Raw genomic sequence first — 72,089 nt, forward strand, 5'->3', positions numbered from 1 at the left:
AAATAAAAACCGCAGAGGTGATCAAATAGCACCAAAAGAAAGCTCTATTTGTGGGAAAATAGGATGTCAATGTTGTTTTGGTGTAACGGCGCACGGCCGTGCAATTGTCGGTAAAAGCGATGCAGTGCCGAATCGCAAAAAGTGGTCTGGTCAGGAAGGAGGTAAAATCTTCTGGGGCTGAAGCGGTTATACAGCCCACTTCCTCTTTCTTGTCTGGTCATTAGCCTAGGCTTATGAAATTATGCACAGCTCTCTCTCTTACTCTCGTGAGAGTTTGCCAGGAAGGGAGGGGGGATGAGTCATAAGAGGGCCAATGAGAGCTTTAGAGCTGGAGGTGTGCCTCTGTGTGTCTGTGTAAAACCAAAAGTGAACAGGCAGCAGCTTCAGCTGCCCTCAGTTAAAATGGGTACAGCCAGACTCAGGGCCAGATTAAGAGCATTATGAGCCCGGTGCTGAGGATTTTGGTGGGCCTTTTTATTAAAATAAATATAATTTTGATAAAACAAATAAATTAAAGAGAGAGAGGGGGTGAGAGGGAGGGGGAGAGGGGACGAAAGGGAGAGGGAGGGGGCGAGAGAGAGAGAGAGAAAGGGGTTGAATGAGAGAGAGGGGATGAAATAGAGAGGGGGTAAGAAAAAGGGGAATACAGAGAGGATGAAAGAGAGATAGGGTGAGAGAGGGGGTGGCATTTCATGGGTGACAGAGCAGAGTATGTTACATGGGGGGGACAAAGCACAGTACATTACATGGTGGACACAGCACATTACATGGTGGATACATGAATATAGCACAATACATGGTGGGCACAACAAATGACAGTGGGCAATGCACAGCACCTTCAATGGTGAGCATGGCATAGCACATTACATGGTGGGCACAGCACATTACACAGTTGGCACTGCACAATACAGCACATTACATGGTGGGCACAGTACATTATATGGTGGGCACAGCACATGACATGGTTGGTACTGCACAACAGCACATTACATGGTGGGCACAGTACATTACATGGTGGCACAGCACGTGAAATGGTTGATACTGCACAACACAGCACATGAACATGGTAGGGACAGCACCTTATATGGTGGGCACAGCTGAGAACATTACATGGTGGGCACTGCACATTACAAGTGGGCACTGCATAGCACAATTTATGGTGGGTACAGCATATTATATGGGGAGTACTGCACATGGTGGGCACTGCATGACACCAAATGACATGGGCACTGCATGGCACAGCACATGACATGGTAGGCACAACACAGCACATTACATGGTGGGCACAGCACATGACATGGTGAGCACTGCACAGCACATTCCATTGTGGGTACTGCATGGCACCTGACATGGTGGGCAATCCATGGCACATGACATGGTGGGCAATGCACATCACATTACATGGTGTGTACAGCACATTACATGGTAGGAACTGCATGGCACAGCACATGACATGGTGGGCACTGCACAGCAATTTACATGGTGGGCACTGTACGACATGGTGGGCACAGCACATTACATGGTGGGCACTGCATGGCATAGCACATTACATAGTGAGCAATGCACATGACATTGCGGGCACTTCACTGCACATTACATGGCAGGAACTGCACATGAAATGGTGGGCACTGCATGGTACAGCACATTACATGGTGGGCACAGCACACAACATGGTGGGCACTGCATGGCACAGCACATTACATTCTGGGCACAGCACAGCACATGACATGGTGGGCACTGCACAGCACATGGTGGGCACTGCATAGCACAGCACATGACATGGTTGACACTGCACATTACATGGCGGGCACTGCATGGCAAATCACATGACATTGTGGGCACTACACATTACATGGTGGGCACTGCATGGCACAACACATGACATGGTGGGCACTGCAAGGTACAGCACAACATAGTGAGCACTACACATTACATGGTGGGCACTGCAAGGCACAGTAAGACATAGTGGGCACTGCATGGCACAGCACATGGTGGGCACTGAACATTGCATGGTGGGCAGTCTAAGGCACAGCACCACCTAGTGGCCACTGCATGGCACATTACATGGTGGGCACTGCAAGGCACAGCACAACATAGTGGGCACTGCATGGCACAGCACATGGTGGGCACTGAACATTACATGGTGGGCACTGCAAGGCACATTGCATGGTGGGCACAACACATTACACGGTGGGCACTGTATGGCATAGCACATTACATGGTGGGCAATGCACATGACATTGTGGGCACTTTAAATTACATAGTAGGAACTGCACGACATGGTGGGCACTGCATGGTACGGCACATTACATTCTGGGCACAGCACATGACATGGTGGGCACTGCATGGCACATGACATGGTGGGCACTGCAAGGCACAGCACAACATGGTGGGAACTACACATTACATAGTGGGCACTGCAAGGCACAGCACATGACATGGCGGGCACTGCATGGTAAATCACAAGACATTGTGGGCATTACACATTAAATGGTGGGCACTGTATGGCACATCACATGACAGAGTGGGCACTGCAAGGCACACCACAACATAGTGGGCACTGCACATTACATGGGCACTGCAAGGCACAGCACGACATAGTGGGCACTGCATGGCACAGCACAATGACATGGTGGGCACTGCAAGGCACAGCACGACATAGTGGCCACTGCATGGCACATTACATGGTGGGCACTGCAAGGCACAGCACGACATAGTGGCCACTGCATGGCACACTACATGGTGGGCACTGCAAGGCACTGCATGTGATATGGTGGACATATTACATAGTGGGCAGTGCACAAGACATGGTGGACACTGCATATTACATGGTGGGCACTGCATGGCATAGGACATAACATGGTGGACAATGCACATTACATGGTGGGCACTGCATGGCATAGGACATAACATTGTGGACACTGCACATGACATGGTTGGCACTGCATGGCACAGCACCACATGGTGGGCACTGCACATGACATGGTGGGCACTGCATGGCACAGCACATGACATGGTGGGCACTGCATGGCACAGCACATGACATGGTGGGCACTGCATGGCACAGCACATGACATAGTGGGCACTGTACATGACATAGTGGGCACTGCATGGCACAGCACATGACATAGTGGGCACTGTACATGACATGGTGGGCACTGCACATGACATAGTGAGTACTTCATGGCACGGCACATGACATAGTGGGCACTGCACGTGACATATTGGGCACTTCATGGCACTGCACATGACATGGCGGGCACTGTACATGACATAGTGGGCACTGCACATGACATAGTGGGCATAAGAGAGCACATAACATGGGGGGAGCAGCAGTCTGCCCCTCAGCACAATCATTACACCCCCCAGGTCAGTTTCTACACAATCCTCCCTCCCTGATAAGTATAATGACCTTAGCTCAACAGCATGGCAGATTTCCTTCCTCCCGGGCTCCTGCTGGTTAGGATAACATCAGTACCCCTCCCCCAGACAGCTGCTTGCAGCTCCTGGACACTGAGGATCTGTGCGAGTGGAACAGATCCTGTGATAGGAGGCAGGCATCGGCAGAAACAAGACTCGGCTGCAGTGGCTGACACTTGTCTCCTCCATGTGTGCAGTGCACAAAGGGCTCCTCTTCCTTCAGGATGCCACACAGATAAGCCACTGGCATGGGCCCATATTGAGGGAGGGGCCTGGAGCTTCAGCTCCAATAGCCCTTCTCTTAATCCGGCCCTGGCCAAACTTAGTGGAGGAAGATTTCTGCAGCATATTTGGCAAGTACAGAATCACATTATATAAAAAATAATATGCAAAGTGGTTGGAGGGAAGCTTCAGAATGGCAAAAATATTTTTATTACAAACTATGTGAGCAGACTGCAGTTCCTCTTTAAGGCGGAGTTCCGCCGAAAAAAATTAAAAGTCAGAAGCTACAAATACTGCAGCTGCTGACTAATATTAGAACACTTACCTGCCCAGGGCGCCCGCAATGTCCTCACCTGAAGCAGATTTGTCCCTCGGCTCCCGGGTGCAGGTGCCCGCATCTTCTGGAAAGGGAATCAGGAAGTGAAGCCTTGCGGCTTCACAGCCTGGTTCCCAACTGCGCATGCACGAGTCACGCTGCATGATCTCACTGGTCCCTGCTGTCTTCTGGGACCCGTGTGTCTCCCAGAAGACAGCGCGGGGGAGGGAGGAGGGGCAGGACATGGCGTAGATTGTCGCAGAAACTGCGGAGATCTATGCCCAGAAGTGGGAAAAAATACCTGTATTATACATATAAACAAGGGAAGGTTTTTTGGTGGGATTTTAAGGGTGCCAGGCAAAAAAGTTACTTACAATACTCCAAGATGTAAAAAATATAACACTTTTTCCTACCCCTATGCATCCCTATCTGTTTTTCCCTCCCTTTCTTCCTCCCCCCCCTAACTACCCTTCCTTACTCTCCCCCCTTTCCTACTTCCCCTTCCATTCGCCTTTCCCCCTTCCCACCCCTCTCCTCTTCTTCACCCTTTTACTCACATGCCTATATATTAGTGATCCCACTTGCGTGTTTAGGTCCTTAGACCTTAATACTTCATTGGACAGATACCGGCTGCCTAGCCCTACTTTGGGCTCTTTTTGGTCAGCTTATTCTTATGCCATCCAGTGTCCATCTTCTATTTGGCTCAAACATCAAGTCGCAGGTAAAAAGTTCTTTCTATGGGTGGTTGATAGGTATCGGGCAGGGCGGCCAACAGCATATTTATCTCTTCTTGTTTTTGTATTGTATAATCAGTCTGTAATATTTCTAACTGTACTTTGTTTTATGCAGTATCACATCTAATTTTCAAAAAAACATCCCCTGAGGAAGCCCTAAGAGGTAAAACATGTCAGGATAAGTCACTCCATGCTACTGTTGAGTGACCACTTTTTCTATCTATGTTGTTTATGTTGTTTAGATTTGTACTTGTATCTGCGTATCATATGTACAGCCAACACTTTTAAATTTGTCTTTTATGTAATAAATGTTGTTGAATTTTTTCCATCTTGGAGTATTGTAAGTAACTTTTTTGCCTGGCACTCTTAAAATCCCACCAAAAAACCTTCCCTTGTTTATATATATCTTCAGGGATGTTGGTGCCACTTTTTTTGACATTGTCGCCTATCCATACCACCATTTTCTACCTGTATTATACAGGTACATATTTGCCAACAGTTCTGATTTTTCCAGGACAATCCCGATTTTGGGACCTCATCCAATTTGGGATTTTGCCTTTTGTCCTGGGGAAACCGGGAATGTTTGGCTCTGCAGCAGTTGAACTGGCTCCAACAAAATGGCCACCAGCGCCACCGTGAGACCTCTTTCCCCTTATGTTCAGTTGAGAGGGGAGGGGGCTCGATCCATGCAGCCAATGAATCGGCTTCTCTCTTCACAATTCTGAAGCCGGGGTAAGCTGCACGGATCGCCCCTCCCCTCTGAACACACGGTGCCGGACACTTGTGGAGTTTGCTCTGCTGTTGTCTCTCTCGGTGTACTGCCCGGGCCAGCGATGTAACTATGTTACGGGGCGTTAACTATTTTACAGGGGGGTAACTATGGCTCTGCTTGGGACACTGATGTAAGGACTGAGGCTAGGGACACTGGTGTAAGAACTGAGGCTCCACTTGGGACTCTGCTGTGGGCACCTGATGCAAGGAAGGACACCGCTGTGGGCACCTGATGCGAAGACGGACTCTACTGTGGGCACCTGATGCAAGGACGGACTCTGCTGGAGGCACCTGATGCAAGGACGGACTCTGCTGGGGGCACCTGATGCAAGGACGGACTCTGCTGGGGGCACCTGATGCAAGGACGGACTCTGCTGGAGGCACCTGATGCAAGGACGGACTCTGCTGGGTGCACCTGATGCAAGGACGGTCTCTGCTGGGGGCACCTGATGGCATCTGGTGGCAGGCGACATGCTCAGGGGTCCCACTGATTCTGGATTATGGCAAGTTGAATGATTTCATTCAATATTACAATGTAATAATAGTAATAATGCGCTTCAATCATCCTGACACCACAACAACCATGGTGCTGGGATGATTGAAGTGCTAACACCAGGTATTTGGAGTATCTTTATCTGTTGATTTGTTAACCTCTGGAATACACATTTCTATTGTGGTGTAGGATCTGGGCCTGCTATCCCTCCATCCCTCTTTCCTTCCTTCTCTCTCCTTCCCTCTTTTCCCCTTTCTTTCTCCATTTATCATTCATCTCAGACTCTAACCACACCCCCATTTGAACCACACCCATATAAGCCACGCCCACTATTTTGCGTAAACCACTCCTATTTTTAGGCGCTGCGCGCATCACATTTTTCTTTTTTGCTATGTCACGCCTACAAACGCATGTCCCACCCCCTAATTATAATAAGACTCAACCTACAGCCAAAAAAGTGTCCCTATAAATTTATTTACAATGTTGGCAACTATGCAGGTATCTGCTCCCTCCTCCCCCCTGAAAGGTGCCAAATGTGACACCAGAGGGGGGGATCTGAAAAGCAGAAGTTCCATTTTTGGGTGGAACTCTGCTTTAGGCACTTGACACCAGGCTTTCCATTGTACTTAATAATCCAGCCCATTCACAACTGAACATGGTGTTGCTTTAAGACCTCCACCACTTGCTTCCTTGTGCATCATCTTTAGAAGAGATTTCTGTCACGGAACGTCCCACACTCCGCTTGAGTGCTTCCGTCTGTATACCGCTTCCTAAGTTCTGGAACACAAGTCCAATGGATCTGGCTATAGGAACCCCCAAGAACTAGACAACACCAGTCTTGGAGTACATCAGAACTAACTTTATTTAGAATCAAAATTACAAGACTTTATATGCCGTTGGAACCTCCTCTAACAATACAACTGTAACCTAATTAACATGAGCTAATTATCTAATCCTTTATACAGCCTAGGTGACTGAGACATGACCTTTCGCCCAGACTTGTGGGCACCGAGCTTCACACAGTAATATAAACACAATAGCTGGAGCTAATTACAATTAACAATACAAACAAAACCTAATTAACCTAATTAACATGAGCTCCAATAGGAGTCGTCCCGTCTCCTACATTGTATAGAGGACAATGTGATCAGCTCATTCAATTAACAGGTTGCGTTCAGAATCAACCAAACCAATAATAGTCTCTACATACATCCTGGGAGATATTGTGGACAAATATTACTGTCCCATTTTAAGTAGTCCAAGATATATTTTCTCACTCACCCTGTGCCAGGATAGCACAGGGTGACTTAGACATAAGATGTATTCTGAGTTCCACGGACCCTCCCATCACATCTCTCCCCTTTCGGCAGAAGACTAACACAGGAGGAGACCCCAGACGGGTTGACTCCGAAGTTAGTAAGTAGTTCCAGTCCTCTAATGCCTGTACCCACACAGTACCCCAAATAAATTGTTCCAAACAAAGCATTACTCACCCAGCCAACCTCTGCCTCTCTCAGAGAACATATCTGCCGCTGGGGAGAGGCCTGGACTGGCCCTTCTCCCTGGAATCCTTTCTGCCGCTGGAGAGAAGACAGGGGGACTGGGCTCACTCCATCATGCTGTTGGGGATCGGGGCCCACTGCCCAGCATCCCTGGGGTATACAGGTGGAGACTGAAGTCCCATCCACCTTCACAGGAAATCCATCCTCTCTTAGTTGAGGGCAGAGTCCAGCAGTCCTCGGCCCTGTTGCCAGCCCTTCTGCTGGAAACCCCACACCATCTGTTCCGGCTAACTGTTGGAGAGGGAGGCCGACTGCCCCGCCTCCCTGGAACTCTGTAGTTGTTGCCGGTGCTGGGCAGAGGTTGGTAACACTCTGCCCTGTTGCCAGCACTTCTGCTGGGGACTCCGCATCCTCCGCTCCGGCTAACCGTTGGGGCAGGAGGCTGGCTTCCTCCACTCCCAAACTGTGTAGCTGCCATTGGGGAGGTGAGCCGGCTGCTTCCTTTTCTATTCCCTCATCTGGCTGCTGGGACGACATGTCGATGGTACTGTCTCCCAGGTACACGGATCTTTGCTGGGGAGGAAAGCCTGCTTCCTCCACCCTGGCCAACTGTTGGGGAGGGACAACACACACCTCCTCTCCCTTCTCCCCCTGTATCTGCTGCTGGGAAGTGATTGCCATCTTCTCACCCTGAGCCTCCACAATTTCTGCAGGTATGGGGCAGAGGTCTTGGACCCTCTGTCCGGTTGCCAGCACTTCTGCTGGGGGTTTGCCAGGTGTTTCCTCCTCTACAGAAACATCTATTAAATCCCCAGTCTCTGGAATTGGTAAAAGTGTGGGACAGAGGTCTTGGACCTTCTGTTCAGTTACCAGATCTTCAGCTGGAGAAGTTTGTTTTAACTCCATAGATGCTGCTGGCAGAAAATCACATGTCCCTGTCAGTGTTGTGGGAGAAAGGCCGACTACCTCTTCTCTCAAGAAGGCCGAAGCCACTGTTGGTGCTGGGCAGAACACAGTAAACTTTGGCCCTAATAGCAGCTCTTCTGCTGGAGGCTCATCAGGTTGTTCTTCCTCAGCAGAAAAGTCTATCAAATCCCATGTCTCTGCAACTGATGTCTGGGCAGAGGCGGCTCTCTAATTAGGCGAAATAGGCGGTGGCCTCAGGCCTCGCAGTCATAGGGGCCTCGCACAGCTGGCTAGTTTACCTAGTTAGAGAGCCGCCTCATTCAGCAGCAGAGATCTCCGTCCTGAGTCCCCTCACTTTGCTACAGGGAGAGATAACAGACAGGCTGCGAGTGAGATGTGTGATCGGAGCTCACATACATCTCCGGATCACAGACAGGGAGAGCCGCTCAGCATAGCCTGTTCTGACAGATCTTCCCCCTCCCCCTGCTGCCCGTACAGCCAGACAGAAGATGAGAGAGAGCTTCTGCTCCTCCTCCTCCCGCCCTCTCCTCCTGTGTCTGCCCCGCCCACTCTCCTCGGCAGTGTTCTCTGTTCTTCCTCAGAGAAGGGGATGTGTGGGCGGGAAGATTCAAGCTGGAGCCCAGGAAAAGGAAAAGGGGAGTCTGATCCATCCATCCATCCATCCCTCCTGCCTCCCAGTGAGTACACTGATGTAGGGGATGTTCTTCCCTCCCTTATTCCTCCATCCCCCTCTCTTTCTTTCTTTCCATTCTTTTTGTCTCTTTCCTTCATTCTTTCCCCATCCCCCTCTCTTTCTTTCTTTCTTTTTCTTTCCTTCTTTCTTTCATTCCATCTTTTCTCTTTCTTTCTTCCTTCCTTCCATCTTTCTTTCTTTCCTTCCTTTCTTTCTCTTTCTTCTTTCTTTCTTTCTTTCTTTCTTTCTTTCTTTCTTTCTTTCTTTCTTTCTTTCTTTCTTTCTTTCTTTCTTTCTTTCTTTCTTTCTTTCCATTATTTTTGTCATTCTTTCTTTTTCTCTTACCTTCCTTATTCCTCCATCCCCCTCTCTTTCTTTCTCTTTCTTTCCATCTTTCTTTCTCCTTTCTTTCTTTCCTTCCATCTCTTCTTTTTTTCCTTCTTTCTTCCTTTCTTTCCATTCTTTTTGTCTCTTTCTTTCCTTCCTTCTTTCTCCACCCCTTCTCTTTCTTTCCTTCCATCTTTCTTTCTCTTTCTTTCCTTCCATCTTTCTTTCTCTTTCTTTCCTTTCCATCTTTCTTTCTCTTTCTTTTCTTTCCATCTTTCTTTCTCTTTCTTTCCTTTCCATCTTTCTTTCTCTTTCTTTCTCTTTCTTTCCTTCCATCTTTCTTTCCTTCCATATCTCTTTCTTTCTTTCTCTTTCTTTCCTTTCCATCTTTCTTTCTCTTTCTTTCCTTTCCATCTTTCTTTCTCTTTCTTTCCTTTCCATCTTTCTTTCCTTCCATATCTCTTTCTTTCTGTTTCTTTCCTTTCCATCTTTCTTTCTCTTTCTTTCCTTTCCATCTTTCTTTCTCTTTCTTTCCTTCCATCTTTCTTTCTCTTTCTTTCTTTTCCATCTTTCTTTCTCTTTCTTTCCTTTCCATCTTTCTTTCTCTTTCTTTCTCTTTCTTTCCTTCCATATCTCTTTCTTTCTTTCCTTTCTTTCTTTCTTTCTTTCTTTCTTTCTTTCTTTCTTTCTTTCTTTCTTTCTTTCTTTCTTTCTTTCTTTCTTTCTTTCTTTCTTTCTTTCTTTCTTTCTTTCTTTCTCTTTCCTTCCATCCTTTCTTCTTTCTCTTTCCTTCCATCCTTTCTTCTTTCTCTTTCCTTCCATCTTTCTTTCTTTCCTTCCATCTTTCTTTCTTTCCTTCCATCTTTCTTTCTCTTTCTTTCGTTTCCATCTTTCTTTCTCTTTCTTTCCTTCCATCTTTCTTTCCTTCCATATCTCTTTCTTTCTTTCTTTCTTTCTTTCTTCTTTCTTTCTTTCTTTCTTTCTTTCTTTCTTTCTTTCTTTCTTTCTTTCTCTTTCCTTCCATCCTTTCTTCTTTCTCTTTCCTTCCATCTTTCTTTCTTTCCTTCCATCTTTCTTTCTTTCCTTCCATCTTTCTTTCTCTTTCTTTCCTTCCATCTTTCTTTCTTTCCTTCCATCTTTCTTTCTCTTTCTTTCCTTCCATCTTTCTTTTCTTTCTTTCTTTCTTTCTTTTCTTTCTTTCTTTCTTTCTTTCTTTCTTTCTTTCTTTCTTTCTTTCTTTCTTTTCTTTCTTTCTTTCTTTCTTTCTTTCTTTCTTTCTTTCTTTCTTTCTTTCCATTATTTTTGTCATTCTTTCTTTTTCTCTTACCTTCCTTATTCCTCCATCCCCCTCTCTTTCTTTCTCTTTCTTTCCATCTTTCTTTCTCCTTTCTTTCTTTCCTTCCATCTCTTCTTTTTTTCCTTCTTTCTTCCTTTCTTTCCATTCTTTTTGTCTCTTTCTTTCCTTCCTTCTTTCTCCACCCCTTCTCTTTCTTTCCTTCCATCTTTCTTTCTCTTTCTTTCCTTCCATCTTTCTTTCTCTTTCTTTCCTTTCCATCTTTCTTTCTCTTTCTTTTCTTTCCATCTTTCTTTCTCTTTCTTTCCTTTCCATCTTTCTTTCTCTTTCTTTCCTTCCATCTTTCTTTCCTTCCATATCTCTTTCTTTCTTTCTCTTTCTTTCCTTTCCATCTTTCTTTCTCTTTCTTTCCTTTCCATCTTTCTTTCTCTTTCTTTCCTTTCCATCTTTCTTTCTCTTTCTTTCCTTCCATCTTTCTTTCCTTCCATATCTCTTTCTTTCTCTTTCTTTCCTTTCCATCTTTCTTTCTCTTTCTTTCCTTTCCATCTTTCTTTCTCTTTCTTTCCTTCCATCTTTCTTTCTCTTCTTTCTTTTTTTCCATCTTTCTTTCTCTTTCTTTCCTTTCCATCTTTCTTTCTATTTCTTTCTCTTTCTTTCCTTCCATATCTCTTTCTTTCTTTCCTTTCTTTCTTTCTCTCTTTCTTTCTTTCTTTCTTTCTTTCTTTCTTTCTTTCTTTTCTTTCTTTCTTTCTTTCTTTCTTTCTTTCTTTCTTCTTTCTTTCTTTCTTTCTTTCTTTCTTTCTTTCTTTCTTTCTTTCTTCTTTCTTTCTTTCTTCTTCTTTCTCTTTCCTTCCATCCTTTCTTCTTTCTCTTTCCTTCCATCTTTCTTTCTTTCCTTCCATCTTTCTTTCTTTCCTTCCATCTTTCTTTCTCTTTCTTTCGTTTCCATCTTTCTTTCTCTTTCTTTCCTTCCATATCTCTTTCTTTCTTTCTTTCTTTCTTTCTTTCTTTCTTTCTTTCTTTCTTTCTTTCTTTCTTTCTTTCTTTCTTTCTTTCTTTCTTTCTTTCTTTCTTTCCTTTCTTTCTTTCCTTTCTTTCTTTCTTTCTTTCTTTCTCTTTCCTTCCATCCTTTCTTCTTTCTCTTTCCTTCCATCTTTCTTTCTTTCCTTCCATCTTTCTTTCTTTCCTTCCATCTTTCTTTCTCTTTCTTTCCTTCCATCTTCTTTCTTTCCTTCCATCTTTCTTTCTCTTTCTTTCCTTCCATCTTTCTTTCCTTCCATATCTCTTTCTTTCTTTCTTTCTTTCTTTCTTTCTTTCTTTCTTTCTTTCTTTCTTTCTTTCTTTCTTTCTTTCTTTCTTTCTTTCTTTCTTTCTTTCTTTCTTTCTTTCTCTTTCCTTCCATCCTTTCTTCTTTCTCTTTCCTTCCATCTTTCTTTCTTTCCTTCCATCTTTCTTTCTTTCCTTCCATCTTTCTTTCTCTTTCTTTCGTTTCCATCTTTCTTTCTCTTTCTTTCCTTCCATCTTTCTTTCTCTTTCTTTCCTTCCATCTTTCTTTCCTTCCATATCTCTTTCTTTTTCTTTCTTTCTTTCTTTCTTTCTTTCTTTCTTTCTTTCTTTCTTTCTTTCTTTCTTTCTTTCTTTCTTTCTTTCTTTCTTTCTTTCTTTCTTTCTTTCTTTCTTTCTTTCTTTCTTTCTCTTTCCTTCCATCCTTTCTTCTTTCTCTTTCCTTCCATCTTTCTTTCTTTCCTTCCATCTTTCTTTCTCTTTCTTTCCTTCCATCTTTCTTTCTCTTTCTTTCCTTCCATCTTTCTTTCCTTCCATATCTCTTTCTTTCTTTCTTTCTTTCTTTCTTTCTTTCTTTCTTTCTTTCTTTCTTTCTTTCTTTCTTTCTTTCTTTCTTTCTTTCTTTCTTTCTTTCTTTTCTTTCTTTTCTTTCTTTTCTTTTCTTTCTTTCTTTCTTTTCTTTCTTTTCTTTCTTTTCTTTCTTTTCTTTTCTTTCTTTTCTTTCTTTTCTTTCTTTTCTTTCTTTTCTTTCTTTTCTTTCTTTTCTTTCTTTTCTTTCTTTTCTTTCTTTTCTTTCTTTTCTTTTCTTTCTTTTCTTTCTTTTCTTTCTTTCTCCACCCATCCCCCTTTATTTCTCTCTTTTTGACAGCCTACCAGAACAGGTAGGATCTGTGCAGTGCTGTGCAGCTCTGCTTGAGGAAAATATATCTTTATTATGCCCACTTACCTACCCCCTGTACTGTCCACTCCCCCTATACTGTACCCTCTTAATACAGTTCATAATACAGTGGGGCCTCATGTCTAAGTTTTGCCTAAGGCCTCACAAAGTCTAGAGCCGCCTCTGTGTCTGGGGATAGAGGTTCACCATCTCCTGTCCATGGAACCCAGAAGATGCTATCATTTCTGGGCAGAGGTTAGCAGAGCTCTGCCCTGTTGTCAGCACTTCAGGTTTGGGGACGGCAATCTCCGGATTTTCCACTGCCGATTCTCTGGCATGCTGCTGAACTTGTTCTAGCAGTTTCCTGTATGCCCTTTCCAGATGCTGTTCCTTCCTTAGCAAATGGTCCAGATCAGGTTTGAGCTCTGAGACCCCTGCAAGACCGAGCATAGACTCTCTATATTTTCTCAGGTCCTCAAGGTCAGGTTCCCCTTCATCGCCAAACATAAAAAGATCTGTAAGGCTCTCCCACAGCAATCCAGGGCCTCCAAAGTCATATCCCTCCGGAGAGCATTCTGTTGTCCCCCCTAAATATCCCTCCTCTGCGTGCCATTGCAGAGCCCGATAACGATTGTCCAGCTCTATCTCCTGCTGGACCAACCTGTCCAACTCAGTCACCCATTGCTCCTGGGGCCGCTCTCCCAGGAATGCCATCCGCAATGCCTGTTGGTCACTGGCCCGTTGCTCTTGGGTTGGAAAGCACTTGCCCTGTTTTATACCAGAGAGACGGAGGGCTGCAAACCAGAGCTCCACCCGAATTTGCTGCCTAAGCTCCAGGTATTCATCCTCAGACACAGTCCTGGTGTATGTTGAAAGGATGATTCGCAGCAGCCCCGGGAATTCTGATGCCAGGTCCATATCTCCGCTGGGGTGACTGAAGTCTGCTATCCTGATCTTGGATCCAGGTGGAGGTTTAAATTTCCCAGACTGCAGGAAGCTTTCCCGCTGCTTGCCACCAATGTCACGGAACGTCCCACACTCCGCTTGAGTGCTTCCGTCTGTATACCGCTTCCTAAGTTCTGGAACACAAGTCCAATGGATCTGGCTATAGGAACCCCCAAGAGCTAGACAACACCAGTCTTGGAGTACATCAGAACTAACTTTATTTAGAATCAAAATTACAAGACTTTATATGCCGTTGGAACCTCCTCTAACAATACAACTGTAACCTAATTAACATGAGCTCCAATAGGAGTCGTCCAGTCTCCTACATTGTATAGAGGACAATGTGATCAGCTCATTCAATTAACAGGTTGCGTTCAGAATCAACCAAACCAATAATAGTCTCTACATACATCCTGGGAGATATTGTGGACAAATATTACTTGCCAGGATAGCACAGGGTGACTTAGACATAAGATGTATTCTGAGTTCCATGGACCCTCCCGTCACAATTTCCTTCTGGAAGGACAGCCATGCAGACAAATTTGATGCAGATGCCTATGGTCTGAGCAATGACAGGCTGACCCCCGACACCTTCAACCTCTGCAGCAATGCTGGCACCACTCATACGTCTATTTCCCAAAGACAACCTCTGGATATGACACGGAGCATGTGAACTTCTTTGGTCGACCATGGAGAGACCTCTTCTGAGTGGAACCGGTCCTGTTAAACTGATGTATGGTCTTGGCCACCGTGCTGCAGCTCAGTTTCAGGGTCTTGGCAATCTTCTAGGCCAGTGATATGCAATTAGCGGACCTCCAGCTGTTGCAGAACTACAAGTCCCATGAGGCATAGAAATACTCTGACAGCCACAAGCATGACACCCAGAGGCAGAGGCATGATGGGACTTGTAGTTTTGCAACAGCTGGAGGTCCGCTAATTGCTTATCCCTGTTCTAGGCCATCTTTATGTAGCGCAACAATTCTTTTTTTCAGATCCTCAGATAGTTCTTTGCCATGAGGTTCCATGTTGAACTTCCAGTGACCAGTATGAGAGAGTGAGAGCGATGACACCAAATTTACCACACCTGCTCCCCATTCACACCTAAGACCTGGGAGGGAAAAAGGTTAATTGGGCCCGATTAGGACATTTTCACTTATGGGTGTATTCACTTTTGTTGCCAGCGGTTTAGACACTAATAGTGGTGTGTTGAATTATTTTGAGGGGGCAGCAAATATATGCACCATGTTTTGAAGAAGGGCGTGATCTGTATTAGCCTGAAACTGTTCGATGATGGCCTACATACTTTGGATGTTTTGATTATATTTTTCATTAAATCATTTTTGTGCAGCAATCCCTTTTTGTCAAAATACCCTTCTTATTTTCCTTGTCAAAAGAAGTTTATTGAGTATACAATGTTATAAAGATACATAAAGTAAGTTTACAAGGATCTATAAAGTAAGCTCATTGTTTTACAGTAGGGATTATATAGGTAAATATCATGAAATTTCAAATATTAAACATTGGGTTCACGTAAACCTAAATTAAAGATATATATCATTTCCTTAGTTACTTTTGTAGGTATTTAAATGATTTATACCTACTATACATATTGTTTACAAGTAGAGTGTATATAGGTCAAATAAATTCTGATAATGAGCTTTAATCGTAAGGTGGAGAAAAGGAAAGAGAAAGAAGAAAAAGGGTTGAAAGGTAGAGGTATGGTCCACAAGGTTGTCCCGCTCGTCAGTTTATTATTCTTTTTAGTTCTCTTTGAAGCCTTAGAATGGGTGTCTCTGTAAGTCATTTAATCTGTTACCATGGCAACAGGACAGAGTCATTGAAGTTTGACAGGAATTGTTGTTTTATCCAAGGATGCCAAAGTTTTTCAAATTTTGGAATTTGATTTTGATCGATGGCTACCGTCTTAGCATGGGACATTGTATTATTCATTCTGTGAATTGTTTCTGCTAGTACCAATGTAGGAGATTTCCATGCCTTGGCCACTGTTTGTTTTGCAGCTGTTATTAGTTGGATCATAAGTTTGAATTGAGAGAGTGTTAACCATTCCGGTTTTAGATTAAGTAAAGTTAAATATGGATCTGGTTGTATTATTTTTTTAAATATTTTAGATGCAATCACGAAGACTTCCTTCCAGAAGGTTTGGATTACTGGGCACGTCCACCATATGTGTAAATATGTGCCTATTTCTGGGCATCCTCGAAAACAAAGAGCTGAGTTATTAGGTGAATATTTTGCCACTCTAGCGGGTACAAGGTACCAGCGAGTTAGGACTTTATAATTTGTCTCCAGTGCTAAGATGTTGGGTGAAGATGACTTAGATGTGAGCCATATGTTAGACCAGTCCGTGTCTTCTAAAGTTCGTCCCAGGTCCTCCTCCCACCTCTGAACGTAAGAGGGTCTATTAAGATTTGCTACTCCATATAATTGATTATAAAGTGATGAAATTGTACCTTTAGCAAATGGATCTTTTGTACAGATTGATTCAAAAATGGATAAGTGGGATAATGGTGTATCCCCCTTTAGGAATGGTGTATAGAAATTTTTGATTTGGAGATATCTAAATATCTCAGAGTTTGGTAGATCATATTTTTCTCTAAGCGATGGGAATGAAAGGAATGATTTAGATGCTATGAAGTCATTTAGTGTCTGAATGCCTGATGTTGTCCAAGCTTTAAAAGAATTTGGGTAGATCCATGCCGGATAAAAGGCCGGATTTCTGATAAAAGAAAGGAGAGGATTGTGTGGAGATTGTAACTGATATTTGGTTTTTAGTTTATCCCAGAGAGATAAGAAGTGTTTAGTTATGGGATTATGAATTTTAAAGCGGTCTTTAGGATCAAGCCATAATAAATTTGATATTAATAGAGGGTCATTTTCTGAAGCCTCTATAAATACCCATAATGGGATTTCCTGTTTTGCATGGTATTTGGACAGACTGGCCAAATGTGCTGCTCTGTAGTAGTTAGTAAAATTAGGGTATCCCAGGCCTCCTTTATTTTTGGGAAGATGTAGTGTGTGTATAGGTATACGTGGTTTAGAAGAGCCCCATATAAACGAAGTTGCTCTTTTTTGTACTATTCTCAAAAAATAGGAAGGAATTGGAATAGGGAGGACTCTGAATAGATAAAGCAATTTGGGTAGAATAGTCATTTTGATTGCATTAATCTTCCCTATCCAGGATAAAGGAAGTTGAGACCATTGTTTTATTAGATTTGTGATCTGTCTTAATACAGGAGGATAATTGGTTGAGAATAAGTCAGAATGAGATGCTGTTAAATGAATTCCAAGATATGGGATTGATTTTTCTGCCCATGTGAATGGGAGTGCAGCCCTAGCCGGGATCAATTCCATGTTTGTGAGTGAAATATTAAGCACTAGGCATTTCTTAGGATTAATCATAAGGCCAGATAGGGCTGCAAATCCATCAAGAGCTGGTATTAAGTTAGGACCAGAGACCTGTGGTGATGATAGAAAAAGTAATATATCGTCTGCAAATATACATAATTTGTGTGTAATACCTCCTACTTCAATGCCAGTTATAGTTTGGTTTGTTCTGATGTATTGGGCCATGGGTTCGAGTATAAGGGCAAATAATAAGGGAGATAATGGGCAACCCTGTCGGGTACCTCTTTCGATATTAAAGGCTTCAGATTTGTATCCAGCATATTTTATATAGGCTTTGGGTTTATTATATAATGCTTTGATCCATGTTAAAAAGTGGGGTCCAAAACCCCATTTTTGTAATGAATATTGCATATATTGCCAGGATACTGTGTCAAATGCCCTCTTAATATCGAGAGATAGAAAACATAAAGGGATTTTCCGTTTTTTAGCAATATGTGCCAATAACACTGCCCTGCGTATATTATCTCCTGCCTGTCTATTTGGCATGAAGCCTACTTGATCTCTATGTATTAATTTTCCTATAATGCTATTGAGGCGTTTTGCTATTATTTTTGCTAATAATTTAATATCGAGGTTTAACAGAGAGATAGGCCGATAATTCACACAGGAAGTATCATCAGAAAGGGGTTTTGGGATCATACAAACAATTGCCATTAGTGTTTCTTGACGAAAAGAATGTCCATCTAGAAGTTTGTTAAAAGATTCAGTGAGAATGGGAGAGAGTATTTCTGAGAATGTTTTATAGTATAAAGCCGAGTAGCCGTCTGGGCCTGGTCTTTTGTTAAGTTTTAGGTCTTTTATGGCGTTAGCAACTTCATCTATAGTTATAGGCTCATCCAAACTGCTTTTTTGATTCTGAGATAACACAGGTAAGGTTATTTTTGAGAAGAAGGATTCAGCCTCTGTAGGATTAAATTCATTGTTTGTCTTGTATAAAGTTGCGAGATGTGAGTGAAATTTATGGACTATTTTAACTGGATTACAAGTGTAAACATTTTTTGATAATTTCAAACGTATTGTTTTGAAAGATTTGTTAGTTGAATTTAATGCCCGAGCCAAATATGTACCTGGTTTGTTTGTATTCATGTAGAAATTGTGTTTGGAGCGTTTGAGGGATTTATCAACTGACTCAGTGAGAAATAGATCGTATTCCAATCTAGATTTTTCCAGATGAGATTTTGTACTCTGAGATGGATTATCTTGAAATGATATGTAGGCTGCATTAAAATTGAGTTCTAGTTTTTTTGCTAGATTTTTGCGTTCCCGTTTAAATAGTGCCATTTGTCTTTGTATTGTACCACGCAAGACAGGCTTATGAGCTTCCCACAGTGTTATTGGGGAGATGTCTGTTGTATTATTAATTTATATGTATTCCTTTAAAGCTTGTTCAATGGCCATCTGATGTAGTGGGTGTTTGAGCATTATGTCCGGTAAGTACCACGTTGGGTCATGCGCTTTTGGTATGGCTGAGGCTATAGTAGTGTATACTGCATTATGGTCAGACCACGGAATCGGAATTATATCTGATGCAATAATTTCTGGTATCATTCCTATTGTTAGAAAAATATGATCTATTCTGGTGAAGGTTTGATGAGGGTGCGAGAAATAAGTGAATTTCTTTTTCATTGGGTTACTTTCTCTCCATTAATCTACCAGATTGTATTTGGAAAGAAGTTGAGAAAAAGGTAATCTAGAGGTTATTTTGGATGGTGTAAAAGGTGATTTATCTAGAAATGGGAGGAGGACCTGGTTCGAATCCCCACACATTATCACTGTTCCTATTTTGTGTGTATTAATCACTTGTAATATATGTGAGAGGAATGGTGTAGGTTGTTTGTTAGGAGCGTAGTAGGAAATCACCGTGATTGCTGTATCCATTATATAACCCATGAGTATCAGGTATCTACCTTCTGGGTCTTTAATTTCTGATGATAAGGTGAATGGTGTGGATCGGTGAAATGCAATTAGAGTTCCCCTTTGCTTGGTACAGGCAGAAGCCGTGTAAATTTGTTGATAAAAAGGAGAAATATATTTTGGAGTAGAATCTTTGGTGAAGTGTGTTTCTTGGAGGCATACTATGTGAGCCTTCTTGTTATGGAAAGTACAGAAGGCTTTGGTCCTTTTTTGAGGGACATTTATTCCCTGAACATTCAGGGAAAGTATATTCAGTGGTGCCATGGCAATAGATCAAATAGTTTTGACTTACTTTTTGTTATGCAGAGCTGACTGCGCAGATCAACCTGTGTGGACTGAAGAGATGAATAGATAGAAAAGAAACCAGTGAATTCTGGAGTAAAGAGTAAACAAAAAACATATGAGATTAGATGATACATTGTATAAATTATTTTTTGCAAGTAAACACAATTTACCCATGAAAGAGAATAAATATCTCTCTCAGGGGAATAAGTGCCTTCGTCACACTCCCACATAATATGGTTGGGAGAATGAGGAGGGCTAATGGGGGTACACGGATCTTCCGCTTACAGGAGAGAAGTGCTATGTCAAAAGACATCAAAATGATGTTTCATTAATTGGAGTGCAGAATATAGTTTTTGTTGAAATTATTTATTCCAGGGTGGTTGTATATGGTTAGTCTTGCCCTAGGCTAAATAATTCAGTTAGAAAGGTACTGTTAATAACTTTGGTATTGATGAAGATAGTTTGAATTATTTTGGGATTTTAACCCTTTTAGAGTAAACAATTACATATTTTATTCATATGTAACTGTTTAGATATGTTAACTCATAAAATTGAGGTTGTATTGCTTCAGATTAGAATAAACAAAAACATAATTCTAGGAACTAGTTAGGTAATAATATATTTGTTTTAAGAAAAGAAAGAAAAAGCTTCCATTACTTCTGGATTATTGAACATATTTGTCCTAAAAAGTAATAAATCTATTGTTATTACCTGATAATATATAACTGAACATGAATTTCCTTATTTCACTTATATATTCTAAGGCTATATGAATCAGAAGTAATAAGAAATATAACTGGAATGTAACATGATCCCACACAGTGTGTGACTATCAGAATGCAGTTACATTCAGTTATAAATATAGGTTTTTTATAGAGAACCATCTCTTAGTATAATAAATGAAGAGATATCAGGAATTAGGATGTCAGTCCATTGAATCTTCTTGGTCCATGGATGATGTGACATAACGGCCTCTTTTGTGAGAATGATGATTCCCATTTTGTTCTGAAATTTTCTGGGTGCTGCCTGAAGGTGAAGATGATGCCATTCTTCTGCGTGTGGGAGTGTTGCTGCTTGTGGGTTCTGTCAGATTTAATTTTAAAAGGGTTTGTTGTAGTTCATCTGCTGATCTGCTTCTGTAAATTGTACCTTGGTAGTTAAATCTGACTGAAAAGGGGAAGCCCCATTGATACATAATGTTGTGGCGTTGCAGTTCCATTAGTTGGGGTTTCATGGATCGTCTTTTAGTAATAGTAAGTTGGGATAGGTCAGCAAAAATTTGATAATTGTGTCCTTGAAAATGAAGTTCCTTTTTTTCTCTTGCAGCAATTAGTATTTGTTCTTTCGTTCTGTAATAATGAAATTTTGTGATTATATCACGTGGGGGTCCATCTTTCTTTTTGGCTGTGAGGGCTCTGTGTACTCTGTCCAGTTCTAAACGTTCAATAGGGATATCTGGCTTTAGTTCTTGTAATAGAGCAGTAATAGTAGATTGCAGGTCTGTCACAGTTTCAGGTATTCCCCTTATGCGCAAGTTTGAACGTCTGGCTCTATTTTCGTAATCTTCGAGCTTAGTTTGAAGTATTAAATTCTCTTTTTTTAATTGTTCCAATTCTGTTATATTTTCTTGGGTTGTGATTTCAATTTCATCCATTTTTATTTCTAAGGCTGCGGTGCGGTTTCCCAGCTCTCTTATTTCTTTGGTTAGGCTTTTTGTTATTTGGTCTGAGGTTTGTTTTAAAGCCTTATGAAGCATCTTTTCAAATTGTAATAATATTACTGGGGATACTAAGGAGGCTTGTGGAGAAGTTTGTGAGAGGATTTGTTCTGTATCTGACTCAAATGGAGAGTCTTGTTGTGACATTTTCTGTCTGTGAGAGCGCCCTGATGCTGTATCTTGTGAGGTGACTGGAGCTGCTTCAGCTGCAGTGAGTGCCTGTGAGCTCTTTGTGAGGTGATTTTTATTTCTGCCACGGTTTCCTCCCAGTACCATATTTCCTGCCCAAACTTTCACAGTTTGTTCCCTGGGGCAAAAAGGTTCAAATGGATACCTTTTGAGCCTGCAGGCTCCGCTTTGTCCTTCTCTTCTCTCCTCAGCGGTGTGGAGCTCTAACAATGCATGTCTGCTCCGCTAGGCTCCGCCTCCTGCCCCCCCTTCTTATTTTCTATCATTTCTCTTCTTCTCCCTCTCATTTATATTCTGTTTTCTCAAGGTTATATGCTTAAGTAAAGGTATCTTACAGAGAAGATTTTGACGCCTATACTCAGTATATGATGAAGAAGTTTTTAATATTGACCAGTTGGTAAGCATTGAGTGCCTTGGGCTTAGATATATGCCACAGACAGTACCTGAATATTCATGCGCATATATAACCCTACACATATGGCTAACTGATATTAAGAGTCTCATTTGTCAACATGTCTAGCTCTTCTCTGTACTGTACATTGTACCTTATACATATTCAATTTCCAAACTCACTATATACTGATGGAGTGAAAAATCAAATATGTTATTTATGGTATTGAAATATGAACATGCACTACAGACCAGTGTTAATTGTGACGTCAGATTTCAATTTAGTTTTAGTCCTAGTCTTTTGACTAAAATGGCATTTTAGTTTTACGATGTCTATCATATCTGATTGCTCTAGCAGTTCCCTTGCGCGCCTTCCACACACAACTGCCGCTGGAAGCACTCTAGCAGAGAACTGTGAGACCACTTTCCACAAAAGTAGCCAATGTTGCAGTAACCAATTTTTATCAACATTACCTAATATTGCCTGTACCACCTATCTCCACTGATTGGTAATACGCAGCACCAGGCCACCCATATGTGGTGGATACACACAGGTGTACAGCGAAAGGGATTTCAGCATTTCTGACAACATCTCAGTTATTTCTAAACACAGAACTTTAGAGACTCTCCCTTTACTAGCGATGTGGAGGGGCTCATTTGCCAAGGCTTGAGAGGCCGATACACTTAAGGAGACCCCCACCTCAGAGGAAACCGGCACAACTTGCAGCTCCCCTTGAGCACTGCTAAACGCATGTGTCATACTCATGACTATGGTAGCCAGATACCTTACTGCCCAACCAATACATGTAAAACTTATACTCTACCATTAATAACGCTGACACTTGAATGGATGTAAATGGCCTTTACGGCCTTTATTAACAAAACCAATAAAACTGTAACTTTTTATTTCAAATATTTAAAATTGAATTTACATATTCAAAATATTCAAAAAGATTTTAAACTTTTGGTTTTCTGGTCCCTGATGACCCTCTTTTACTTTTTGAGCCTGTAGCCCCTTTTTGTTAGCATCTGCCCACAGCCGCTAACTCGCCTCGAGGACACACTAACTGACCACAGACCCCCACTTATTACCGGTTGGTCCAAACTGACACTAGACCAACCGGACTACTCCATCCTGGGACGTGTCCCAACGTTTTCAAAACCTCCTTTTCATATATATCTATATACCATAGACATATATATCCTCCTGTCGTCAAGGACCTAACGCCACCGCAGCAGAAGTGTGACACCTCACACTTGTGCCTTCAGCCAAACTAACAATGCTCGCCTAATGCCATCCTCCAATCCCAAAGCCCACAGATCAATTCCCACTGGGTTGAGATGAACACCATCCCCTCTGAGGTACATCCAAGTGTCAACTTCCAACTCCCAATGACGTATGACTATGCCGCCGTTGCGAGAAATAAACCTGCCCACTTCTTTATTAACTTTTATTCGGGACTTGTTCAGTTTTTCCCATGAACGGGCCCCCCTCCAGGACATGCGGGCTACTATATCCGACCATACAAACAACATGTTTGGAAAAGATGCCCTCAGCCTGAGGAAATCCCACTGTATGTCTTTTATTACCTGCCTCATTGGCCTACTGCCCAGGTCATTTCCACCCACATGCAAAACTAATATATCCGGGGCTCTATCCAGTCTGGAAAAGCGATGTACCTCCGGAACTGCTTGCTGCCAACGCATACCGGGTATGCCAAGCCATCTAACGATGCCTTCCTCCCTCTTAATCCTAAGCTGCCTACCGTCAGGTCTGACGTCCGCCCTTCTTGCCCCCCAAAAAACATATGAATGCCCCAGTATCCAAATGAGACATCTTGGGGGATCTGCAAAGACATAAAGAAAAATACCAGCAACAATCGAAACCCCAGCAGTCCCTCCAATTTTACATATACAAAAAACAATTACATTAAGTGTGGGCGAACATACAATTGGTACCTACTAGACTCCCATCTGCCTATCCTCTTTATTATCATTTCAGGAAGTCCCCAACGAGAAGCCTCAGTGGCCGCTCCTATGCGGAAAGAATGCCCCGCGTATTCCCCCGGAGGGAGACCACCCTCCGCTAAACACTTCTGCATAACCGCCGTAAACTGTAATCTAGAGAGGCACTGTCCATCCCTGTGGATGAACAATGCCTCCCCCCCTATTGGTCGAATATCCATGAACTGTCGTAGAGCTGTCACTGGACACAACTGAGGATCCCGTCCACAAAGCAATTCTACCCTGACCCCTTTTCCTTCTTGATCGGTTTTTGAGCGATGAATACAAATCAGCACCGACTGCTCCGAACACCGAACGTCACCGCATAACCACCGTAAACTGAAATCTAGAGAGGCACTGTCCATCCCTGTGGATGAACAATGCCTCCCCCCCTATTGGTCGAATATCCATGAACTGTCGTAGAGCCGTCACTGGACACAACTGAGGATCCCGTCCACGAAGCAATTCTACCCTGACCCCTTTTCCTTCTTGATCGGTTTTTGAGCAATGAATACAAATCAGCACCGACTGCTCCGAACACCGAACGTCACCGAACCTCAAACCTCCCACTACCTTTTTTGACGGTGAGACTAATTCTCCAATACGGAACGCTCCAAAAAATGCCAAAATGAAGGCCGCTCTAAACGGCACTTGCTCGAAGTGATCCGAACACACCTTCTGTAAACTTGAAATAATTGTGCTTAACACCGCAAACGACACAGGGCGTCTGGAGTCTCGTTTGTGTGAACCTTTTCTATAGCCCCTCAACGCCCTGCGAACCAAAAAGGATTTTGTGACATCCCGTAACCCTTTTAATTGAAACCAGAAGGCTAACACTGCCATCTTTTTACCTATCGAAGGTCCTGAAACCCCATTTGAATAATTTTCACAAATAAAACACAACACCCATACCTGCATGTCCTCCGAATCCTCAGACCCTCCTACCTCTGCCATCAAAGTCAACCATTCCTGCCATACCTTCCAATAGGCCTTACAGGTTCCAGCTCTGAGAGACTGCTGTATCAAGCCCGTGGTGATTCCAGCGCAATTCTCGACAATTCCGACGGGCTTGTTTCCCCTATCCGCTTCGCCTCCGGTGCCAGCCTGCGAAATTCTTCCCACTGGAAATGAGACAAAGCATCCGCTAGCTTATTGTCCACCCCAGGGATATGAACCGCATACACAAATGCATTGATGCGCAAACAACTGAGCACCAGGTACCTCAACAGTCTAACAACTGGCGGGGAAGAAGCCGAGATATTATTAATCGCCCAAACCACCCCCAAGTTGTCGCAATTGAAACGAACCTTCTTGTTACGTAACTCTTCCCCCCACAATTCAACAGACACAACAATGGGAAATAGCTCCAGTAACACCAAATTGCGGAGGAAACCCGATTCCTTCCAACTGTCCGGCCAAGGCCCTGCACACCACATACCTCGGCCATACGCACCGTACCCCGCCGATCCTGCCGCATCTGTAAACAATTCCAGGTCAGCGTTGCTGACCGGCCCTGTTTGCCACATGGAACGCCCATTGAAGCCCTCCAAGAACGCGTCTCAGACTTTTAAATCTGCCTGCAATTCTCTAGTCAATCTTATGAAGTGATTGGGAATCTTCACCCCAGCCGTGGCCGCCGCCAACCGCCTGCAGAATATCCGACCCATGGGAATAATTCTGCATGCAAAATTAAGTTTTCCTAACAAGAATTGTAATTCCTTCAAACGCAGCTTTCGCCTCTCAACCGCCCTACTCACCTCTTCTAGTAGGGACACTATCTTATCCTCAGGCAGCCTACATTCCATGGCCATGGAATCAATAGTAATGCCCAAAAACACCAACTCGGACTTAGGGCCCTCCGTCTTGTCCGCCGCCAACGGGATCCCAAATTTCTCGGCTAAGTGTTGCACCGTCCCTAGCAACACCCCGCAACAGCGGGAGTCAGGGGGGCCTATACACAAAAAATCATCCAAATAATGGATAATTGAATTAACCCCCGCCACGTCCCTAACCACCCATTCAAAGAATGAGCTAAACGCCTCAAACAGTGCGCAGGAAATCGAACAACCCATACCTAGGCATCGATCGACAAAATACGACCCTGATGTCTGAAACATTGCGCAAACTAATGTGTCCCGCTACATCCCGAGCATTCGTGTTTAAATCGACATGAGTTCCCGAACCGACAGGTACTTTCATTGAACTGCCAGCACACCCCTTTATTTTTTGGGGCCGGCGATCCAACTGAGGCGGTGCCGCCGACCCCCCCTGGAAAAAACGGGCTCGTAGCCCTGGAAGAAGTCATCAACTTCATCCAGAGTCTAATATCCTTATGATCCCACCTAATCGAGGGGCGAATGGCCTTCCGCTGACGAAATTGTTCATCATACCGAAGCCATGCCAAACCCCCATAAACCCTATGCGCCTCGCTAATCGCCTCCAGGTAACAGAATAATGCTGAGCAATTCTCGGGGGCTTTCTCCCCGATCACGCTTGCCAAAATCGCAAACGCTTGCAACCAGTTAGCAAACGTGCGCGGAATGAGTCTGTACCTCCTCCTTTCCTCCTCTTCCTTCTTACTTTCATCTGGCTTTACCCTGTCTAAATTAAATTTTTCTAGCGGAAGCAGGGAAAAAATCTCCACATATTCGTTCTTCCAAATTTTTTCCCTGACCTTCTTTTTTAAATACGCCCTTAGAGGTCCTTCGAAGCATACGTATACCTCACACCTTGCTGCATCAGCCAGTCTCACTCTATCCGCGTCCTTCTCCTGCGTTGCGGTCACCGTAGACTCTCCCACTCCGTCACTTCCCGTCTGCGTCTCCGCCACCACCGCGGAGGATCCGTCACGGCAGGGGGCTCCCATACACTTGTGGGTTGTGACATCCAGGGGGTAATTGGGGGCGAGGGCTGCTGAACCCCATTCTTGCCGTCGCAGCAACTCTCTCACAGAATCCCATAATCCCTCCTCCCCCCTCCCCAGTGTACCCTGCATAGCACCACCACCCCTATTCCTATTCCCATCTAATAACCTAGGTGCATTTTTAACCGCTAAGCCACCGCCCACCGTCATATGACGGCTGGACGAGGCTTCTGTTATTCTGGGAGGACGTCATATGACGTCCTCGCCTTCCCGAGCCACTAGGGGGCGCGCGCGCGCGCCCGTCGTGTCACTCGGGACCCGGTGCGCGTGCCCGGCGGCCGCGATGTCCGCCGGGCACCCGCGATTGCCGGGTAACACAGCAGGAGCGTGGATCTGTGCATGTAAACACAGATCCACGTCCTGTCAGAGAGGAGAGGAGACCGATGACGTGTCCCTTGTACATAGGGACAGCGATCGGTCACCTCCCCCAGTCAGTCCCCTCCCCCCACAGTTAGAATCACCTCCTTAGGTAATACATTAACCCCTCGAGCGCCCCCTAGTGTTAACCCCTTCCCTGCCAGTCACATTTACACAGTAATCAATGCAATTTTATAGCATTGATCGCTGTATAAATGTGAATGGTCCCAAAAATGTGTCAAAAGTGTCCGATGTGTCCGCCGCAATATCGCAGTCACAATAAAAATTGCAGATCGCCGCCATTACTAGTAAAAAATAAATAAATAATAAAAATGCTATAAATCTATCCCGTATTTTGTAGACGCTATAACTTTTGCGCAAACCAATCAATATACGCTTATCGCAATTTTTTTTTACCAAAAATATGTAGAAGAATACGTATCGGCCTAAACTGAGGAAAAAATTTGTTAAAAAAAAAAAAAAATTGGATATTTATTATAGCAAAAAGTAAAAAATATTGTGTTTTTTCAAAATTGTCCCTCTTCTTTTGTTTATAGCGCAAGAAATAAAAACCGCAGAGGTGATCAAATACCACCAAAAGAAAGCTCTATTTGTGGGAAAAAAATGATAAAAATTTAATTAAGGTGCAGTGTAACATGACCGTGCAATTGTCATTCAAAGTGCGACAGCGCTGAAAACTGAAAAATGGCTTGGGCAGGAAGGGGGTGTACGTGCCCTGTATTGAGGTGGTTAATGACATTAGAAACGGTTTTCTTACCTGGCTGCCTTAGGCGAGAGGACCCACCAGCCGTCTGTCCAGACTCCACCGCTGCCTCCTGGGGATCGTCACTCAGCTCACCCTCCTCGCTGCTGCTGCTGTCGCTGTCCCAGTGTCTCTCTTGTTGTAGCACTTGCACCGACCTTCCATGCCTGCTGCTTCCAGATGACTGAGCGACTGGAGGGGGGCGACAATCCTGTGAGGGCTCCGTCCTCCCTGAGCACTGCACTCGGCGGTGACGTCATCAACCGGCGCCACAGCCGACGATCCGGCAGCCTCATGGCCAACCCTCCCAGGCCCAGAACTGAACCTGGAGGCGGGGCCTCCCAACCGCCAAGGATTACATGGAGAACCTCCTCCAGGAGGTAAGATGGTGCTGACACGTGGAGAGCCACCGGCCGTCTCCAGGGAATGGCCGGCGCCCGAACGACCCCTCCTCCCACACTGGGCAGCCACTCCGACCGGAGCCTCGCCGGAGGTGGCCACCTGCTGGCTCTGTAAACGGGCACTCCTGGAGGGGACCGGCCAAGTAGCCTGTAAAATGTCCCCCTCGCCTGCACTAAGCTGTGACCGGTGCCGACTCGCAGGCCCCCCCCGTGCTGACCGGGCTGACTGCTTGGCCGGGGGTCCTGAAGGGGTCCGACCGTGACTCCCCAGTCTCCGGTGAGGCCTGGGAGTGTTGTTGGGGCTAAGGCGCTCCGGAGGTCTGGAACTCCTAGCCTGTGCAGTGGCAGGCCGCTCTCTAGATGAGCCCTGCCCTACCCCCTGCAGTGTGGAAGCGATCTGGCTCTGAAGCCAGGCAGAGCCATGGGTCTCTGCTGCTTCCCTCAACTGCGACCACAGATTTTCTAAATCACTCATCCTGTACCTACTGTCTCACAGGGGACACTTGAACTTTCTTCCTGGCTAGCTCTCCTACGACTGACTTTCCCACTCCCCCAGCTACTTTTCAAACTTACACACTCCTCCCCTCTACACTGATCCCCCAATCCCAACAGGGAACAGAATTCCCTAAACCACTCCTCATTATTAACCTATTCCTAAGCTCCTTGCACCCTGTCATGACTGTACTTCATTACAGCTCCGTACATGTCTTCCTCTCATTTTCAGCAACACTGAGTCTTTCCAAGCCCTTATCCAATTCACTGTCATTCTGACACTTAACATTACTCATCTGTTTTTCTTTGGACAAAACCTTTGCCATGTATGCACCCTTATCTGATCCTTCCGACTGGAGGGGGTTAATTTCTGCAACAGCCAATGCACCTGTGTCTACTGGCTGTGCAGCCCCTCCATTTGTCCCAGCAGCAATAGTGTCCACCTCACTATCACACATGAAGATTTCCTTCAATACTACCATTCATTTTCTTGATCAAACTATCCAAAAGTCTATCCTGTCTGTGCTTGAGTCACCAGCACTTCGTAGTACTGCTCCACCTACGAGGGAGACACAGGCGGACAGAGTGGCTTAGCAGCAGGCATCCTACATCACTCAGTGTCAACCACATCAGATTGCGATAATTCATGCTCCATCATTTGAGCTGTTTTCCCAGTGTGTTCCACCTGAGCAGTATCAGAGCTGTCCTGGACCCCCGCCGGCTCCAACACAGGGAGTTCCCCGTGAAATTTCCAGGGACAACTCTGCAGCACTGCCTGTGGTTGCCATGGGAAATCCTTCATCAACATTGTCATAAATACATTCCTCATCGTCATTCCTGACTTTCATAGGCTGTCCCAACTCATTACCGGCTTGAGCCTGTGGGACATTTATTACATCACTTTTTATCTTATAAGAGACTCTCTCACCCATCGGGGTGGCTACACAGTTGTCCTGGGAAACCTCAAGCTCAGACACCATGAGCTTCTGGAAGGACTCCAGGGACAAACCTGTTGCACCTGTCATGGTTGCTAGGGGCAAGGGCACATATCTCTCAGTGATCACCCCCGACATTTCTGGATGTAATATCACATTTTTACCATCAATATTTTTAATTGCATAAGCGAGCGACACATTATATTTATTTTTACCACTTTTCTTCCTGCTACACGGTGCATTGTTTAAAGACAAGTCCTCAAGCTTGCTGCAGGTTCAGCTTAAAACTTTAATTCGCTACTATACAGGGTATTCACTAGCAGCAAGTTTCTGAAAGCAGATTTTCTCCCTGGGCTTACTCCCACTTTACAGGGACTAGTCCCGTCACCAGTCTCTCTCACATTGGTAACAGCAACAGTCTTACCATTCCATTTGGCAGGTGTGGAAAGCTTCAATTGAGGGCGTTGTCCCTTCTTTGCTGTGCTCTCACAAGCCAATGCCCCTACATGGACACGGGGCAACATTGCATCCTTCTTGGATTTTCCAACATCTCTTGCAGGCCACATTCCCTGTTGCCAGGGGTAACAGCAGACCCACACACCTGGTCATACCTCTTGCAGGATGCTGGATAGGTTGCGTTCTTCTCTTGGCTGACCAATTCACACAAGCAGCCATAAGATGAAAGCACTAGTTTCTTGTGCTCTGTCACCTCCTGTAGGCTGAACAAAATTTTCACCATGGTTGCCAGGGGCGACAACAGACACTTTGGCACCAACATCACTCAAAATTTGAGCCACCTATTCGCTGTGGCTCCTCCTTTCTGCAAACATACTTTCTCCGGTTGCTATTTGAGACCACATTCTCTCTGCTGAATTTTTCCAGTGCTCTCTAGATTGGATTGCTCCCAGGAAATTGTCATAGTTATGACACATCCCGCGGTACACCTCTCGGTACTCTTGCATCAGAAAAGGCTGCACCAAATCGGCCCAGCGGATTCTGGGCCACCCTTGGGAGGAAGCAATAATCGCAAATTCAGCCAAAAAGCCTTCAATGTGTTCAGAAGGCAACATAGGCTGTATGAAGCCAGCCGTACAGATTTGACACGGGCAACCACACCCATCTGCTCACTCCATGCACTGAGCGATGGTTTGTTTTCCTTTGCTCTTTGCTCCAGTGCGGCCAAGTGCAGTCTGGGGAATGTTCTGTCAGTAATAGCCCCTCCAGCCACAGGGTTCTGTCTCTCATCTCAGGAAACATTGCTTCCTTTTTGCGTTTTGACCACCCCATCTCTGCAGTCAGGTCCACAACGCTTTTAAACACTGGAAAATTTGGCATACTGTCTCTTTAAAACTTGCAAGCAGCGCACTTTCACATGCAGACTCACAGTTCACATTAGCTGCTCCTCCCCGCATTGCTGCAAAACAGTCTCTTGCTACTCACTGTTTTTGGTATGCGAGGATCTGGAACTCTTCCATCCCTGCCCACATTCTCCACCGCGTGTAAGATTGGGGTGATCAGACTCAAGCGGTAGGTGCATTTCCAGTGAGGAAAAAGTTTCCTAGAGTTAAGCTTACTCCTGATCAGCGCCTTGCTGCTCTGTCACCAAGCACATCTGCCTCCTGCAGACATGCATGCTCTGGCTGCCCCATGCAGGCTCTGACTCCTCTCAGAGGAATGGTAGTCCACCTGACTCCCATGCACAGACTTCCTCTCTGTGGGGTGAGGCCCTGAGCCATAGTCAGATCACAACTAAATAGCCCAGCACACAGCTGTTCAATCAGCGTGCCTTTCTCTCCAAAGATAGCACAGGGTCCCATCGCCACAACCTGTTTCTGGTGTGTCAGTATGGTACTGACCTATATCTGTGAAAATGTTTTTGGTGTATGAGTATGGTACAGTATGGTACTGACTCTTTGTCTGCTGACGTGTTTCTGCCTCTTATCAAATTGCTTAGGATGTCTGCTTTCTGAAAAGGGGTCATTTGGGGGGGTTTGTGCTATCTTGACATTTCAGGGCCTCCAAAACTGTGATAGGTAGTGAGGAAGTGAAATGAGCAATTTATGCCCTTAGAAAACCTGAAGGCCGTGATTGGTTTTCGGGGTCTTGTATGCAGCTAGACTGCCAAAAAGTCTTACACATGTGGTATCCGCATACGCAGGAGAAGCAGCAGAATGTATTTTGGCATGTAATTCTACATATACCCATGGCATGTGTGAACAATATATAATTTAAGTCACAACTTTGTGTAAAAAAATAAAAACATTTTGTTGTACCATTTTCCAGAAAACTTCTGGTTTCCTAGGCCATAGAGATTATTGGAGCCATTCCAGTCTCCAGTCAACTGGCGGAACCGCGGGCTGCATTCTCAGGTTCCCCGTTGGGACAGGAGAGCCCGAAAAAAGTGGAAGGGCCCTCCCACTGCATGTAAAAGCAGTCTAGTGGCTAGTATTGCTTTTACATAAGAGCTGACTGCCGGCTGAAAAAAACGATACCAAGATGATGCCTACACCTGCAGGCATCATCCCCGTATAACCACTCAAAGTCCAGCGATGTACCAGTACGTTACTGGTGCTTTTTGGGCATATATTGTAATGTTCTTTTTTCATGCAGCCTGTGGGCTGAACGAAAAAAGAAAACCTAACAGATTCTTTCATTCACATCGATCAATGTGGATGAGAAAATCTGCCATAAAAAGTGTGTGGTATGCCCACCATTAGAATATACCGCCCTGCATCCACCCACTTCTAATAATGGGCATACATGTAATGTTCTTTTTTTTTTCGTTCAGCCCATGGGACTGTTAGAATATTTATGAATGGATGAGATCTACAGAATAATTGAATTGTGTATATATAAATATATATATTTATAGTTCTGCTATGTATGGAAAAAGTTAATTTTTATATAGATCTTTATATTTGTGAAAGTATATATGCTGTTATAAGCTTCATAAGCAATTCTATGTAGAACTCACATATGGCAGTAATTAAGAGTGAGTTTTTCACCTTCCTCCCCATCTGTGAGAAGGAAGGATTCACATTAAGATGTAAAAGTTCAATGTGTTAGTTAAGAGATAAGTTCTTTATATTACAATATTTCTTGATTAGGATATTAATAAGAACATTGCGTTTTAAATGAATATCTATCTATCTATCTATCTATCTATCTATCTATCTATCTATCTATCTATCTATCTATCTATCTATCTAGTAATTGATTTAGATGTTATATTGTATATGTTTAAAATGGTTTTACATATAAGCTCCTCTTAGCCTACACCTCAGGAATGTATACCCCCACCCTGGTGGGAGGAAAGATATGTTTCAGGAAAGCCCGCAAATTTCTATAGGACTACAAGTGAAATAAGAACTTTTAAGACAAACCAACCCTTTTTAGAAAGGTGGGGGCTGTTTTCATGGGTTTGAGTTGTGGAGTAAGAGCTAGACATAAGTTTTTGAGGCAGACTGCCACTCTACGAGGACAGCTACTGTCAGCGAAATTTGGCTGTACGCAGAGCACATAGCCAAATCTCCTGTCTCTAATAATAAACACATTTCGTCTAATGATATAATGCATTTTACCTAAAAACCCACTCATCCAAGTAAACAGACATGACCATCCTTAAGTTCTCAGTTCCTTCAGCATCTCTGACTCACCCTAGCCAATTTGACCTTTTATTATCAGAAAAGCTTTCACAAACAGGAATGATGGTTCCAGCAGCCAATCACTTTTTACATGGGAAGTGACATCACAGGATGTGATGTCCACACAGGAAATGACCATATAAGGATGTGACGATATAGGGAACCCTTCCAAAAGGGTTCATTAATACAAACAACAACATGAGCAACAAAAGAAGGTGGTGTCTTCACAGACAGCCAATCAGACATTTGTATTCTTTCAAAAGAACCAATCACAGACATGTATACATTCAAATAGACTAGCAGTGACATGTGCAAACTATCAGGAGCTGAGCCATGCTTTCTGTGAGACAAAGGAACACTAGAAAGATGGCTCTACACAAGACCGTGTGCAAACCGACTAAATGCTTTTAATGACGCGAACCATACAAAACTATGGCTCAGTGGGCCATAATTTTTGTATATAAAGAAAAGTGCAGCGCTAAAAAGTGTGGAAGTAGTGGATAACACTAATTCATAAACAAAGAATTGCGTTGCGCTTAGGAATAAACGTAAGTATCCGCACACCCTAGTGGTGTCACATAAATAGATATAAAGTGCAATGTGCAGATTATATGGATCTAAAATCAACTCTGCATACTTAAATGAATATCAAAAGGTGCAGCAAGGTGCCATGTACAAAGTGTAATGTGCAAACAGTACGTATCTGAAATCATATTTGCATAAGTAAATAAATAAATCAATATGGATCTGAAAACACCTTTGCATATATAAATAAATAAATAAATGAATACAGTAAAACATTAATACTTGAATAAAAAACGTGCACTATAAATGATATACTGTATATATGTCTCACATGCAAAACTCCACTGTAATCATAAAGTGATGAGTGAAATAAATAAAAAAACAAATGTGTAATGAGTGATATTAAAGACTCCAATCGTCCTTATTAGTGAAAAATCTTCCAACACAGCAAGTAAAAGTTCCAAAAAGAAAATTATTAATAGTATAATGGTGCTTCAGAGAAAAGTTCCAGTTGCTGAATCAAAGTGCCCAAATCATGCCGTGAAGTGCCTCGGTGACCCCCAATGTGGTTGCGCTCACTTTAGAGCGTGTGACACAGTGTTCAGCTGCGTCAATACACGCTGTGGAGCCACCCCTGGGCTCAATGATTGATACCAGATGATTCTCCAAGCAGACGCTCTATGGCTCCACAAACATACCAAAAAAAGAGAAGGGCTATATAGTGTGATACCGTTAAATGCTTTATTAAAATTACACCCAATCCCCACACTGGGGTACTCACATTTATTAGGTGCTAGTGTGCACCATACATTATAAGTCCAAAAAACGCTAATCGGTGTGCTGCGGGGTATGAGAGATCCACAACCCAGCTCTGTGCTGATGGCTCCGTCCTGGCCCCTCCGCTACACGTCTTCGAAGACGTCACATAATAAATATACACTGCCTTTTATATACAGTAAGAGACCCCCATGCTAAAACGTGGCTCCAATCCACAGCGCCGTTCAGTGAGAACGACTTCTGGGTATGCGAAAATGGCGCTGGCCGCGTGCAATGCAAGCCTCGCTTTGGATAAGTGTATTGGAACGCATGGATGTACAACGTCGTGGTAACATCCCGCGTTCCAAGCCTCACTCCAGTTTACATAGGACTTACAGAGCGCAAGCCCAGAACATATCAGTGTATCGCTGACGGCGTGGGAGTAAAGGAGCCGGCATCGTGACATCACGACGTTGCCCTTCTAGCCTCACTGTGAACAGGGGACAAAGGGGACGTCTCAATGTTTACAATGAGACGCCTGTCATAAGGTTTATATAAATAAACTAGTGCGGAGTGTCTTACTAAAGAATGTATACATGAAATTAAAATATATGCACAAGATCCTATATCCAAGGTGGACATATAATAAAAATAAAACATGTCTTTCCCGTTATTGCAAATGGATAGTATGAACGTGTATTCATATACCATATATTTATCTGGTTTTCACAGCCAAAATATATATATATTGATAAGCCTTGTATCCAAAATATACGTAATAGGTTACATTTAAAAGTAACATTAAAGTAACGTTAGAAAAGTGTCTATCCAGAAAAATTTGAAAAATATATAAAATATAAAGAATATAAAAAAAAATATAAAAAAATATAAAGAATATAAAAAATATAAAAAATATTTTATAGAGCCACGGTTCTAACATGGAGATCTAAAATGACAGATACAAATTCTATAGACAAAGTGACAGATACATATTCTAAAAAAAATTTTATGGATAATGTAGATTATAAATATTATCCAACATGGACAAAAGCATTTGTAGTTCAAGAAAAGGGACAGACAGGAGAAAGCGTACTAATTTAGGAGTGATTAATAAAGGCGTTAATGTCCCACTCGACATTGAGCCCCAATGGCGAGTGGGACTGGAGCTCGTATATCCAGTAGGTCTCTAATTGTGATACACCACGAGTTAGAGCCCCTCCGCGCCAGGGGGGGACATATCTGTTGATAATGAGAAATTGTTATCTTGACGGATTTTGATTGTGGTACTGTCTGTAGTGTCTAGGGACAGTATATTTGGTATCTCCCCCAATTATTTTTGCTACATGTGCACCTACCTGGACGGAAAAAGTCTGAGTGGTACGGCCAACATAGTGTTTCCCGCATGGGCAGGTAATAAGGTATACAACGTACCTCGTTGCACATGTACAGAACATTTTAATTGGGTAGATTTTATTAGTTACATTTGATCGAAATTCAAGTGTCTTATATCTACCATTTGTGTTATATTGACACACTGTACATTTTTTGCATGGGAAATAGCCTACCAACTCATGAAAGAAGGTGGGACATCTGAAGGGGTCGATTATATTGGGAGCAATTTTATTCTGTATGGAGGGGGCCCCTCTATAGATGACTTTGGGTCTTTCGGGTAGAATGTTACCCAGGACATGATCACTCTTCAGCACCTCCCAATGGCGTTCTATAATGGTTTTAATGTCTCTATGTTGGATTGAAAAAGAAGTCATCATAGAGTATTTATAGGCGTCATTGGATGTGCAAGGGGTCAATAATGATCTCCTATCCATTTGCATGGCATGTTGTATTTCTGATTCTAGAATAACTGAATCATACCTTTATCTAAGAATTTTTGTTTCAAAGACAATGCCTGTGCTTGGAACATGTCAATATTAGTGCAATTCCTTCTTAGCCTTAGAAATTGGCTACGAGGGATTGATCTCAGCCAGGACTTATGGTGGCAACTATCAACGGGTATGAAGCTGTTGCGATCAGTTGTCTTGAAATGGGTTTGAAATTTGAATTGTCGAGAACTGATCTCTATATCTAGATTCAAAAAATGTACTTTGGTTGAACTGTACTCAAGAGTTAAGGATATTGCCCTATCATTACAATTAAGGAATGAAAAAAAGTCTTCAAGAGATCTAGAGGAGCCATCCCATAAGAGGAGGATGTCGTCTATATATCTGGCCCAAAAGATCAGACATGGTCTGTGTTTCGAATAGACGACATCCTCCTCCCACTTGGCCATAAAAAGATTTGCTTGACTGGGGTCAGATTTAGCCTCCATTGCTACGCCTTTGTGTTGCAAAAAGAAATTGTTATTAAACCAAAAATAATTGTGATTTGTGGCAAACTCTAATAATTCAATGATGTAATGTCTTTGGGTATCGGTAAGGGATGGATCTCTGTTTCAGAAATGTGTAACTGCCTCGATACCCAGATTATGTGGAATGCACGTAGAGAGTGATGCCACATCTACAGTGGCCAGTAATTAATCTCCTTACAAATGAATGCCTTCCAACCGTCTAATAGTGTCTGTCGTATCCTTTAAATATGATGGTGTTTTTTTAACTAGTGGCTGTAGATAGAAATCAACGTAACGGCCAATGCGGGATGTTACTGAGTTTATACCACTTACTATTGGTCTCCCTGGTGGGTGCAGGGGGTCCTTATGGATTTTTGGTAAGTGATAAATGATGGGAATCCTCGGTGCCATGGGTATCAAATAAGCCTTCTCTTTTTTATTTAATATCTGTCTGTCAAATCCTTTATTAACTAATGTAACTAAATATTTCTTGTACCGATTAGTGGGGTTCAGGGGTAATTCTGTATATGTATCTTGATCGCTCAGGATCCTGTACATTTCCGAAATGTAATCAGACTTATCCATTACAATAATTCCACCCCCCCTTGTCCGCTGGACGGACAATCAAATCTTTATTGTCACACAATGACTTGAAACCCTTCTTGTTCATGGAGTGATTCTGACATTTTTTAATAGGTAGATTGGCTAAATCTTTAAGTATTAAATCCTTGAAAATGGTGACTGCAGGGGCAGTTGGTACAGGGGGACTAAACAGGGAAGGGTTCGCTAGACCTGAGTGTACTGTCCCTGAAGTCACGGCCCTCTCCATAGGGGGGGCTGTATTGGAAGTAAGGTAACGTTGAATGTTAATTTTTCTAATGAACTTATGGATAAATTATCCAATGTAAATTTATGTGTTAAATTTATCCAATTTGTTGGGAGGGGCAAACTTGAGGCCTTTATCAAGAATAGCCAACTCCTCCTTAGTTAGTTGTTTCGTGCTCAAATTGAATACTCCTTGGCCTGTTAGACTCTTTTCCTTTTTCCTCTGAATTCTCCTCCCCCCTCTGGAGCCTCTCTAAGGGCCTTTGTGGTTATTGTCTGACCTGATGAAAATCCTTACTGTAAAGGTCATGGCCATATTGATCTTGGCCATAGTGAGTTCCAGCATATTCATCTCGATAATCGTCATAATTGTCATAGAGGGGAGCGAACCTATTCTGAGTATTAATGGGGGGGCGATTATAGTAGTGGAAATCACGACCATGTGGTGTACCTTGATGGTTAAACCTCCTAGGGGAATCTATAAATGCTCTATTTCCCTGTTCATAGAGTGGCCTAGAATCATATTGGTTGCCCTTGGATTTCCCTCTTTTTCCTTTTGTGTTATTGTGATTACTCATACCACCTCTAGATGTATGGGGTGGGGTATAGTACCTGGGATGTCCACCCCTCTGAGGGGGTGGGCCCTCTCTGTTGTTGTAGGAATCAATCCTGGGTCTAGATGGAAGTCTGGGCCGCCTAGTATTGACTGGGTTGGTATTTCCCTGGTTTCCATTGGGTTGTATGTCTGGTTGGTTGATTACAATGGGAGGATCAGGGACAGGTGTGATGGTTGTCTGCCATCTAAAAACTGTCCCTGATTTGTAATCTCCAACATCCCTGGAGTATTTTTTATGTTTTTTGTTTTTTTTATCTCTGTCTTTCTCCAGGTGTAGCTGGAGATTAGACGAGAGAGAGCCATACTCCGAGAAGCTCTTGTAAGTTGAGAGTTTATCCTTCAATTCTTTAATCTCCTTATCTAGAATTTGAAGTCTATTAATTTTTCTTGTAATTAGGAAACCAAGCAGTTTAATGCCCATCTCATTAAAGTAATTAAACCAGGATAATAGGTCTGGATCACCCTGTTGAGGGTGGACCTCCCACCTCAGACTTCTGGGAACCATGTTTTCTGATACATATTGCTCGAGGAAGGCTATATCCCATTGAAGGTGTAATTCTGAGGTCATGGTGTTCTTTAATCGTAAAAAGAGGCCTCCTATTTTGGTATCATGGTTAGTTATTGTGAACACACCCTATTAACTTTACGTGTTGCTCTGTAGTCAAATACATCCATTTAAGGATAAAAACCTTAACAATGTGTAGGACTGCAGCGATATTAATATATCAAAAAATGTGCAAAGAAAAGTATGTGTAAAAATCGTGCTGTCATAAAAAATTTAAGCAGCTAACACAACAAGTGATCTAATCCTGTAAACAAAGTTGTATAAAAAAAGTGCAGCGCTAAAAAGTGTGGAAGTAGTGGATAACACTAATTCATATCATACAATAAATAATATTAGTCAGTGCATAGATTCCATAGGTACATGATATCATATGGTGAATATTCTAAATTATATACATTGTGTCCATGACACAAAAAGGTATTTTGTGACACACTTATAATTGGTGTTCTAAATAAAATAAGTCCGTGAAAGAGTCCTGAGAAATGTATAACACCAGGAAATGTGGAGAAAATATGAAGTGTTGATAGAAGATCCACCACCGCTCTTAAAGGAGGCTTACCAGAAAGATAGGACACAGATGGGTATATACCCACTGAGTCAATCAAGCTTGTAAAGTGGGGATCCTTGATGGTATCTGTTACTAAGAACGCAAATCCAGGTGACCCGGGTACTTGCAAGGATTTATATGAAAAAGGGCAGGTCCAACCAGGCATCCAGAGTATATGCGGAAAGAATGTGAGAGCACATAGTGTAATACTGTATAAAAAACTTAAAGCATGTTTATTGAAGATAAAAAACACTCACATTTCTGAAGAATAAAAAAGTGCTTAATACATAGATGGTATGGCAGTGTCAGTGGTCCGTTCCGACGCGTTTCGTCCTCAAGGACATCATCTGGGGTACCACACCACTGTATACACTGCCTTTTATATACAGTAAGAGACCCCCATGCTAAAACGTGGCTCCAATCCGCAGTGCTGTTCAGTGAGAACGACTTCCGGGTACGCGAAAATGGCGCTGGCCACGTGCGCTGCAAGCCTCGCTTTGGATAAGTGTATTGGAACGCATGGATGTACAACGTCATGTAACATCCCGCGTTCCAAGCCTTGCTCCTGTTTACATAGGACTTACAGAGCGCAAGCCCAGAACATATCAGTGTATCGCTGGCGGCGTGGGAGTAAAGGAGCCGGCGTTGTGACGTCACGACGTTGCCCTTCTAGCCTCACTATTAACAGGGGACAAATGGAGCGCACAAAGGGGACGTCTCAATGTTTACAACGAGACGCCTGTCATAGGGTTTTTTTTTTATCTTCAATAAACATGCTTTAAGTTTTTTATACAGTATTACGCTATGTGCTCTCACATTCTTTCCGCATATACTTTGGATGCCTGATTGGACCTGCCCTTTTTCATATATATCCTTGCAAGTACCCGGGTCACCTGGATTTGCTTTCTTAGTAACAGATACCATCAAGGATCCCCACTTTACAAGTTCGATTGACTCAGTGGGTATATACCCATCTGTGTCCAATCTTTCTGGTAAGCCTCCTTTAAGAGCGGTGGTGGATCTTCTATCAGCACTTCATATTTTCTCCACATTTCCTGGTGTTATGCATTTCTCAGGACTTCACTCTTTCACGGACTTATTTTATTTAGAACACCAATTATAAGTGTGTCACAAAATACCTTTTTGTGTCATGGACACAATGTATATAATTTAGAATATTCACCATATGGGATGGAATCTATGCACTGACTAATATTATTTATTGTATGATATGAATTAGTGTTATCCACTACTTCCACACTTTTTAGCACTGCACTTTTCTTTATACAACTTTGTTTACAGGATTAGATCACTTGTTGTGTTAGCTGCTTACATTTTTTATGACAGCGCGATATTTACACATACTTTTTTTGCACATAATTTTTGTATAGTTATGCTATAGCCATGTACGTAGATCTATTTGCTTGGAGTCATTAATGCAGTCACCAAGAAGTGGCCAGTCTCTTGGGGAGGCATAAACGAATATCCCTAAAAGAGCAAACATATCTGCAATGTCCACAGGAAGGTTTTCGTGGCCAATGACCTTCTGCCAACGTCTGTATGTGCAAATACGTTCACATGAGTGCATTATAGCAAAACCGACAATGGGGGACATCTGACAACATACATTTAATAGAATTTCCACAACACTACACACACATCACAAGATATTGCTGCTACATTTACACACACACGCATCTGATTCAATAAGAATATTATACATTTGTTAATGACATTCTATACTTTGATATTGTTTTTGTAATATTTTGCTATTTTTATTATTAAATCAATTTTTGAGTTTTTTTCACGAGAACTGAATGGACTTTCTTGGAACTTTCCTCATCAATATGAATTATTGAAATATTGTTATTATTACCGTAAAAACTACATATATTTCATTGGCGAGCCTTTGCCAGCTTCATTTTGTCCGAATATTGAACATTTTTGAATTAGTTCTCCTTCCGTTTGCCGAGAGGCAATACAAGCACAAACATTGACTATTTAGTCAAGCTTTCAGAAGAATTCGAAACAGCAAATTAATTTCGGCATCGTTGAATGAACTTGGAAGAAAAAGAAAACATCAAAATTGGTGAGACGTTTGCGCATGTGCAAGAAAACTCAGTTTCTTGATGACGTAATTTCCCACCAAGAGAGGCAACGCTTGTTACATGAAGGAAGTCGGTTCTATATTGGTAAGTATGAATCTTATTGATGCATTGTCTAGTGAGAGTAAATTAGAATTAAAAAATCTGTCAAAGTTTGTTAGAGATGATGAATTATGGTGTTACATGTTCAATGCATGTTTACATGAAAATATTAAGATACAAAAGTCAAAATTTACTTTTAAGAAAGTCAGCAAACAAATTAGGAATGTGATAAAGCTAGTTTTTGGCACAATGATATCAGGAGTTCCTAAAAGGAATGTTTGTACAAAAGGAAAAACAAAGGACAATAGTTTATGTACTAATTGTCTGATTTTGACTGAACGAATAGATGATTTGCAAAGTGCAATTCAAAAAAAGATATTCAGTCGTTTGAGTTACAGAATAATGTAAAGTCTAAAACAAAGTCAAGCAATAGTTATGTTAATGCAGACTCTATGCAGAAGTCTTTTGTACCAGATAAGCGGTCTATAGGAGAATATGACCAGGATCATAATGAAGATGCAGTAAGCACAAGTCTAGATAGACAAAAGGAAAAGGGCGTTCAGAGAGTTGTCACGTGTAAGGACACACCCGGGGCTGGTAAGATACACGTCACAGGCGGAACTAAAGTTTCAGAGCAGACAGGAAATGTTAGTTGCTTACATTGTAAGAAATGTGGTCATGTACAGAAAGAATATTTAAAATAGAAAGTAGATTCACAAAGAAAAATTTTGGAAGTAGAAAATGAGGACATTTCTGAACAATTTATTCCATCTTCTCCAAACAATAGGTTGATTGATTTGCCTTATGCCTCAGAAGTCAAACAGGTCAGTACATTGTTTGTTATGTTGATTGAACTGTCATTAACAGTCAATGATGGCAATGAGATAGATGTTTCTGAGACCTCTCCAACATTAAATTATGTTGCTCCAATTGTATTAGATGACGGTGGGAGGCCATGGGTACATGGTTTATTAAATGGTAAGAAAACTAAATGGTTAATAGATTTAGGAGCTGAACTCAGTTTAACTAAACACAAATTACCTGTGACTATTGATTCTCCAAAATGTAATTTAATTGGTTTCAGTGGAAAAGAAAATACAGTTGCAACTAAAGTTTCTGATGTGACTTTTGAAATTCCAGGACTTTTGAAAACGAATATAGACATCTGGTGTTGCCAAAATACTGAAAATATTTTAGGCATGGATGTGATTAGTAAATTAGATTGGATTATTGATTTAAGTAATTCTACTATATGGACAGATTCATCTAGGCCCAAATCTATGTTAATAGATTCTTCAATGTACAGTAATGTTGGAAAGTTTTGTACAGCAGCTGACGTCTTCAGATTATAATTGGCCACATACAGGAACCGTTCTTGTATTGGATCAATTGGTTAGAGCACATAAAAGTCTTTGGAGTCAGACCAAAATGGATACAGGTTTGTTTAAAGATATTGAAATAGAAATTGAGGGAAGAGATCCAAACCTGAAATTCAAAATAAGTTGCCACAAGAATCAATAAGTCCAGTTTCTGGCATTGTACAATCATTTTTACAACGAGGAATATTAAAGAAGGCACAATCTGTGGTAAATAATTGTATTTGGCCTATCAAGAATGCTGATGATTTGTATTCTTTATCAGTTGATTTAAGATCGCTGAATAAATGCATTACAAATAACAAACCTATTGTTCCTAATTTAAATGTAATGTCACTCATGGATGCCAAGGCCAAAGTATTTTCAGTACTGGAAATCGCCAATAGTCATTTTTCAGTACCATTAACTAAAAGCTGTCAATATAAGTTGTCTTCAGCTTTAATAAAGAAACGTATACATTCACACGAATAATTCCAGGATCGGATATTAGTGATGGAATAGGCACGAGTGTTTGGAGAAAGTATTATCAAAATTCTCTAGACCAAAATGTATTTTCCAGCATGTGGACAAAATTTTGCTGTCTACACAAAGTACAGTACCTGGAGGAGCTGAACAGTTCCACAACAGAGACTGGAGTATCTGTACATAGGACAACAATAAGCCGTACTCTCCATAGAGTTGGGCTTTATGGCAGAGTGACCAGAAGAAAGCCATTACTTTCAGCAAAAAACAAAATGGCACATTTTGAGTTTGCGAAAAGGCATGTGGAAGACTCCCAAAATGTATGGAGGAAGGTGCTCTGGTCTGATGAGACTAAAATTTAACTTTTTGACCATCAAAGAAAATGCTATGTCTGGCGCAAACCCATCACATCACCCAAAGAACACCATCCCCACTGTGAAACATGATGGTGGCAGCATCATGCTCTGGGGATGTTTTTCAGCAGTCGGGACTGGGAAACTGGTCAGAGTTGAGGGAAAGATGGAGGGATATTCTTGAGCAAACCTGTACACTGTGTGTGTGATTTGAGGCTAGGACGGAGGTTCACCTTCCAGCAGCACAATGACCCCAAACACACTGCTAAAGCAACACTTGAGTGGTTTAAGGAGAAACATGTAAATGTTTTGGAATGGCCTAGTCAAAGCCCAGACCTAATCCAATAGAAAATCTGTGGTCAGACTTAAAGATTGCTGTTCACAAGCGCAAGCCATCCAAATTGAAGGAGCTGGAGAAGTTTTGCAAGGAGGAATGGGCAAAAATCCCAGTGGTAAGATGTGGCAAGCTCATAGAGACTTATCCAAAGTGACTTGGAGCTGTGATAGCCGCAAAAAAGTATTGACTGTAAGGGGGGTGAATAGTTATGCACATTGACTTTTTCTGTTATTTTGTCCTATCTGTTTGCTCCACAATAAAAAAAATCTTAAAAGTTGTGGGCATGTTCTGTAAATTAAATGATGCAAATCCTCAAACAATCCATGTTAATTCCAGGCTGTGAAGCAACAAAACATGAAAAATGCCAAGGGGGTGAATACTTTTGCAAGGCACTGTATAACCATTTTTAAGTGACAGGACAGGTTTATCATATCAAGATGAGATATGTTTTACACATCAATTTTTACAATCATATATAGTGTATTTTCAGATTTGAAAGGGTTAAACACCCTTACAATAGAGTCACTCTAGTTAGAAGGAACATCTGGTGCTAATTAAGATAATAGTACATTTTTCTAACGTCATATAGACAAGTAATGACTAACTTTCACAATGTAGTATGTAATTATTTTTAAAAATCATTTCCCATATATGAATGAATTGAAGTTAAGAAACATATTTTATGTTCAAATTTTGACAAAGATTATTTGAAAGGTTGTATTGATTATAGATTTATGCTAAACACAATTTGAAGGGGAAAATATGAAATATATATTTCTGAAGTGACATCCATATTTCAAAGGATTGTATAACAATGTTACATTTATGAATTATGAAATTAAGAGGATTGATTATTTGGTAAAAGAAAGAAAATAATAAGGGTGAAAATATTTTTTATGGTATATGAAGCAAAGGTTTATGAAGTTCACTTTTCCTTATATAGAATCAAAATTTAAAACATATTCAAATCAATTATCTTAAGATCTAAAAGTATGTATGGATATGAATGTGATGCATTTGAGGTATAAATGTATTTAGATATGAAAATTATAAGCTTGTTTAATCATTTTGAGAGGGAAATGTTAAAATATTTATGATTGGATGAGATCTACAGAATAATTGACTTGTATGTATAAATATATATATTTATTTTTCTGCTATGCATGGAAAAAGTGAATCTTTATATAGATCTTTATATTTGTGAAAGTATTTATGCTGTTATAAGATTCATAAGCAGTTCTATGTAGAACTCACATATGGCCGTAATTAAGAGTTTTTCACCTTCCCCCATCTGTGAGAAGGAAGGATTCACATTAAGATGTAAAAGTTCAATGTGTTAGTTAAGAGATAAGTTCTTTATATTACAATATTTCTTGATTAGGATATTAATAAGAACATTGTGTTTTAAATGAATATAATATATATAGAGAGATAGAGATAGATATATATCTACATCTATATATATGTCTATATATAGATATAGATTTCTATCTATCTATCTATCTATCTATCTATCTATCTATCTATCTATCTATCTATCTATCTATCTATCTATCTATATCTATCTATATATATATATATATATATATATATAGATAAAGATATATATAGTAATTGATTTAGATGTTATATTGCATATGTTTAAAATGGTTTTCCATATAAGTTCCTTTTAGCCCACACCTCCGGAATGTATACCCCCACCCTGGTGGGAAGAAAGATATGTTTCTGGAAAGTCTGCGAATTTCTATAGGACTACAAGTGAAATAAGAACTTTTAAGACAAACCAACCCTTTTTAGAAAGGTGGGGGCTTTTTTCATGGGTTTGAGTTGTGGAGTAAAGAGCTAGACACAGAAGTTTTTGAGGCAGACTGACACTCCAGGAGCTACACACACACATCACAATATTTTGCTGCTACATTTACACACAGACACATCTGATTCAATAAGAATATTATACATTTGTTAATGACATTCTATACTTTGAAATTGTTTTTGTAATATTTTGCTGTTTTTATTATTAAATCCATTTTTGAGTTTTTACACAAGAACTGAATGGACTTTCTTGGAACTTTCCTCATCAATATGAATAATTGAAATACCGTTATTAATACGGAATTCAACAATTTATTTCAAGGACCTAACAAATTCCTCTATTCACATCGATCGATGTGGATGAAGAAATCTCTCTTAAATTTTACACTCTTTATTATATTGCAGCCATTTGCTAAAATGATTTAAGTTCAATTTTCCTTATTAATGTACACACAGCACTCCATATTGACAGAAAAACACAGAATTGTTGACCTTTTTGCAGATTTATTAAAAAAAGAAAAACTGAAATATCACATGGTCCTAAGTATTCAGACCCTTTGCTCAGTATTTAGTAGAAGCACACTTTTGATCTAATATAGCCATGAGTCTTTTTGGGAAAGATGCAACAAGTTTTTCACACCTGGATTTGGGGATCCTCTGCCATTCCTCCTTGCAGATCCTCTCCAGTTCTGTCAGGTTGGATGGTAAATGTTGGTGGACAGCCATTTTTAGGTCTCTCCAGAGATGCTCAATTGGGTTTAAGTCAGGGCTCTGGCTGGGCCATTCAAGAACAGTCACGGAGTTGTTGTGAAGCTACTCCTTCGATATTTTAGCTGTGTGCTTAGGGTCATTGTCTTGTTGGAAGGTAAACCTTCAGCCCAGTCTGAGGTCCTGAGCACTCTGGAGAAGGTTTTTGTCCAGGATATCCCTGTACTTGGCCGCATCCTTCTTTCCCTCGATTGCAACCAGTCGTCCTGTCCCTGCGGCTGAAAAACACCCCCACAGCATGATGCTGCCACCACCATGCTTCACTGTTGGGACTGTATTTATTTATTTATTATTTATTTATGGTACTTATATAGCGCCATCAATTTACGCAGCGCTTTACATATACATTGTACATTCACATCAGTCCCTACCCTCAAGGAGCTTACAATCTAAGGTCCCTAACTCACATTCATACATACTAGGGACAATTTAGACAGGATCCAATTAACCTACCAGCATGTCTTTGGAGTGTGGGAGGAAACCGGAGTACCCGGAGGAAACCCACGCAGGCACAGGGAGAACATGCAAACTCCAGGCAGGTAGTGTCATGGTTGGGATTTGAACCGGCGACCCTTCTTACTGCTAGGTGAGAGTGCTACCACTACACCACTGTGCCGTATTGGACAGGTGATGAGCAGTGCCAGGTTTTCTCCACACATACCGCTTAGAATTAAGGCCAAAAAGCTCTAGGTCTCATCAGACCAAAGAATCTTATTTCTCACCATCTTGGAGTCCTTCGGGTGTTTTTTAAGCAAACTCCATGCAGGCTTTCATGTGTCTTGCACTGAGGAGAGGCTTCCGTCGGACCACTCTGCCATAAAGCCCCGACTGGTGGAGGGCTGCAGTGATAGTTGACTTTTTACAACTTTCTCCCATCTCCCGACTGCATCTCTGGAGCTCAGCCACAGTGTTCTTTGGGTTCTTCTTTACCTCTCTCACCAAAGCTCTTCTCCCCCGATAGCTCAGTATGGCCAGACGGCCAGCTCTAGGAAGGGTTCTGGTCGTCCCAAACGTCTTCCATTTAAGGATTATGGAGGCCACTGTGCTCTTAGGAACCTTAAGTGCAGCAGAATTTTTTTGTAACCTTGGCCAGATCTGTGCCTTGCCACAATTCTGTCTCTGAGCTCTTCAGGCAGTTCCTTTGACCTCATGATTCTCATTTGTTCTGACATGTACTGTGAGCTGTAAGGTCTTATATAGACAGGTGTGTGGCTTTCCTAATCAAGTCCAATCGGTATAATCAAACCCAGCTGGACTCAAATGAAGGTGTAGAACCATCTCAAGGATGATCAGAAGAAATGGAGAGCACCTGAGTTAAATAGCAAAGGGTCTGAATACTTAGGACCATGTGATATTTCAGTTTTTCTTTTTTAATAAATCTGCAAAAATGTCAACAATTCTGTGTTGTTCTGTCAATATGGGGTGCTGCATGTACATTAATGAGGAAAAAAAATAACTTAAATGATTTTAGCAAATGGCTGCAATATATCAAAGCGTGAAAAATTTAAGGGGGTCTGAATAATTTCCGTCCCCACTGTATATGGACATATGGGGAATAGTAAAAATAAAAAATAAAAAAAAGATACAAATTTATACCACACATTGTGAATTTATAAATATATACAATTGATAAAGTATTTAATCTTTAAATGTATTTATATTTATAATTTATTTGTATTTATACCACACAGAATGAATCCCCATAATAATTTTAGTGTGATGGTATACCAAAACTGCGCTCCCCCTATGTGAACTGGGTAATGAATGCCACATAGCAGTTCCCAGTCCCTATTAGGCTAATTAATATAGGTGGCGTGAAATATATATATTACTAGGATACCTAATAATTGCTTAAAAAACATTTTAGATCAAATTCTTTATTTAACCCCCCCCCCCGGTGCCAAAGAGCCTAACTGGTGTAACCACCAGGATTCTCGCTTACTAATTTCCCTCACGTAGTTGGAGCCTCTCCAATGGCGCTTGGGGGCTTCGATACCCCAACATTGCATGCCAACTGTACTTTTGTTGCGGACATCCCTAAAATGTACCGAGAGGAAATGTTTGTCGAATTCCTTCCTAATGTTTCTTACATGTTCCTCCATGCGGTCCTTCAATGCCCTTATGGTTCTACCAACATAGATCAAGTTGCATGGGCATTTAATTACATAAACTGCACCCATCGTATTGCATGAAATAAAATCCCTAATAGTATATGTCTGTTTGGATACAGGGTTAGAAAATTCTTTTACTCTTCTAATATTAGTGGGGACCCTTACACAGCTGTAACATCGTCTGCATCCATGAAAGCCCTTGATGTCCCAAAACATCTTGGGTCTGGGAGGGGGTGGTCCCACAACATTGTGTACCAATCTGTCACGTAAATTGGGTGCTCTTTTGTATACAATTTTAGGTGTATCCAATAAACATCCTTTAAGGTGAACATCCTGCTTTAAAACATCCCAGTATTTGTGGATAATCTTTTTCACTTCTTTATTTTGTAAATTGAAATCCAAAACAATACATGTACCCATATCATTGTTGCTTCCATCATTTCTTTTGATGTCTTTTAGTAAATCTTCCCAATCCATATTTTTAATCGTACTCTTTTCTTTTTCCAAGAAGTAATCGCGGTATCCTTTATCTCTGAACATTTTACTTAACATCTCAGATTGCATTTCAAAGTCAGCTTCTTGTGTACAGTTCTTTCTTATCCTCATATAATGTCCTCGAGGGATATTCATTGTGGGAATATAAGAGTTGCGAACGGTTGCCTTAAAGTAGGTTTTAGACTCTATACCACGTGGTGTGTTTCGAATCTCTAGATCTATGAAGTGTATCATGTCTTTGCTGACATCCCAGGTAAGGCTAATGTTCTGTTCATTGCTGTTCATCGTCTGGAGCTGATCTTCCAAGGTTTCCACACTTCCTATCGGTATAATCAAGAGGTCGTCGATAAATCGCCTGTATAGCATGATACTTGGGTCCCTATTATATAGGACACCCTCGGACTCCCACTTGGCCATATATAAATTTGCTACACTAGGGGCTAACTTAGCGCCCATAGCCACACCCTTGATTTGCAGGTAAAATGTATTCTGATACCAAAAGAAGTTATGTTCCAAACAGAACTGTAAACGTTTCAAAATGAATCTCCGTTGATTCCTTTTCACATCACTATATTTTTAAGGGCCCATTTTACTGCCCTCAAGGCTCCTTGATGATCAATGTTAGTATAAAGCGATGCTACATCCCCTGTGGCCATCACTACTTCATTAACTGTACACTCTTTTAAGAGCTGCAATGTATGTTTTGTATCCTTTAAAAACGCATGAGTGTTCCTTACTGAGGGTTGGAGGTGAATATCAATATATTCCTCCAGTCATGATAATAAAGAGTCTATTCCACTCACAATCAGTCTTCCTGGAGGGTTGACCTTATCCTTGCGTATTTTTGGTATAAAATAAATCACTGGAATTCTACAAGCGGTAGGTACCAATGATTTTTCTTTATGTTATTTAGTAAATTTCTCTCTGTGCCATATTGTATTTCTTTTTACACTGGTATAGTGTATGACATTGGAAAGTGCAGAGAGATTTATTTATCCACATTTGCATGATATATGAGGCATGTTTAACGCTTGCAGCTGATTTTTGATAATTAAGGCATTTTGGATTAGTGGAAGCTCACAGGACTCTTTATATTTGAGTTGATACCACCTGTATTTCTAGATACCTTGATTGATTTTTGACGGTTCATACCGTACTTCATGAGAAAATCTATCTTTATTGCTGGTTTAGATTCTAATTCTGCCACATTGTTGTGGAAATTTTATTATGTGTGTTTTATGGATTGTTGTCATCTGTCTCCCTGTGTCTGATTTACCAAGGAGCGCTCTAGCAGAGCACATTTGAGTTGAATCGGGACCAGCAGTAGAACCATTAGTATGAAAACCTTCTCATGGGCTTGGAGACGTGTTCTCTGTGTGTGTGGGCGTTTGCCGGTTTGTAAGTATAAAGCACAATTGGCTTCTTACCTTCAAATGTGCACATTAGACAAAGGAAAGTCCGCATAACAAGAGAAACATGTTATTATATCTCTGTGTCTGGCTACGCTATCAATTTTGGATACATATCTGCTTTAATAAGAGGGCATTGATATCTGCCTTGTTAATATACTCGTACCGTATATTGACAATACCAGTGGCAATGTCCCTGCAGATTTTCTCAAGCCTGTAAGAACAAGTAGAATGATCTTACTAGATACTGGTTACTCTAAGCAGTATTGAGTGGGCTCCATGCTGATTAAGATTGTGGATGTGGCTGGGCGGAGAGCAGTGTACATGCCTCAAGTGGATGAGACATGTCCACTTCTCCCTCCCACTCCTGTGGATGCCCTCCCCTTTAGTGTCATTTCCTGTGTAGTGTCATTTCCTGTGATGTCCTTTTCCTGTGTTATCATTTTGTATGGAGGAAGTGATTGGCTGTTGGGGCCATGGCTTCCTGTTTGTCACTTTCTTTTGTTGTCCATGAATAAAAGCCAAGAGCCTCTGCCCAGGAGAGGCAGATGAAGGAGCGATGGAGCTAAGATGGTGACTATGTCTGTATACTGGGGAGAAGGGTTTATTGAGATACATTATACTGAAAAACTGGAAGGGCGCTTAATAGCGCAAAAGAGTATGGTGGTTTATCCACGACAGTTAAGATGGCGAGCCAGGTAGGAGAGAACAGAGCCTCCTTCACATCGAATCAATCTCCGTCCGATGCTTTAGGTAGGTTCTGCTTTGCAAAAGAACACATTTTACATCTTTTGGTATAATGCTGGGATTTTAATTGTTTATGTGTAAGTAACTGTATGTTGTGTAATAAGTTTGATGTATATGAGAAATAGAAATGGATGAATTGTGATTACAAGTAGATTGCATGAGTCTTGTAGATTGTTTAACTGACTCAAGACACAAATGGTTTGTATTACAGTTATTTTGAAATGATTTTGTAGAAAGCTTTTGGTTTGAAAATGGCTGCTGGATATTCAAGTGGCCCTGTGGCTGCGAGGGGGAAGGGCGGCCATGTATTGTTGGAAGGCACTTACAATGAGAGCTTTTGAATGAGTTATGCCTTGTGGATGGTTTCAGGTTCCTAGGTAATAGCATGGGGGAACTCTAGTGTTCGTTGTTTGTATTTCTCAAAGTCTTGTTCCTGTAGAAGCTGACATGATCTTTATGTGGGAACAAGAGTGTAAGTTTGAATCTGTGTTATTTTGTGTTTTATGTAACATTGGTGGTTAGGGATCTGTTGTTTGATTGGATAGCCTGTGTCTATGGTTATGTGTAGCTCAATTCTTTTAGTCAGTTTTTGTGGAGAACAATTTTGGTGTTTTAGTGAAGAAATCTTGGTTTGTGCTGGTTTTGGCGGGATCAGCAACTGTATTTCAAATGTTTGTTTCACCATGTGGTCTGATTGTCGTCGGCCATTCTTGTAATCACCATGTGGCCCAGCTTTTATTGGCCATTTTGACCACGTGGCCGTGGCTTGATTTTCATTTGTTGCAACTACCTTCGTGTCTGCTGTGTCATGGGTGGAATTGCTCTGCTTTTCGGCCAGGTTTCTAAGTTTAGTGTGAGTTAAGTAGTACGGTCAGTTCTGTGTTCAAATTGTGATTTTGTTTTGTAGAGGTGCAGTTTAAGGATGTTATACTGTTTAGCCTGTAAATCATCCCAGAGTGGAAATTGCTCCAATTTAAGGGGTGAGACACCGGGAACTGGGAAATTGTTTTGTTTAACCACTTCAGCCCCGGAAGGATTTACTCCCTTCCTGACCAGAGCACTTTTTGCGATTCGGCACTGCGTCGCTTTAACTGACAATTGCGCGGTCGTGTGACGTGGCTCCGAAACAAAATTGACGTCTTTTTTTCCCACAAATAGAGCTTTCTTTTGGTGGTATTTCATCATCTCTGCAATTTTTATTTTTTGTGCTATAAACAAAATAAGAGCGACAATTTTGAAAAAAACGCATTATTTTTTCTCAGTTTAGGCCGATACGTATTCTTCTACATATTTTTGGTAAAAAAAAATCGCAATAAGCGTTTATTGATTGGTTTGCGCAAAAGTTATAGCATCTACAAAATAGGGGATAGTTTTATGGCATTTTTATTAATTTTTTTTTTACTAGTAATGGTGGCGATCAGCGATTTTTATTGTGACAGTGACGTTATGGCGGACATGTCGGACATTTTTGGCACATTTTTGGCACATTCTTGGGACCATTGTCATTTATACAGCAATCAGTGCTATAAAAAATGCATTGATTCCTGTATAAATGACACTGGCAGTGAAGAGGTTAACCACTAGGGGGCGGGGAGGGGTTAAATCAGTACTAGTGATGTGTTTCTAACTGTAGGGGGGATGGGCTGTGTGTGGCATGTCACTGATCTCTGCTCCGATGACAGGGAGCAGAGATCCAGTGACACTCACTAGGCAGAACGGGGAGATGCTGTTTACATCTCCCCGTTCGTCCTCTCCGTGAAGCAATCACGGGTATCCCTGCGGTGATCAAGTCCGCGGGACCCGCGACCGGACTCATGGAGCTCGCGGCAGGTGCGGCGCATGCAACGGCAGCAAATTCAAAGTAACGTACGGGTACGTTACTTAGCGCAGCCATGCCATTCTGCCGACGTATATGTACAGGAGCCGGTCGGGAAGCGGTTAATGTTAAACTCACTGGTTTAAATTGTTTTTTCCACTGTTGGATTTCAAAGGCACCATTTTTGTTGTCCTTTGTGTGTGTGCGAAGCCATGCAGTCTGAGCCACCACCTTGTCCCTAGGCACCATTTTTGTTTTCCTTTTAAGCAGGGCTTTTTTTCTCAGAGAAAAGGTGCAGAAACTCACCCTCTCTGTCCAACTCTTCGCCCCAACCATGCCCAAACTCTACCCCAACCACACCCAAACCCCACCCCCCAGCCACACCTTCCTTAGAGAAGAGATTTACAGCGGCGCCAAAAAATTGTAATGAGTTAAGGATTAGAACTGTGTATCACATAAGGAAAATTCCCCAAAATCCCCACCAGCTCTCCTCTCATCACAAATCCCCTCCTAGCTCTCCTCTCATCACAAATCCCCCCAGCTCTCCTCTCATCACAAATGCCCCCAGCTCTCCTCATCACAAATCCCCCCAGCTCTCCTCTCATCACAAATCCCCCCAGCTCTCCTCTCCTCACAAATCTCCCCCCAGCTCTCCTCACATCTCAAATCACCCCAGCTCTCCTTACAAATCCCCCCAGCTCTCCTCACATCACAAATTCCCCTAGCTCTACTCATCAGAAAACCCCCCAGCTCTCCTCTCATCACAAATTTCCCCCTAGCTCTCCTCTCATCACAAATCTCCCCCCAGCTCTCCTCTCCTCACAAATCCCCCCAGCTCTCCTCACATCTCAAATCACCCCAGCTCTCCTCACAAATCCCCCCAGCTCTCCTCACATCACAAATCCCCCCCAGCTCTACTCTCATCAGAAAACCCCCCAGCTCTCCTCTCATCACAAATCTCCCCCAGCTCTCCTCTCATCACAAATCTCCCCCCAGCTCTCCTCACATCATAAATCACCCCAGCTCTCCTCACAAATCCCCCCAGCTCTCCTCACATCACAAATCCCCCCAGCTCTACTCATCAGAAAACCCCCCAGCTCTCCTCTCATCACAAATCTCCCCCCAGCTCTCTCATCACAAATCTCCCCCCAGCTCTCCTCTCATCACAAATCTCTCCCCCAGCTCTCCTCTCATCACAAATCTCCCCCCCAGTTCTCCTCTCATCACAAATCCCCCCCATCTCTCCTTTCATAAAAAAATCATCCCTCAACTGTCCTCTCATCACATCTCCCCCCAGCTCTCCTCACATCACAAATCCCCCCAGCTCTCCTCTCATCACAAATCCCCCAGCTCTCCTCTCATCACAAATCACCCCAGCTCTCCTCTCATCACAAATCACCCCATCTCTCCTCACAAATCCCCCAGCTCTCCTCACATCTCAAATCACCCCAGCTCTTCTTACAAATCCCCCCAGCTCTCCTCACATCACAAATCCCCCCAGCTCTACTCTCATCAGAAAACCCCCCAGCTCTCCTCTCATCACAAATCTCCCCCCAGTTTTCCTCTCATCACAAATCTCCCCCCAGCTCTCCTCTCATCAAAACATCTCCCCTCAACTCTCCTCTCATCACAAATCTCCCCCCTAGCTCTCCTCACATCACAAATCCCCCAGCTTTCCTCTCATCACAAATCCCCCAGCTCTCCTCACATCTCAAATCACCACAGCTCTCCTCACAAATCCCCCCAGCTCGTCTCACATTACTAATCCCCCCAGCTCTACTCTCATCAGAAAACCCCCCAGCTCCCCTCTCATCACAAATCTCCCCCCAGTTCTCCTCTCATCACAAATCCCCCCCATCTCTCCTCTCATCAAAAAATCCTCCCTCAACTGTCCTCTCATCACATCTCCCCCCAGTTCTCCTCTCATCACAAATCCCCCCCATCTCTCCTCTCATCAAAAAATCCTCCCTCAACTGTCCTCTCATCACATCTCCCCCAGCTCTCCTCACATCACAAATCCCCCCAGCTCTCCTCTCATCACAAATCCCCCAGCTCCCCTCTCATCACAAATCACCCCAGCTCTCCTCTCATCACAAATCACCCCAGCTCCCCTTTCATCACAAATCACCCCAGCTCCCCTCTCATCACAAATCCCCCCAGCTTTCCTCACATCTCAAATCACCCCAGCTCTCCTTACAAATCCCCCAGCTCTCCTCTCATCGCAAATCCCCCCAGCTCTCCTCTTAACACAAATCTCCCCCCAACTCTCCTCTCATCACATATTTCCCCCCAGCTCTCCTCTCATCACAAATCCCCCAGCTCTCCTCTCATCACAAATCACCCCAGCTCCCCCCTCATCACAAATGCCCCCCGCTCTCCTCTCCTCACAAATGCCCCCAGCTCTCCTCTCCTCACAAATGCCCCCAGCTCTCCTCTCCTCACAAATGCCCCCAGCTCTCCTCTCCTCACAAATCCCCCCAGCTATCCTCACATCACAAATCCCTCCAGCTCTCCTCACATCACAAATCACTTCAGATCTCCTCTCATCACAAATCCCCCCAGCTCTCCTCTCATCACAAATCCCCCCCAGCTCTCCTCTCATCACAACTACCCCCCAGCTCTCCTCTCATCACAAATCCCCCCAGCCCTCCTCTCTGCTGACCTCCTCCTACATACACATACTTTCTCAGCTCCCCTCTCATCACAAATCACCCCCAGCTCTCCTCTCATCACAAGTTCCTCCCAGCTCTCCTCTCTGCTGACCTCCTCCTCCTCCTCCACACACATACTTTCTCAGCTCACCTTTCATCACAAATCCCCCCCAGCTCTCCTCTGTGTACAATGCTCTCCCCTCTGCTTGTCGTGGATATTCCACTACACTCTTGCGCTAATAAGCGCCCTTCCACCATAATGGTATAATGCAGCCTTAAATAACCCATGTCTCCCCTGGTTCCCCAGTAAACATACATCACCACCATTCCTTACGTTCTCAGCTCCGTCAGCATTTCTGCCACCAAGCAGTTGACTGGTTCTTTTATTCAAAGACAACAAAAGAAATTACAAAGGGGAGGTCCTGGCTCCAACAGCCAATTGCCTCCTACACAGATTGTGACCTCACAGGAAATGACCAAATAAGGATGTAACAACACAGGATGTAGACGTCAACACAGGACATTACCAAATAAGGACATGACCAAATAAGGACAAGACACAGAATAAATGAATTTATACAATAACCAATGAACGATAACTACAGTTCCTGCTGATGGGAGCTTATCTGCAAGTGTACGTCATGGCACCCCAAATACGTTGATCAGGCATACAGGGGTGACAGGAGCGCACATCCGCTAAACCGATAATGTGTTTGCAGGGCGAACACATTTCCCCCAGATGATCGTTATGTGCACTGCACAGGGGCCCTTCGCTGGCGGACATATCCTCACTCCACAAACACCTCTCTCCAAACAGGAAGTTTTCCACTTCCTAACGGATCTCAACTAGTGTCAGTCTGCCCCCGTCAGCTTTTTAGAACACTGGGAGACTCTTATGACAATACATATTAAAATACATCTTCATAAAATTTCCACAACAGTCCCTCCTCTTCTCATATGATCCCATGTGTCCCTCGATGAATCTTGATCTTCTTCTTACACCTGGAAATGAATCAGTCCTTACAGTCTATATGAATCCATAAAAAGGAAAACACGGCTTGACATGTAGACTCTGTTCTTCAGGAAAGACGACATGGTGAGCTGTAGTAATCGATGGTCGGTCTGGGATCCTCTGTGTCTTGTACGTGGGTTGGGCTTCGGGGCGTCTCATCAAGGAAAATGTGGTCATCTGCTCGGGCTCTGGTCATGTAATCAGGCAACACTAGCACCTCATCACGGCGTATAGAAGGAATAGAAACAAAAACAACATGAGTAAATATACCCCTACTTCCTTCAACTATGATCCGCTGCAAAATAAAAATTAAATCCCCAAATATTCCCAAACCCTTAAAAGGATTCCAACCTTCACTACCTATAGCTCTGGCTTTGCCTTGCAGGGATCTAAGCCTTATTCATATGGACCGGAATTTTGTCACTAGTATCCCCGATCCAGGTATAACAATCTTTACTTATGAATAGGGATGAGCCGAACACCCCCCCCCCCCGTTCGGTTCGCATCCAGAACATGCAAACAGGCAAAAACTTTGTTTGAACACTGTTAAAGTCTATGGGACATGAACATGAAAAATCAAAAGTGCTAATTTTAAAGGCTTATATGCATGGTATTGTCATAAAAAGTGTTTGGGGACCTGGGTCCTGCCCCAGGTGACATGTACCAATGCAAAAAAAAGTTTTAAAAACGTCAGTTTTTTTCACTTTGGTTCGGGGTTCCCCTTTGGGGAAATTCCATGACGGAACTAGCACTTTTAAATGACTTTTTTTTCCTTTAGAAATGCCATTTTGCTGTCCGACTGTTCTAAACACGGAAAACATGCGCCACTTTACAGGCATACTATAGACACTCCCCATTATTAAAATCACTGCTCCCGAAAAAACGTCTGTTTTTGAAAAACTTTTTTTTGCATTGATACATGTCCCCTGGGGCAGGACCCAGGTCCCCAAACACTTTTTATGAAAATAGCTTGCATATAAGCCTTTAAAATGAGCACTTTTGATTTCTCCCATAGACTTTTAAAGGGTGTTCCGCGGCTTTAGAATTTCCCGCGAACACCCCAAATTGTTCGCTATTCAGCGAATGGGCGAACAGCCAATGTTCGACCCCAACATAAAGCCCATCCCTACTTATGAATTCCCAGAAACCCCCCTTAGACTGTGGCAACTTCCTTGTAGCTTCAACAGTTACATGAAAACATCCCATCCTCAATGGATGAGAAATTGTTTAATTGTTTCATAAGCTCAAGCCCCCACCGTGTACAAGAAATTCCCATCCAGCTGTTCCTGCCATTCTTTTTTTTTTTTTTTTTTTTTTAACCACATCAGCAAACAATGTTAGAGGGCTAAATCAGCTCGGTGTTCATTAACTGTCGCCTTCTCAAATTCACATCATTGTGGTGTATAAATTTTTTTTTTTTTGATTATTTAAATCCTTTTTTTTTTTTTTTTTTTGCAAAAATCACATTACAAAACAAACACACACAAACAAGGACTGACATATCCAACATCTACGCAGTCCTTATATCTACCTCATTTGTGCAATAATCCACATAGTAAGCAAGGAAAAACAAACATTAGACATGTGCATTCGTTTTCGTCCGAATGCATTTTCGTCCGAATTTCAGGTATTTTCGTTATCGTTTTAACAAACGATAACGAAAGTGCAGAGTCCGAAAAACGAAAGATCCGACATAAACAAATGCTTTTTTTTCATTTTCGTTGCTACAACAGTTCGATATAGATAGGAGATTCGACATGATGATGACAATAACAATCTGTGTCCATCAAACCTGTGGTCGAATGTGCTTAACCTTAGCTCTATTAGTCCAAGATTATTCTACATAGAGAGAAAAGATTCGACGTAGAGAGAAAAGATTCGACGTAGAGAGAAAAGATTCGACGTAGGGGAGAAAAGATAAATAAAAATACTTGTTATTGGCTGATTGTAACCAAAGAGGAGGAGCAGTAAAATAGCTAGAACTAAGTACACATGTACTTTGGCTTATGGTGTCTGTTGAAAGTCCTAAGAAGATTCGACGGAGCAGGTAAACTATACGGCGTCGTACAGTTTAGCTGCTCTGTCGAATCTTCTTTGAACATTCGACAGACACCATAAGCCTTCAATGACAGATTCAACCTTAATTTGGATATTCGGACGAATGCAATTTTTAACGAAAAACTAAATAAATAAAAACGAATTTCGGGGGTAACTAAATAAATTTATTTTTCGGACGAAAACTAAATTCCGTAACGAAATATTTTAGTGTGCACATGTCTAACCAACATCAATAAAACACCCTCCATTATCAAAGATATATTCATGAGTTTACCCCTTTTTTCCCCATTTATCCACTCCTCTTTACCATTAAATCCCCCCCCAACCCTCCCATTCCACATTCTCCCCATCTACTATTCATTCTATGCTCCTCCCTCATCACCCAAAACTTCCATATTTTTTCAAATTTTTTTTAATTACTCCTTTTCTTATATATATACTTCTCTCTACTGATCTCCTCCTCTACTTCTTTCATCCATCCTTCGGACGTCAGGGGATCTTTTCTCTGCCAGTTCTTGGCTATAAGCTTTTTCTCTTGAAACAAGCATCTAACTATTGCGGTCTGTGTGTTCCTTGTAAGCTGTTGTTCCTCCGTCAGGCACAATAAACAGGTCTTGGCACCCAGGCTCACTGACGTCTTAAATATGGAGTTTATTTTGTCCACTATACCTTTCCAATATCTGTACAAATTGGGGCAATGCCAGAACATATGCAGTAGATCTCCTCTCTCTCCTCCACACCTTTGGCACCTCGCATCTAGCCTTTCCCCCATCTTAAACAGCTTTAATGGTGTTAAATACACCCTATAAATCAAATATAGATGGGAAACTGCCTGTGATGGGGAGAGGGAGACCCTAGGTCCAGATGACAGAACATACTCCCATTGACTGACAATGGCCCAACCTCTTCCTCCCATTTCCTCCTGTTTTTGACTTCCGCCTTGTCCCCCTGGACCGAGACTCTCAAACTACTGTTCATATCAGAAATTAAACCTTTCGTGGATTCTGCATCAACCAGCTTTCTCAGAGAGGGCATATCACTCCATAGTGGCTCCTTTCCGTTGAATTGTGCATCTAGAGCATGCCTTAATTGCAAGTATCTGTAGAATGAATGGTTGGGGATCGCAAATTCTTTCACTAGCTCCTGGAATGTTTTAAGTCTCCCTGCATTATTATAAAGCTGCGGCAAATAATGGATGCCCTGCCGGTCCCACTCCTCGATCTTCCCCATTATTTTTAGCTCATTGAGCTTGTTATTTTCCCATATTGGGGAGAACTCCGAGAGGTCCACATATCCATCAACCGATTAGTGGGACATCTAGTGTCAAAAGAATCTGCCTCCAGCGCTTCTACTATGGTGTCATGATTAGTATCGTTTAATAAAACGATATTCCCAGCTACCCAATTCCCGGGCCAATTCCACGGGCCTCCCATGTGCTGGACTTGAGATGCCAAAAAGTAGCACCCCGGATCCGGCACTCCCAAACCACCCTTCTCACCCGGTCGCCGAAGCGCCTGCAAGCCAATCCTTGCTGCCCCACCCTTCCAGATCAGCTCTCTAAACAGGCTATCCATTTTATTAAACCAACGTTTAGTAATCCAAACTGGTGAGTTGTGTAAAATATATAGAATCTGCGGCATCCAAACCATTTTTATCAGATTGCAGCGCCCGGCGCCCGAGAGAGGGAACCGTCCCCACACGCGACATTTCTGTTTAAGTTTTTTCATTAATGGAACTAGGTTTTCTGCAATATATTGCTCCGGATCTCTTGAAATGTTAATCCCCAAGTATTTCAACTGGCTTACTACCTTAATTTGTGAAATTTGGTGTGGGAGGGGCTCCATCAGAGGGTCTATGGGTAATATTGCTGACTTTTCCCAATTAATTTTTAACCCGGAAAAATGGCCAAAGTCCTCAATTATCCCCATAGCCGTTCTTAATGAGTCCTGTGTGTCCCCCAGAAATAGCAAGATATCGTCCGCGTACATTGCTATTTTCTCCTCTCCCCTCCTTCTTCTGAACCCCTGTACCCCCTGAGAAGCCCTTATGGCAGCAGCCAACGGCTCCATTGCTAGGGCAAACAGGAGGGGTGACAAAGGGCACCCCTGCCTGGTGCCCCTTCTAAATTTAAACCACTCTGAGCATTCCCCATTAACTCTGATCTTAGCTTTTGGCTTGTCATATAGTAAACTCAGCCAATGAATGAAACTGGGGCCGAACTGAAGTTCCGCTAGTACCTTCCAGATATAATGCCATTCCAGGCAATCAAATGCCTTAGTTGCATCTAATGAGAGGAGAGCTCTCTTACCGCTATTTACTGTGGGGATTTGCATATTTAAATATACTCGTCTTATGTTCGTACTTGTAGCTCTGTCCGGGATAAACCCGGTTTGATCTATATGGATTAACTTTGGAATTATTTTCTTTAGCCTTGATCCCAAGGCTTTTGCCAGAATCTTCACGTCCGAACATAATAACGATATCGGTCTATATGATGCCACATCTAAAGGGTTTTTCCCCTCCTTCAGCAACATTATTATAATGGCTTCTGTCATAGACGCAGGTAGATTACCGTCCTTCCTAGTTCCATTAAGCACCTCCAAAAGTATGGGGAGCAAAATCTACCCATATTTTTTGAATATTTCTATGGGTAAGCCGTCGGGACCAGGGGCTTTCTGATTTGCCATATCCGCCACAGCCCTTTGTAGCTCCTCAAGTGTTAGCGGAGCCTCTAGTATTTCCCAGTCTTCACTCGCCAGGGGGGTTAACTTTAGCTGTCCAAAGAAATCTCTCAATTCTCAATATAAATTTTTAAAGTATTCCCTGAATTCTTCTAATATTTCTGGGTTAGTATTTTTTATTATTCCCTCTTTCCCTTCAATCGCCGGTATGGTGTTTGGAGGGCCATTGGCCCTAATAATCAGGGCCAGAGTCCTCCCCACACACTCCCCCTCGCAGGCGAACCTCCATTTTTTAAATGATTTTTTCCTCTCCATCTTCTCCAAAACCATTCTACTATACTCATTTTGCCTCTCCACCCATGCCTCGTGATTGAATGTGGTTGGTACCTCAACATACCGTTCTTCCGCTCTTCTAACCCTCTCCTTTACTTTTATTTCTTCCGTTTGCGATTGTTTCTTAATGTGGGATATTTTTTGGATTAGGACCCCCTGGAGAAAAGCCTTCAAGGCATCCCAAACTATCTCTATTGGAGCAGTGCCTAAATTTAAATTTGCGAATTCCACCAACTTTTCCACAACAGAACCTGTATCCTCAATAATCTCGAGCCAGAAGGGATTTACCTTCCAGTCGCCCTTATTAATACATCTCTCACCCTTTAAATCAATTATCACTGGTGAGTGGTCCGAGATCCCTCTTGGCTCGTAGACTATTTCTTCCACTATGTTTAGCACTTCCTCACTGCCCAACACTAGATCTATCCTGGACAGGGTGGCATGTGTCCTGGAATGGCAGGAATATTGTTTCACCTCGGGATGCCTCCTTCTCCAGATGTCCACCAGACCCACCTCATCACAATATTGTGAAAGAGGGCTCTTAGGTGTGCCTCTACCGAGCTTTTTTGGTGGAAACCTGTCTATTCCATTATCCATAGCCATGATGAAATCCCCGACCGCTATTACCGGGACCCCTGAAAAACCCGCCATAAATCCAGTTAGGTCATCCAAAACCTCCCTCCCAAATGGGGGAGGATACAGATGTTAGCTAGTACATATTTCCTGTTCTCAATTAGGCAATAGAGAAAGATATACCGTCCAAATATGTCCACCTTACTCTGACTGCAGGAGAAGGCCAACCCTGACTTTATCAAAACACTCACACCCCTTGAATAAGAGGTGAGTCGAGTGATACTGTATCTGAAATTTCTTATGATCCAATATCTTAATTGAATCCTTATCCAAGTGCGTCTCCTGCAGGCAGAGTATTTGAACCCTCCCCTTACCTGCCATAGAGAGGATCGTCTGCCTTTTCACGTTATCTTTTACTCCCCGAACGTTCCAAGAGCATATGGTAAGCTTCTTTTTTATATTCCGGGTTTTGTTACCGCCACCTCTGCCGTACATCATACAGTAGATCCCATATCCTTAAATCCTTTAGCTAAATTAAACCACCTCTTAATGTGACTCCTGTGATACTTGTGAGTTAAACTTCCCCCTACCCTTCCCACCCTTACCTCGAGATCTGCAGTCCCCCCTTCCCACCCCACACCCATACACACATTCCATCCCACCCCCCCACCCCCCAACTATTTTTTATCCCATTGCCCGATTTTGGGCCTACCCCTATGGCTTCTATTGTGACCGGCCACACTTACTTAAGGTGAGAAAAGTAGAACTACAACCCCCGGACCCAGTAGGAGGGGAGCTAACCCCATTATTTCCATTGTGCATATAATCAACCAAATTTACATACTCCCCCCATCCCCACTCCCCCTTTTATCTATATAAGTGTGCATATTATATATATAAAAAAAAAAGGAATAAAAGGAGAAGAGGGAAAAAACAGAAAAAAAAGAGAAAAAGAGTCCTCTTTTGACTTCAAAGTTCCTTGCTTTTCTACATTTCTTCTCCTCGCTGTACTCTTCCTTAATTTCTCTCTATCCAAGTTGCGACTTTGGTGGGAGGGTCAAAATATTGAGTTTCCCCCAGAGCCACTATGCGCAAGCATGCTGGATATAGTAATGTATAATTAATTTTTAGTTGCTGAAGCTTGCGCTTGCATTCCAAAAATTTTGCTCTCTGCCTCTGAAGCTCAGGGGAAAAGTCAGGATAAATTGAGATCCTTGCGCCTCTGTATTGAATATTCTTCATCTCTCTTACCTTCCGAAGAATAGTGGTTTTATCTCTAAAGCAAAGCAACTTGAAAATCAGGGGTCTTGGGTATCCCCCCGAAGATTGCGTCCTAGTAGCAACTCTATGTGCACGCTCGATAGAAAAGAATTCTGGCTAGGTTCACACATTCACCATGGAGCAGCTCACAACAGGAGTCCGGTGCGTCCTTCCCAAATCTCTCCCTTAACCAATCTTCCATAAATTTTACAGGATTATTGCCTTCGCAGCCCTCAGGTAGGCCCAACACCCTTAAATTCTCTCTGCGCAGTCTGTTTTCCATATTATCCATTTTTTGCATGCATTCATTAAGTTGCTTTTTCATAACTAAAACTTCCTGTCTTAATGGAAAAACATAATCCTCCATCTGACTGATCCTGTCTTCCAGGGCTGTTGTCCGAGTACAGACCACCTGTATATCATTTTTTATCGTCAATAATTCCTCTTTAAAGCTTTCCATTTGTACTGATAGATCAGTAATAGATATTTTGCAGCTATTTACTGCTAAAAAAATGTCTCTCAGTGACGGCTCCTTCTCTGCTGTTGGAGCTAATGCGCCATCTCCTATTTCCGTGCTCGAACCAGAACCCCCCTCCACCGTTCCACTCACCCCTGGATCCAATGGTAAGTTCACAGCTGCACCCCCAATAGTGGCTAGGCTTCTCCTCCCAGACTGGCTAGGTTGATGCTGCCCCCCCCCCCACATGACCGCTCTTTTTAGGTGTCAAGCTTGCGGGTTGGTTTGGTGTATGGGTGAACCGTTCTAATTTGGCGGCTACCTGGCTTCCTTTTTCTCTGGGGTTTCGCTGTACTAGAGCCCCTGTGCCTTCCTGTGCCGATGCCTCCTCCTGCCCCTTCTTTCTGGTCATGATGAACTGACTGTTTCCGTATGTACCCCTCAGCGGGGGCTACTACAGCCTCACTCCCCCAGAAAAGAAAAAAAAAAAATGACACTTTTTCCCTCCACTGGCTGAGCAATGGCAAATGACCTGACCATGTAAAGGGGTACCAGTTGCTATGCAAGGTAACATCCACCTTCCCTATATGTCCTCCAAAACCCGCTGATGCGGATCACTCACCCCTCCAATTCAGGACTGATGTAGCACAGGTCCGCACGGATCATGTAGCTGCCCTCGCCGCTCACGCTCTATCCCAGGCAGGCGCGCTCCCCTCTCTCTCACACAGGCGGCACGCAGCTGTCAGTCCTCCCGGGAGAGCTTCGAGCATGAGGATTTCCCACCGCTGACACCGGCTCTTCTCCTCTCCTCCGCAGCGTCTGTTGCGCTAGTTATTGCTGGATCTCCGAGAACGGACCAGCAGCATCTCCTGCTCCTCTTTTCCCTGGTATTCTCAGCATGAGAGAGGGGATTGAGCAGGGACTGGGTCCAGCTGCACCTCTCTCCCTCACCTTAGCATCCAGTCACGCCCCCTGTGTACCTGCCATTCTTACCTTCTCTCACGCCATCAGATTCTCACGATCGGCGGCGACATAAGATGCTCGGACGAGTTTCACCAGCACACATGAACCTCTTGCATTAGGGGGAATTATCTTATAAGCTGTAGATCCGCATTAATATCAAAATAAAATTGAAGCACACTTGTGGACTACCTAGTTATCCTGATACCAAAGCTGGCAAGAACCAGAGCTATTGTTAAAATTATAATTAATTTTACCCTCTAGAAATGTATTGTTAAGTTCTATTGACAAGTGTCTGTTTGGATTTTACTAGTTTGTCAAAACTCCTCATACCAATATGAACATCCTATATATCATGTGCCACCGTCATTGCTGGGGCACTAGAGCTCAGTGCAGACTCAGAGTGGACCCAACCATGTGTCCTGTTCGCTTTCTTAGCTAGTGGGAAAATACACTTTAAAAATATAAATAAACAAAGATACTCCTCATCCAACAGCTTCTTGCAGTGGCTGGCGTGGACCCAGTTGTCCCGTTTTTCATGCTTCTTTACAACCACCCAGTCACCTGTCACAAACTTGGCTAGAATTAGAGCGGTTAGTATTATTGGTATGAAAATTTGTCATTCTCACCACTCTCACCCCCCCTTTTTTTCCTCCTCATTACAAACTGCAGGAAGACATGCAGGGTTTAGAATGGTGCAGAAAAAAAACGTGAAATAGCCTATGATACTTTGACCTTCTTATACACATGCTTTCTATGTGCATACACTTTCAGGAACTCCTTGGACCTGAAAAGATACTTAAAAACAAAAGTTATTACTCTATCCTTCATATTTAACCTGCAAAGAATGATAAACAATACATTTGTATACATTGGTAAATTGTCAATGACATTCCTCAAAACCGATAATAACTAAACCCTCTGTAACCCTTACTTTCACATTCTTACTAAAATACAACACCTGCGACATGTAAGAGGGCTGTCCCGGTAGGTTCAAACATTTTCTTGTTACCACATACAAACATGAGACAGACATTTAGATACAAATGTGGGGGAGATATTTCATAGTTCCAAAAAAAATGAAAAAATAAAAACAACCAGATGGAATGCTGCCTTCACTCTTAGCGATGGAAAAAAATAAATACATTGGAAAAGACACGAGAGCATCTCAGAATATTGTATGGACCAGCCACACAAAGTTCCAAAAACAGGCCTGAATATTTTTAATCTCACAAACGTGTACTACACATCCATCGACTCACTCATCATTACAGATTTCTGAAGCCGCAGTCGCGCTGCATCAACTCCAGAGGCATATCCAAAATGGTATCCTTGGACCCCCCTATGGCAATCTTTTTGGGGTTTCCTTTGCCCCAAAACTAGACTTCATGTACTGTGCAGCCGTCTGACTGTGGGAAGCCTCGCATTACTTCCCTTGCATGGACCTCCAAGTGCCCATGGCAATTCGAATCGGCTTATCGTCTTACCCCTGCGTCCAGGGAAACCATTGCACCCATTTAGGAGCGCACCGCCCGGTGGATTGACGGACTTCAACCACTATATCTGGTCTAGACCCCAACTAGAAACCCTCACCGAGGCTTCAACTCTATGACTTGCTGTCCCAACACTTTTGGCACAGAACTACAGAGTACCACTCTTTTAACAACCAACTATTAACTATGCCAAATGATTTGTCAACAACTACAGATCAACCCCGAATTAGGTCTCTACTTCTCACAGTGTATGCATACACAAACGCATTGCGCTGTACGACTGTACACTGTGTCGCCAGACTAAACTACACAGAGCACTTATGCCTGCTTTCTTTACAAAACAATGTGGCTTCTCTCTGTACCTCGATATTACAACAATAACATGGATGCCTCCTGTTTGCTCTTTACCCAAAACTGAATTACAGTATAAAACTTCATAAAAGAACTGGAATTAAATTTAAAACACTCTTTTAAAAGCCAAAGTGTTTTCCATTGTCCTTCCAAGCACAAATTTCATTTCCTTGTGTCATAGGACCCCAAGCTCCTCCCACCAACTTCCTGTGGATACATAAAATGCTGATTGCATGCCCAGCTCCAAAAGCCCATCAAACTGGTTTATTTACATATCAATGTACAGGAAAAGCCTAGATTCATATACTGCAGGCTATACAATGCAAACCTCAGCTAAAGCGATAAAACCCGAAACAAATTAAAAAATAACACACACACCGCTAAAAGTACAAAAACTCAGTTAAAGCTGGTCTTGTTATCCATTGAAATTCAGTGCAAAGTAGAGATTTCACTCAAAACCAAAATTCAATACAGAAAACGCAATAACTTCACTGAAAAGTATGTAAAAAGTACAAAAATAGAATTCACTTGAAAGGAAATGGTGCCTGTTGAAAAGGTGGCGGCCCAGACCTCATGGCTACCAGACCTCATGGCTACACACACACAAAGGAATTGAAAATGGCCGACCGTGGCCACATGGCAGACCACAACAAAAGCCAGGCCACAACAAAATGGGGCCATTTTCCCGCCAAAACAACATTTTTTCACTAGCTACACAAACTTCTCCCCACAAAACCTACACATTTGAAAGACCACATGAACACTTACAAACATTTTAGTAACATTCACTAGAAGACCAAAATCTTTCTCCACAAAGACTGACAAACACAAATGAGACATCAAAATGAACACTTAAACCATAATACGAACACTTTAGGCTACATAGCACTAGGACCCTTGGCCAACCAAACACATTCTCTCCAATCACACAGCAACGCCACATAAACCACAACTCAAACAAAGTTCACATCAGCTTTCACAGAAAAAAAAGATATTTGAGAAATACAAACAGCACAGTGATGCTTGCATGGTCTTTTCATCTCAAAACAAAAGAAAGCTCCCCCTTCCTATTTTCCACAGGGAGTAGCCAACAGTTCCTATTTGTATTTGATAGAGCAGCCATGCCTGTTCACTTCACATCTTCAGAGGCAGCTTCAAAACAAATCCTTTACTAAAAAATATTATTACATTTATGGGGACATGTGTCTTGAGTCAGTTAAACAATCTACTTGTCCCATACAATAGGTAATAATCACAATACTTATTACACAACATACAGTTACTCACACACGCACACACACAACAGACATATGATCAAAATTCCAACATTATAACAAAAGATGTAAAATGTGTTCTTTTGCAAAGCAGAACCTACCTAACACATCACACAGCTTGCTAAACACACACAAACTTTACCTCTCTCCACATATTCCAGCTCTCCCACACACTTCCAGAGTGCACTCCTTTCTGAATGAACTCTCTGGTCTCTGCAAAGCTCTCGCTCGTTTTCACAGTGACAGATCCCTCACCTCTTCTGCCATCACTGCTCTCCATGGCAGGCTTTTTTTTTCTGCACAGTGCAGTAGACTGGAGAGCTCCCCCTAGTGTACCACAGAGCTGAGGCCTACTCTGCTCCGTGCTACAAAAGCTGGGTAGCAGCGGCAGGCAGGGTTGGAAGCTTCCTCCCGAATCACTGCAGCAGCTGAAGGATGGTACATGGGACCTCACAGTGATCAAGGGCAGCAGTCCTGATTGTGCAGCGCTAGCACAGAGAAGCCAGTAGAGGAAGTACGCTGTGCAGAAAACTTCCTCAACTGACTTTAGTATTAAATGACTGGCTGGAGAGGGCTGCCAGAGGTCCCGGAACTCAGTTCCGGGAACTTCAGGCTGAAAAAAGCCCTGCTTTTTAACCACTTGAGCCCCGGACCATTATGCTGCCTAAGGACCAGAGGTCTTTTTCCAATTTGGCACTGCGTCGCTTTAACTGCTAATTGCGCGGTCATGCAATGCTGTACCCAAACGAAATTTGCGTCCTTTTCTTCCCACAAATAGAGCTTTCTTTTGATGGTATTTGATCACCTCTGCAGTTTATATTTTTTGCGCTATAAACGGAAAAAGACCGAAAATTTTGAAAAAAAAAGATATTTTCTACTTTTTGTTATAAAAAAATCCAATAAACTAAATTTTAGTCATACATTTAGGCTAAAATGTATTCGGCCACATGTCTTTGGTAAAAAAAATGTCAATAAGCGTATATTTATTGGTTTGCGCAAAAGTTATAGCGTCTACAAACTAGGGTACATTTTCTGTAATTTACACAGCTTTTAGTTTATGACTGCCTATGTCATTTCTTGAGGTGCTAAAATGGCAGGGCAGTACAAAACCCCCCAAAATGACCCCATTTTGGAAAGTAGACACCCCAAGGAAATTGCTGAGAGGCATGTTGAACCCATTGAATATTTATTTTTTTTGTCCCAAGTGATTGAATAATGACAAAAAAAAAAAAATATTTACAAAAAGTTGTCACTAAATGATATATTGCTCACACAGGCCATGGGCCTATGTGGAATTGCACCCCAAAATACATTCAGCTGCTTCTCCTGAGTATAGGGATACTACATGTGTGGGACTTTTTGGGAGCTTAGCAGCGTACGGGGCCCCGAAAACCAATCACTGCCTTCAGGATTTCTAAGGGTGTAAATTTTTGATTTCACTCTTCACTGCCTATCACAGTTTCGGAGGCCATGGAATGCCCAGGTGGCACAAAACCCCCCCAAATGACCCCATTTTGGAATGTAGACACCCCAAGCTATTTGCTGAGAGGCATATTGAGTCCATGGAATATTTTATATTTTGACACAAGTTACGGGAAAGTGACACTTTTTTTTTTGCACAAAGTTGTCACTAAATGATATATTGCTCACACAGGCCATGGGCATATGTGGAATTGCACCCCAAAATACATTTAGCTGCTTCTCCTGAGTATGGGGATACCACATGTGTGGGACTTTTTGGGAGCCTAGCCGCGTACGGGGCCCCGAAATCCAATCACCGCCTTCAGGATTTCTAAGGGTGAAAATTTTTGATTTCACTCTTCACTGCCTATCACAGTTTCGGAGGCCATGGAATGCCCAGATGGCACAAAACCCCCCCAAATGACCCTATTTTGGAAAGTAGACACCCCAAGCTATTTGCTGAGAGGCATGGTGAGTATTTTGCAGCTCTCATTTGTTTTTGAAAATGAAGAAAGACAAGAAAAAACATTTTTTTTTTCTTTTTTCAATTTTCAAAACTTTGTGACAAAAAGTGAGGTCTGCAAAATACTCACTATACCTCTCAGAAAATAGCTTTGGGTGTCTACTTTCCAAAATGGGGTCATTTGGGGGGGTTTTGTGCCACCTGGGCTTTCCATGGCCTCCGAAACTGTGATAGACAGTGAAGAGTGAAATCAAAAATTCACGCCCTTAGAAAGCCTGAAGGCGGTGCTTGGTTTTCGGGGTCCCGTACGCGGCTAGGCTCCCAAAAAGTCTCACACATGTGGTATCCCCGTACTCAGGAGAAGCAGCAGAATGTATTTTGGGGTGTAATTTCACATATTCCCATGGCATGTTTGAGCAATATATCATTTAGTGACAACTTTGTGCAAAAAAAAAAAAAAAATGTGTCTCTTTCCCGCAACTTGTGTCGCAATATAAAATATTCCATGGACTCGACATGCCTCTCAGCAAATAGCTTGGGGTGTCTACTTTCCAAAATGGGGTCATTTGGGGGGGTTTTGAACTGTCCTGGCATTTTATGCACAACATTTAGAAGCTTATGTCACACATCACTCACTCTTCTAACCACTTGAAGACAAAGCCCTTTCTGACACTCATTGTTTACATGAAAAAGTTATTTTTTTTTGCAAAAAAATTACTTTGAACCCCCAAACATTATATATTTTTTTAAAGCAAATGCCCTACAGATTAAAATGGTGGGTGTTTCATTTTTTTTTTTTTACACAGTATTTGCGCAGCGATTTTTCAAACGCATTTTTTGGGGAAAAAACACACTTTTTTAAATTTTAATGCACTAAAACACACTATATTGCCCAAATGTTTGATGAAATAAAAAAGATGATCTTAGGCCGAGTACATGGATACCAAACATGACATGCTTTAAAATTGCGCACAAACGTGCAGTGGCAACAAAATAAATACATTTTTAAAAGTCTTTAAAAGCCTTTACAGGTTACCACTTTAGATTTACAGAGGAGGTCTACTGCAAAAATTACTGCCCTCGATCTGACCTTCGCGGCGATACCTCACATGCATGGTGCAATTGCTGTTTACGTTTGACGACAGACCGCCGCTTGCGTTCGCCTTAGCGCGAGAGCAGGGGGCGACAGGGGTGCTTTTTTTTTTTTTTTTTTTTTTCTTTATTATTTTTTTGCTTTTTTATCTTATTTTTAAACTGTTCCTTTCATTTTTTTTTTTTTTTATTCATTTTTATTGTTATCTCGGGGAATGTAAATATCCCCTATGATAGCAATAGGTAGTGACAGGTACTCTTTTTTGAAAAAATTGGGGTCTATTAGACTCTAGATCTCTCCTCTGCCCTCAAAGCATCTGACGACACCAAGATCGGTGTGATAAAATGCTTCCCCAATTTCCCAATGGCGCTATTTACATCCGGCGAAATCTAAGTCATAAAATGCTCGTAGCTTCCGGTTTCTTAGGCCATAGAGATGTTTGGAGCCACTCTGGTCTCTGATCAGCTCTATGGTCAGCTGGCTGAATCACCGGCTGCATTCTCAGGTTCCCTGTTGAGACAGGAGAGCCAGAGAAAAACACGGAAGACGGTGGGGGGGGCATTCCCTCCCACGGCTTGTAAAAGCAGTCTAGAGGCTAATTAGCCGCTAGGATTGCTTTTACATGAAAGCCGACCGCTGGCTGAAAAGAATGATACCAAGATGATACCTAAACCTGCAGGCATCATTCTGGTATAACCATTCAAAGTCGTGAATGGCGTACCTGAAGACAAAA

Source organism: Aquarana catesbeiana, linkage group LG08, assembly GCF_042186555.1.
Source record: "Aquarana catesbeiana isolate 2022-GZ linkage group LG08, ASM4218655v1, whole genome shotgun sequence".
NCBI classification, from domain to species: Eukaryota; Metazoa; Chordata; class Amphibia; order Anura; family Ranidae; genus Aquarana; species Aquarana catesbeiana.